General features: G+C 40.5%; 1 protein-coding gene across 6 annotated transcripts; it reads right to left on the reverse strand.

Annotated features, from left to right (window-relative positions):
- Positions 1-7,507: 7,507 nt before the first annotated feature.
- On the reverse strand, positions 7,508-59,746 carry cdk1 (cyclin dependent kinase 1). 6 transcript variants are annotated; one of them, XM_061837361.1, is made up of 8 exons: positions 59,611-59,746; positions 59,146-59,258; positions 58,819-58,975; positions 42,622-42,745; positions 38,430-38,600; positions 16,645-16,808; positions 16,212-16,353; positions 7,508-7,744 (listed from the first exon to the last, which is right to left on the reverse strand). In XM_061837361.1, exons 2-8 carry the CDS (start codon positions 59,180-59,182, stop codon positions 7,628-7,630), a joined length of 912 nt encoding a protein of 303 aa, XP_061693345.1. In that variant the 5' UTR covers positions 59,183-59,258; positions 59,611-59,746; the 3' UTR covers positions 7,508-7,627. The 6 variants fall into 6 exon arrangements, with proteins under 6 accessions (XP_061693345.1, XP_061693343.1, XP_061693344.1 ...); XM_061837359.1 differs by having other exon boundaries at positions 59,146-59,184; positions 59,611-59,741; XM_061837360.1 differs by having other exon boundaries at positions 59,146-59,184; positions 59,508-59,615.
- Between the last annotated feature and the right edge of the window lie 12,343 nt (positions 59,747-72,089).

A 72,089-nucleotide genomic window follows, 5' to 3' on the forward strand; every position in this document is an offset into this window, starting at 1 on the left:
GATCATTTATGTCGCCTATTGGCCTCACAATCTCTTCTTGTGACTCCGCATATGAACTGATAGGGTCCTTTGTATTTACTTAACACATAAATCACACAACATAAGTCCTGATCTCCTTGGGGGAAAGCTTTTCACGAACATCTTTAAGTTAACTCTTAATTTTTGCGTCAGTCAAGACCATAAAAACAAGCACAGATATGCAAACTAGATGTAAATTAACAATAAATGTATTTACGTCTCCAATTGGCTGGCAACCAGTTCAGGGTGTACCCCACCTCCTGCCCGTTGACAGCTGGGATAGGCTCCAGCACTCCGCACGACCCTTGTAAGGATAAGCGGCTCAGATAATGGATGGATGGATGATTCAGTACACTCAAAAGAACTGTGGTACCCATTATGAGTAGTCACATGATCACACAAAGGTTATGAGGATCACAGGAGTGCTGGGGCCTATGCCATGTGTCATCGGGTTGGAGGCAGGGTACACTCAACTGGTTGCCATCCAATCACAGGGCACATGGAGAGAGACAACAGTTGGGTTCATAATCACATCTATGGACAACTTAGAGTCTCCACTTAATGCATATTTTTGGGACGTGGGAGGAAACCGGAGTGCCCCGAGAAAACCCACACAGGGGGGGAATCGGGATTTGAACCCAGGTCCTCAGAACTATGAGGCCAATGCTCTTCAGCTACGTCACCGTGCTGCCTTGTTTTAAATTAATATGAAGTAAAACAGCTTTCATGTGTTCCTGTATTCTTTTGTTTTGGCAAGGCATATACGTCCGCATTAGCCCCATTTTATCACAATAGCTGGAAATAAAACATGCATCTATTGGGGTATGTACGAATCTCGCTCACACTGTACACTCCTCATCTGACTCCAATGAAATCATCAGCATCTACTGCTTGGTGTTTTCTGAAGTTATAGGTGATCCAAAATGTGCTTGGGAAGACAAATCCCCGCGTAGGAAAAACTCATCAGATCTGTACAATTTTAGTAAATGGCCTATTTTGAGTACAAAACGGCAAATTTAGCAAAAAGATGGCTGACTGGCATATTTGTTTTTTGTTTTTTAGGAAATGAAGGCTGGCAACCACCTTTGTTTTGTTGATCACTTTTTTTTTGTGTCAGTACATAAAAGTCTGGTATTAGTTTTGTTGTGGCAATTCTGAGAAAAGCAGCTGCCAAGTAGCAGGAATACCTCTTATCCATACAGAGGCAGGGTTCCCTCTCATCCACCGGGGTGAACCACAACATACAGGCACCAAGCTGGGGTGCAATAAGTATACCTGCACCTGCTCAGCATCTCTCACCATGGGCAACTCCAGAGTGGAACAGAGTCCAACCCTTGTCAAGAGGACTTATATCAGAGCCCAAGTGGTAACAGGGTTCATACTCAGTCTGACCAAAAAAATTTAAGGGCTTTTTAGGGGCATTCTTAGGGGTTGACACGAAAAATTTAGGGCCGACACGAAAAATTTAGGGCCATCGTGGGAAAACAAGAGTAAGGAAAAAAGACTCACCCAATGGTGCCATCAACCGTTCTTGGTTCATCAAATGTTCCAGTACCTCAGTACCTGTGACAGTGATCACCTGTCGCCCCTTGTGGTAGTTCTCATTGATATGACCATTGTCAACGTCTTCACATAACGGTATACAGAAAAACAGATTCTAATTACAATTGCAACTATATACACAAATGTCTTCTACTGATGTCTGTTTCAGCACCCCTACTCTAGCTCCTTGAGCCTACCCAGTGCCTCCTCTATTTGTTGCTGCAGAGGTGCCAAAGTGGCTCTCTTGTCCTTTGCTCTGCCTCTGAGTGCATTGGCCTTGGTGATAAACCTCAGATTCCTCTTTTCTTCTGCCTCCTCCCAGAGCCTGTCAACCTTCTCAATAAGCGTTGATACGTCAGTCTCTATTCTGGCTTTTTTGGCTTTGAGGCAGAAGAGATGAAAAGTGGGCAGCGATGCCAAATGTAGCCAGGTACGAAGTTATCCTTTACCCACAGTGGTAGTTTTTAGCAATGTCACTGTCTGAGAACATGACTGCAAACACTTTCGAATTATTTTCACAAGATCTGTAACTGTAATGGCTGCAGATCACTTTTAAAGTCCACACGATCTCTGCCTTTAACGAGTCAATCTTCGTGTATTGAACTACTTTCATAAAGCCTGACTTCTTGCTGGACAACTGGAGGTGCGCATTAGGGATCGCAACCGGTTATAACCGGTTTTCGTTGTTTTTTTTTTTTTTTTTTTTAACCGAAACCCTAATCGGACTTTCGAGATCGGTTAAAATGTCCAATCATTTCTTCCGGTTCCGGTACTCCACATTACGCTATTTTTTCAACATCATTTCCACTTTTTTCAAGTTTCGCTGTTAGAGTAAAGTTGGACTCAAAAGAACATTCAGTTAAAGCAAAGAAACATCAAACATGGCATCGAGGAAACGCTCCAAAGTATGGGAGTAAACTTGTTCTATTGGCAGACATCAAAACACTACTCGCATAACGGGGGGAACTCTGTGAACTCGTCACTCCGGAAGACCAACAACAAAAACAGTCCGTGCGGAACCCAGCACCCCAACTCGTGGTCCCGCGGGTGAATTGACCCCTCCGTGATATTGCGCAATCCGCGTCACTGACCAATCAGAGGCCAGAGATCTGCATAGACCAAAGCCCGTTTTTGCTCCCACCATTCTCTCTGACAACATTGAATGGTACAGTATAGGTTTAGTTAGCGTTTTATCGCGTATTTGGGTTATTTAACACAAAATATGGTTAAGAGGTGTAGTCACGGACTTTGTAATAGTGACGACAGGTATCCTGAAAGGCTAGTTGGTGGAGTTCGATTCGTACCCTTTCCAAAACCGAAGACCCAGTACGAAAAATGCCTTCGATGGATCAAACTTTGTGGAAGACCGCATCATCAACTAAATCCATCTAATATCAACCGGAACACATATGTTTGCACGAAGGTATGCCCTATATTTGATTTTCAATATCATTGATTGTCAATTGACCCCTCCGTGCAGGGCACTTAACCACGCCTCCTGAAGTGACGTCACGCCACGTGCGCTCACGTAAGACAAACGGTAAAAATGGCAAATACAATACAATACATTCTGAACTGAGACAGACTCTATGCTTCTGATTTCATTCAAATCAACGCTATATTATAGATTCTAAATACAATACATTCTTAACTGAGAGAGACGCCATGCTTCTGATTTCATTCAATCATTCACACGTAGCAATGTCATGCAAGCGCAGAACGTCTCATTCATTTATACGAGACGTGGATTAAAAATCAAATTTAGGGCATATCTTCGTGCAAACACAGTCTGGTTAAGCTTCGGCCGCGAGCCAGCAAGAAATCAATACGTTTGTGCAGTCCGATCATCGCTAAATATCGCTCAACAAAGAATAAGTGTGGCAATCGTTCGCACGTAGCAATGTTATGCTAGGGCAGAACGTCTCATTCATTTATACGAGACGTATATTAAAAATCAAATTTAGGGCATATCTTCGTGCAAACAGTCTGGTTAAGCTTCGGCCGCGAGCCAGCAAGAAATCAATACGTTTGTGCAGTCCGATCATCGCTAAATATCGCTCAACAAAGAATAAGTGTGGCATTCGTTCGCACGTAGCAATGTTATGCTGGCGCAGAACGTCTCATTCATTTATGCGAGACGTGTATTAAAAATCAAATTTAGGGCATATCTTCATGCAAACACCGTCTGGTTAAGCTTCTGGCCGCGAGCCGCGCAAGAAATCAATACGTTTGTGCAGTCCGATCATCGCTAAATATTGCTCAACAAAGAATAAGTGTGGCAATCGTTCACACGCAGCAGTGTTATGCTAGCGAAGAACTTCGAATTCATTTATACGAGACATCTATTGAAAATCAAATATAGGGCATACCTTCGTGCAAACATATGTGTTCCGGTTGATATTAGATGGATTTAGTTGATGATGCGGTCTTCCACAAAGTTTGATCCATCGAAGGCATTTTTCGTACTGGGTCTTCGGTTTTGGAAAGGGTAAGAATCGAACTCCACCAACTAGCCTTTCAGGATACCTGTCGTCACTATTACAAAGTCCGTGACTACACCTCTTAACCATATTTTTTGTTAAATAACCCAAATACGCAATAAAACGCGAACTAAACCTATACTGGACCATGCAATGTTGTCTGAGAAAATGGCAGGAGCAAAATCGGGCTTTGGTCTATGCAGATCTCTGGCCTCTGATTGGTCAGTGACGCGGATTGCGCAATATCCACGGAGGGGTCAATTATGTAAACACCACTATGATACCATTTTTTTGCTACAGCTGTTCGGTTAAAACCGGTTATGAAAGTAAGCGTTTTTTTGCGATCCCTAGTGCGCATGCACTGCTCGTACCACTGCCTGAAGTTGATGCTTCACTATCTTGATATTTTAGAAATAGATTCATACCAACGGAAGATGAGAGAGTCTTCACCAAATCAGCGTGTCTCCTGTTTTTCCGGTGTGACTCCAAGCGCTTTGACGCCCATCTTTTCAAGCTGGTAACTCTGCTTGCACAGATGGCAGTAAAACATATGCCGATCTTTTGGATCTCGACGAACCCAGCTCCCAAACTCCTTACTTTCAACCCAAGCATAATTTAAAAATGCACTTCCCCGTGATACAAGTTGGATCGATGAAAGAACTACGCTGCGTCGTAACGAAGATGAAGTGAAATGCCTACTCACGGAAACAAACAATGGAATATCGACAAGATGGCGACTAGTTGTCAACACGGTGACTTCCGTTGACAATTTCCGGCTGATTTGGACGCCAGACGGATTGCTATTTTTTTTAAATAAAAGATTAATTTTAGAGGTCCCCCCTTTGATTTTTTTTTAATTTAAGGCATTTTTAGGGGCTTGACCGGTTTTCGCGGATTTTAGGGCCGCGTGCGAACCCTGGGTAAGTCTGACTATATCTAGTTGGAACATCTACCTCACACACCAGCTCGGGCTCCATTCCCTGCCAGAGAAGTGAAATTCCATGTCCCTAGAGCGAGTTTCCGTAGCCTGGGATCAGATCGCCAATGTCCCAGCCTTTGGCAACCCCCCATCTCACTCACATTGCACTCAACCCCTATGGCCCCTCTCACAGGTTGACCCATTCATGGGAAGGTGGACCCCTGTTACCCTTTTGGGCTATGTCCAGCCAAGCCCCATGGGTGCAGGCCCAGCCATCAGGTACTCGTCTTCGAGCCCCAGCTGCAGGCCTGGCTCGAGAGGGGGGCCCTGGTGACCCGCATTCAGGCAAGGGAAACTGAGATCTAATACTTGTAATCATCAGAGGGGTGATGGAGTCGTACTTTGGTCCCTCACCTGGGACCTTTTTGCCATGTGTGATCCTACCAGGGGCATGAAACCCCATACAATTTGGCTCCGAGTATCATCGGGTCAAAGTAACCCCTCCACCACGGTAAATCAACAGCTCGAGTAGGGGGATTTAAAATATACTACATACTTTACTTACTTTTACCACATACTCCATACTTTCCAAGAAATAAAGGACTTTCTCCCATCCTTGGGTTGGGCTGGTACTGGCCACGTCTCGAGGCATAACGGTTGTTGGGGCGAGGTCTTCTTGTTCTCCTGGGGATGACGGTGTGTGGGGCAGTGGTGGATGGAGAAGGGTGGCATTGGGTCCCTGCGCCCATTACCCGGTGGCCAGTTGTGAGGGCGCCTCGGTGGGGCCGGCGAACCATCCTGGGTCCCTTGCCGTGGGACATGTCCTATCTACAGGATTTCTCTTGGGCTCACTCCTGGTCCTGGTTTCCGTTCTTGATTGATTCGGTGAGGTCCAATGCCTCTGGGTTTCGGACAAAACAATTATAGGACATTTCTGTCTTTTTGCCGGCACAAAGGTGTGAATTCACTTGCATGCCTCTGTAAGCATAGTCCCGTGTTTCTTTCACTGGGTGTGGGACGACTCATTTATTGCATTAAACAGTTTATGTATACATGAAGTGCAAAAATCACTCCCTTATATTCTTGTTCTAGAGACCTCTATCATTTACTGCCAGTCCTACCACATTGCAGTTGTATAGCTGGGTTTACGATCCTTGCCTCTCATGCTTCCTCTGTCCTATCTCATCCTGCTCTTCCTTCACAGGCTGTAGCACAAGACCAACATCCAGATTGATTTCTTTGAAAATATGGAATGTTTTATTTGCTCTCATTTTGTTTAGTTTGCGCTTTCTGTTTTTTTTTTTTAATCTCTCACATCCCTCTAGAAATTCTGTTCTGTTTGACTGATCCTCAATACAACTTGAATTAAAATACGAAGAAATAAGAGTAAGCTCAAAAACTCCACTGTGACGCAGTTAACCATTCCGCCTTAAAGGAGATGCAGATTCTCCATTTAGCTTCATCTAACAGCTGAACAGGACACAAACAAAAAAGCCCAAAATCCTGTGCATCTCTCTCTCTCTCTACCCGGTGGAATCACTCAGCATTAAAGATAAGGTCAAACGAAAGCAGTTATGATTTGGGCAATTTTCTACCAATCTTTGCCAGGCCAGATTGAGATGGTCAACAGGGTGGATGGGCCCGTGAGGTGCAATTTGCCCACCTCTGGAATAGAAAATGAAAGAGGGGGGCTGCAGTCAGGTACTGTCGACCAAAAATGGCTTGATGACCCACTTTTGGATTCTGACCCTCCAGTTGAGAATCAATGTATTATACAAATTTTTGTGTCAAATCTAAGGTCAAACCGTAAAATATACTGTACCATAGGCCAACCTTGTTTCCACTACAAACCGGATTAGAGTAGGCATTTTTCTCACAGACCGGATATATATTGATATACCTACACTGTATAAAACACACACAGACACACAAACCTTGCATGCTTGTGCGCTTCTGCTTCCTCCTATGCCATTCGTGGACTGTGGGCGCGATGCAGGAATGGATGTCGGAGTTGTAGCCAGCAAGGCCAGACTACAGTTCGATCGCTCCTCAATGAGAATAGACTGAACTCCGTAAAAGTATTTCTGCCTGCCAAGCAGAAACCTACAACTATCTGTATCAGAGGGGCCTTGGCATGTGAAAGTTAACTGTTCTAATAAACTCCAATTTTAAGTTGGATTCCTGATAGTGTTGTTTCATTCGTGAACATTTAATTCAAAAAAATCTTAAAAGTTTATGAAATGGTTCGTTCTTGGAGCTTTGCCGCAGTTTCAGTCAGCCTGCTGGGACTGTAAATTGAAGCGTTCGAGTCTGCTTGCTCCGGAAACAGAAAGCGGTCTGTGCAGTCTTACATGTCAATTAAGACATTGCGGCGAAGAAGATCCGATCAATTTTTCAAATAAAAGAAACTGACACACAAATTGCAATACAACAGAAATTATACAAATCGGTCACTTTCTCTGCAGCCCGGTAACAAATGCCCATGACTGGGTCTGCCAACCGGTGGTTACTGTATCCACCAACCACAGATAAAACATTAGGCTGAAGGTTCTGTGAGAATATGCATCACTTTATTGAAAATAATGACAAACACTTAAAAGGGTTACCACGGCCACACAAAAGTATTTACAAGATGAGTATTCATAGTGGTTTGAAACTCAGGCAGGTGTTATATTTTCTTGATGTTGGCTGCAGGTAAGGTTGATTTGTCCAAATCATCAAAATAAGCATGGGTCATGGCCTCACGTGCTGAGATCCTTTTGGCAGGATTGTAGGCCAACATTTTCTGTAAATGAAAGAAGAAAACATTACTGTCTGTGCCACACACACACAAACCCTTGACCTCAAACCCACATTGAGTTTATTGCTTTCTGAAGCAATGAACCGGTCAGACAGCTAGCCTAAAATGTTCACAATTTCTAAGCATTTGATATAAAGCTTGTGCATGTGACGTCACCATATTCACGGCGCCATATTGCTGGTCAAAATGAGCAGCTAGACAGTGTGGGGGACATTGAACTGGAGTAGAATATTCACAATGCCCTTCGCACTTGCAAGTCTGCACAGTCGAGCACGAAAAATCACACGCGTAAAATTTGTTACGAGTAGAAATCCATAGACGTTCTTAGTGCACATGAAAACCAATCAAGCTGTGTGAGCCAGCCTGACTTTTTTTTATTTTTTTTTTTTTAAACACAGAAGCAAACGTCTCCTGCTCATTTACCCCCCTTTCGCTCTTAAAGCGGTACACAGAATTACAAACATCCACCCAAACAGTCTGGGCTACGGAGAGCATGCTGCTTGTGTTTACTCTCGATAATAATGGTAAAAGTGGGGAAAAAAAGAAAAGAAAAAAAAGAATAAGTGCTGTTGCTTTAATGAATGTCGGTGTATGTGAATAATATAAGAAAAAGTGGTGGAACTGTACGAGATTTTCTTTTCTGAGTAAAAAAGGTCTGGTTTGAAGCCAAAGTAGAAAGTATAGGATGAGATGTCTAATTTTAAAATTTCACCTTGGCACACAGCCTGATTGAGCATGAAAGCACAGACAATATAGTGCACAAAAAGCTAATTCTGTATTTTAAATATAGGAGACAACATAACAACCTTAAAACTGTTTGGAAGCATCATTTAGCTTTCAACATGCATTGCTAAAGATATTCTGCAAGCAATAATTCAGTTTTACACCAAGAAAAACAGACGACCTGCAAGCGACCTTTCAAATTTATAGTACATAGTTGGCTTAGTTTAGTCACATTTAACGTGCGCGACCATGCTCGCGTGGCTTCGCGCTCTCAAATCTGCACAGTCGAGCACGTAAAGTCACGCGGGTAAAATTTAGGACAAAAAAATAGATATTGAAAGACATCTCTTATTTTGTGTAGTCTTGACATTAATTTACATGTCATAAACGTTAACAAAACAAGCCTGCTCCTAAACAATCAGTCTTCACCCGGAAACAGGAAATGCAAGTAAACCGTACTGAGCATGTCCAGAAGTGATGCCAAACGCGCATTGTTCAGAGTTTCTTCACATACTGCAAGCGCATTTACGTTGAAAGTCATCAACATAATGAGCCATGTCAAAGGAAATTCAGTTACACCAGGCGTGCTCAATGTGTCCATTGCGAGGTAGCTTTGGTTGATCGTGTGACAGCGTGCCCCCCCCCCAAAAAAAAACAAAAAAAAAAAAACCAAAAAGATGTTAAACTATCATCCACCTTGCCGCTTGATTCAGTTGTGGCCAATACGTCGAGTTATCGTGAAGTTTAAAAGTTTTCCTCTCTACATGCTTTAGGAAGATATACATCATCTACTGCTAGCTTTCATTACTGGATTGAAAATATCGATACCGCAGTAAATTACACTACATTATAACGATACATCACAACTGCCAACAGGAATGTATTTTACAATGTATCGCTAGCTTGTTGCCACTAACCCAATTATGTTGAACTAAACTTGCAGCATTTTCAAAACATTGGGGGCAGAGACCGTTCATACTTTATTGCTTTCTGAAGCAATGAACAGGTCAGACAACTAGCCTAAAACGTGCACTTTGCCAGGAACGTCCACTTTTTGTATGTGCTCAGTTAAACATGTTGATACAGTTTTCGTTCCTATCTGCACAGTTGACCTTTTTTTCACGCCATACCCATCTGAAATTTTTTTTTTTACCCCGTGGTTTTTATCCATTTCCCTGGCACGATCATCTTTTCACTCCAAGACTTTCGCCACACATGAAAATGCGCAGACCGCTCGATAACGTATGTGTAAGTATGTCTATAAGTTATATCTATGCCGTAGTAAACAGAATGCTTCTCTATGAAACGTTAACAGAGTGAAAATACCGATGAAATACCGCCAAAATGCTGACGGAAATCGGAATGTTGGTGTTATTATAAACACCAAATTTAATGCAAACAGGTAGCAATGCCGTAAACAGATATCAATGCTGTTTTCCGCTATCAAAGCTGTGATTAATTTCACGACGAGTGTTGCCAATCTAGGTCTGGAGACTGGCTAGGCCATGGCAGAACCTTGATATGATTCTTACGAAGCTACTCCTTGGTTGTCCTGGCCAGTGTGCTTTGGGTCATTTTCATGTTGAAAGACCCAGCCACGAACCATCTTAAATGCTCTGACTGAGGGAAAGAGGTTGTTCCCAAAAATCTCACAATACATGGACGCCGTCATTCTGTCCTCAATACACTGCAGTCGTCCTGTCCCATCTGCAGGAAAAACACCCCCAAAACATGATGCTACCACCCCCATGCTTCACAGTCGATATGGTGTTCTTGGGATGGAACTCATCATTCGTCTTCCTCCAAACACAGTTCGTGGAATTATGACCAAAAAGTTCCATTTTGGTCTCATCTGACCACAAAACCATGTCCTGTGACTCCTCTGTATCATCCAAATGGTTTTGTATTACCAACAGTCAGTCCCCTTGGAAACGGTGGTCCCAGCTCTTTTCAGGTCATTGACCAAGTCCTGTTGTGTAGTCATGGGCTGATTCCTCACCTTTCTAAGAATCATTGATACCCCACAAGATGATATCTTGAATGGGGCTCCACTCCGATTGAGATTGACCGTCATGTTTAGCTGCTTCCATTTTCTAATGATTGCTCCCTTACTGGACCTTTTTTCCACCAAGCTGCTTGGCAATTTCTCCACAGCCCTTTCCAGAAGTGTGAAGTTGTACAATTTTATCTCTGGTGTTTTTGGACAGCTCTTTGGTCTTGGCCATGTTACAAGTTTGAGTCTTACTGATTGTATGGGGTGGACAGGTGTCTTTATGCAGCTAACGACAACTAACACAGGTGAATCTGATTCAGGATAATACATGGAGTGGAGATGGACTTTTAAAGGCGGACTAACAGGTCTTTGAGAGACAGAATTCTAGCTGATAGACAGGTGTTCAAATACTTATTTGCAGCTGTATTAAACAAATCGTTCAAAAAGATACATTGTGATTTCTGGATTTTTCTTAGATTATCTCTCTCACAGTGGACATGCACCTACGATGAAAATTTCAAACCCCTCCATGATCTCTAAGTGGGAGAACTTGCAATACAGCAGAGTGTTCAAATACTTTTCTTTATTGTATATGCATTTGTACATATATACACCTATATATACACTTATATCCATATGCATATACACAGACATACACACCCCCCAAGCACACATACATACATCACACACAGTGATACCTCTCCTTCCGAACGTCTCTAGTAACAAAAAAAAAAAAATCAGGTTACGAAAATCCTCTTCTGAAAAATATTGTCGAGTTAGAAAGGAAAGGATTCCCCAAATTCCACCTTACGTATACATCGTGTATCTTAGTTTATGTTTGTAATAGAGCTACTCTCTCATCAGCTATCGCCGTCACATCTTCCTGGCATCCCATTTTGCACAATTGTGTCTATACCGGGTATACCTGTGAACCACGAAGAAGTTAGGGCACTCTGTAGGATCTTAACATAATGTGGGGCGTATTTTTAACTGCTCTAAATGAAGAAGACTTGCACAACTGTGAACGTTTTTAAATGTATGAATGTTGAGAGTGTAAACAGACAAGTGAGAAAATGTTATTGCCTGTCTGAGAATAAGCTTAGTGTGTGGTTCGGGGTTTGACAGCCTTAAAACAACGACAAAAAAAAAAAAAAAAAAAAAACACTGAATGAAAAAATTAAAAAAAAACCTCAACATAAACACTATAGAGAAAAAATCCTGTAAATGAAAAAAATATATATATTTTTTTAAAAAACAGCAATTTCACGTGTATTTTTGGGGACGTAACCTCCACATGAATCAAGAGAACACTATATATACACACACACACCAGTCACTCACATTTGAAAAATGTACGAGTGTGGTCAGTCATGCTCGCAGATAAAGTTCCGGGTTTGGTCCAAAGTTGCGGGTGTGATTGGGGATGGAATCTCAAGACCTTAAAAAACCTGAATGGATTAATATAACAAAACTGTAAATTAAAAATAAAATAAACAAATGCAAATTTCAAACTCAAATTGATTTCAACTGATATTAGAACATGATATAAAACATTTAAAATTTTTCATCAATAAAAATTCTTGATCTGACAAACTTTCTGAAGAAAAGTTCAATGCACTGGCGTGTCAAGGAATAAACATGAGCGATCTATACCCACAATGTTATTTTCATGCTGAAAGTTTAGTTCAACATAATTGGCGTTAGTGGCAACAAGCTAGCAATACATTGTAACAAACATTCAGCAATTGTGATGTATTGTTATATTCTCGCTTAATTTATGGCAGTATCTATTGTCAATCCATTGATGAAAGCTAGCAGTTAGATCTACATCGGGGGGAAAGTTTTCAACTTCGAAATAACGTGTACCATGGGGAAAACGACCGTGCGGATTTAGATATATGGACAGACTAGTCTAACGTTGGAACTTAGAAAAAGTCAAAGTAAATCACAAGCCCATACTTATTAGATACTGAAAGATTACCTGTTATATCCCATAAATGTTTTCAGTGTAACTGAATTTCCTTTGACATGGCTCATGATGTTGATGACTTTCAATGTAAATGCGCTCGCAGTGCAATTCAGTTCATTAATAAACTTCAGTGGAATTAAGTGGTGTGCGTACATTCCTATGTATGTTTTCTCTCAGCTGTCAAACATTTGCCTCCTCCTCCGTCCCCCATGATGCCTTTTGCTTGTGACACTTCTTTTCGCAAAGTCACGCAATGCCAAAGGTAAATTAACATTTTTTTTGTTATTCTTTACATTATGTACTTTGATAGCTTATTTTTTATTTTTTGAATGCTTTTGATTCAGATGTGGCCAACATGTCGAGCGCACGCACGCACATAAAGGTATGTTCTGGCAAGCCGGCCTCCTATTTACGGCAATTGATGCGTGTATACAACCCCCCACCCCCCGCTGTTCAATTGTGAGAGGTTTGCTGCTTGAAAAGTAGATCTTGAGGGGAAAAAAATCTGGGCACCCCTGAGTTACATTGAAAAGATTTCTGGAATATAACAGGTGATGTTTCAGTAAGTATATTAAGTATGAGATTGTGATTTACTTCATCTTTGATAAACAATCTAAGTTCTCATGTTAGTTTGTCCATATCTACAGTGAAGAAAATAAGTATTTGAACACCCTGCTGTATTGCAAGTTCTCCCACTTAGAAATCATGGAGGGGTCTGAAATTTTCATCGTAGGTGCATGTCCACTGTGAGAGAGATCATTTAAAAAGAAAAATCCAGAAATCACAATGTATGATTTTTTTAACTATTTACTCTCATCGAAAAGTACAGAGAAGGTAAGAAGGAGATACATTGTGTCTTTGTAAACCTAGAGAAAGCCTTTGACAGAGTACCAAGAGAGGAACTGTGGTACTGCATGCGCAAGTCTGGTGTGGCGGAGAAATATATTACAATCATACAGGACATGTATGAGAGCAGCAGAACAGCAGTGAGGTCTTCAGAAGTGTGTGGTGTGTCAGAAGAATTTAAAAGGGATGTGGGACTGCATCAGGGATCCATGCTTAGCCTCTTCCTGTTTGCAGATATTCTCTCATTTTTATTTTGATGCCTACAACATGCTTCAAAAACCTGGCAGAGGTCCAACAAAAGACAAAGGTTGAGGAATGCTCGACAAATGCCTGTTTATTAAATGGAAACGTGTTAGTGTAATTGATAATTGGAAACAGGTGAGTGCCATGATTTGGTATTTAAAAAAAAAAAAAAAAAAAAAAAAAAAAAAAAAAAAAAAAAGAGGACCACCCGCCTCACCTGTTGGATGGGGGGAGGATCACTACTTTGTGAACAGGTGCTAGAACAAATCGTCCAACAATTTAAAGACACCAAAAATCACATTTTAAAAATCGGTATTATCAAAACTACAAATATTTCTCACTTTGATGACAATACCAGTCGGAAAAAAGTGAGCTGGGAGCGTTTTATTAAAGGAAAAAGTTGCGTAAATCTGACTCGACAAAGCGCATCCCAGTGGCGGCCATATTTGTCTGTGATGTCATGTCCAGACATCACAATGGATCCCTGGCATTGAAAACACGCTGTGGCAAAAGCGATGGCAGATGAATGAGAGCGATTGTTAGATTTTTCTGACAGCCCTTTTGAGACTGGAGGTCTTTTTGAGGAAGAAGCCATCTCAGGAGCAAGTGAAGCAACTGGGACAATTTTACCATATTGTTTCAAGCCATATTTAGACGATATGTGGATCTTTTAAAACCAACAACAGAATCCCCAGACAGACAGACGAGGAGAACAAGGGCCCCGATTAAATATTCAAGATGACTGGCCCATAATTGTTCGATGTCTTAACCCTTTCACAAGTCTCGTGCATGTAGTGTACTCAGAGAGAGTTGTGATTGGTGCAAATTTCAACGGACATGTTGGTGAAGGAAATGGGCGATGAAAAACTGATGGGTAAGTATGGCATTGAGTAAAGGAACCTTGAGGGTCAGATGGTGCTGGACTTCGCAAAAAGGATTGTATTGGCAATGGTGAACACTTATTTCCAGAAGAGACAGAAACATGGAGTGACCTACAAGAGCGGAGGTAGAAGCAAACAGGTGGATTATATTTTGTGCAGATGTGATCTGAAGGAGGTTACTGATTGTAAGGTAGTGGTGGGGGAGAGTGTAGCTTGACAGCATAGGATGGTGTTGTGTACCATGACTCTGGTAGCAGGTAGTAAAATTAAGAAGACAAAGGTAGAGCAGAGAATCAGGTGGTGGAAGTTGAGAAAGGAACAATGTTGTGTGGCCTTTCGGAAAGAAGTGAGACAGGCCCTAGATGGACAGGAAGAGCTCCCAGAAGACTGGAATACTACTGCCCATGTACTCAGAGAGGCAGGCAGGAAAGTACTTGGGGTGCCTTCTGGTAGGAAAGGGGAGAAGGAGATTTGGTGGTGCAACCCCAAAATACAGGAAGTCATTCAAGGAAAGATTAGCGAAGAAGAAGTGGGACATGGAGAGGACTGAGGAGAGGCGAAAGGAGTACATTGAGATGCGACTTAGGGAAAAGGTAGAGGTGGCGAAGGCTAAACAAGAGGCATCTGATGACATGTAAAGGTTGGATACGAAAGGAGGAGAAAAGTATCTCTACAGGTTGGCCAGACAGATAGAAAGGATGTGAAGTAGGTAAATGTGATTAAGGATAGCGATGGAAATATGTTGACTGGTGCCAGTAGTGTGCTCAGTAGATGGAAAGAGTACATTGAGAAGTTAATGATGAAAAAAATGGGATAGAAGGTAGCGTAGAAAAGGCAAGTGCGAATGACCGGGAAGTGGCAATGATTAGTAAGGGGGAAGTTAGAAAGGCAATGAATAGAATGAAAAATGGAAAGACAGTTGGTCCAAATGACATACCAGTGGAGGTATGGAAGCAATTTGGAGAGGTGGCGGTGGAGTTTTTGACCAACTCATTCAATAGAATACTCGCGGGGGAGAGGATGCCAGAAGAATGGAGGAAGAGTGTGCTAGTTCCTATTTCTAAGAACAAAGGCAATGTTCAGACCTCTGGTAACTACAGAGGAATAAAGAAAAGGATTCATACAATGAAGTTATGGGAAAGAGTAGAAGAGAGTCACGACAGAAGTAAGTACTGTATCTGCGAGCTACAGTATGGTTTCATGCCTAGAAAGAGTACCACAGATGCATTATTTGACTTGAGGATTCTCGTGGAAAAGTACAGAGAAGGTCAGAAGGAGATACATTTTGTTTGTAGACCTAGAGAAAGTCTATGACAGAGTACCAAGAGAGGAAATATGGTACTGCATGCGCCAGTTCGGTGTGGCAGAGAAATATGCTAGATATAATCTACTGCAAGCTTTCATCAATGGACTGACAATAGATCGCGCTGTAAATTAGGCAATAGAACAATACATTGATGAAATAAAATTGATTGTATGAATATTTATTTTTGAAATTTAATGTCTATTAAGCTCTTTAAAAATGTCTGTCTCAGGCTGTGCAGTGTCAATAAATTATGATTATGGTATGAGGTAACAACTACATACTCGAGTATAACAACTCAGTAAGTTATTTTAAGGTCTTGAGATTCCATCCCTAATCACACACACAACTTTATATCCCTGGGCATGACTGGTGGACAACACAAATACATTTTTCAAATGTGAGGGACTGCATTCCTGTTGACATTCTCAATTGGCAGAGTGGTCAATTCAATAGATAGAAAACACTCCTGATAAATGAAGAAATAATCTTACCGCCAGCAAGTCAAAACCATTCTTATCCAGGTTTTTCACCAATGATGACAGGTTGCCAGGCTTCCATTTTGGAAAAGTGCTTTTGTAGTCAGGTAGGCTTTCTACATCAGGCCAAACAACATTATCTGGGGTTCCCAATGTCCTTTTAACAAACCAAAAAAAAAAAAAATTTATACACACACACACACACACACACACACACACACACACACACACACACACCACACACACACACACACACCACACACACACACAAAGGACAGATTTACAGGAGTTTAAATTACAATTCTTAGCTGGGCTAGGCCTGAGCACTTACGTGACTTGTGAGAATAAGTGGCTCGGATAATGAATTCATGGACAATTTAATCATCCAGTTTAGAAAAATTACAATTCTTCTGCGTGGTGCTTTGAATTTCAAAAACAAAAACAATACCTGAAGATTCTGAATAATTGGTCTATTTCAGAATCTCCTTGGAACAGTGGCTTCTTGGTAGCGAGTTCAGCAAAGATGGTGCCAGCGCTCCAAATATCAACAGGAGTAGAATATCGGGGCGAGCCCAAGAGAACCTCAGGAGCTCGATACCAAAGGGTTACAACCTGGAAAGACATGGATTTCATTTTTCTCAGTGGTCACCTGATAAAATGTCTCGCTAAACACGAGTCCAAAATGGCAAAACTGAACATAAGTTATTACTCCCTTTTGCATGCACTGCTGAAATGCATACTCAAATTAAAAGCAGTGTATATTTTATATTTTTTTTATTTTGACTTCATAAATACCACAAGGTAATCATCAGATGAGGATAAATACGAGATATAGGCGCTGGGCATAAATGGTGTCCCATCTAATCGAGCCTTTGTTGCGGCACGATACAACTCACATCCACCGCACATGGGTCGTGCAACTCGCGAAAATGGTAGCGCCCCTGAAAATTCATAATTGTCAATAATCTTCTCAAAACACTTAAATGAGAGGATTTAACATATTGTCAAAATAGGGTACATATTACATGACCTATTGGATAAACTGTTCATGCAAAGCACCGTATTTCCACTTTCTTTTAATTCATCCATCAGGATGGTGGGTAACAAGAACACACACAAAAAAAAAAAAAAAAAAAGCACAAGACAGACAACAGATCATCATTGGTCCTTCTCCACGGTTCAGCACACATTTGGACTGAGGTTTGGTGCAACAATACAGTATGTGCGTACAATGTGGATTCACCTCCAAACTTTGCCTCATGTACTGGATGTGTAAAAATGGTGCCACAGCTCACAACTTGCGAATAGTTAATATGAGCAAATGTCTACATTTGCAAATACACTCTTGCATAATAATGCAATTTTCACCCATGACTCATCCATAATTTAAAAATGAATCTCACGTCAGCAGAGAGGATGCATAAGGATGAGAAATGTGGGGGAGACTCCACACCGCGTGCATACCCTTCTCAACAGGTTGGTGTTTGGTGGTGTGTGTGCGCGTATGTGGTGCCTGTTTACATAAAATCAGCACATTTAACCCCCACTCACTCAGGGTTCATACTCAGTCTGACCAAAAATATTTAAGGGCTTTTTAGGGGCATTCTTAGGGGCTGACATGAAAAATTTAGGGCTGACACGGAAATTTTTTTTGGCCGACACGAAAAATTTAGGGCCATCGTGGGAAATCAAGAGTAAGGAAAAAAGACTCACCCAATGGTGCCATCAACCGTTCTTGGTTCATCAAACGTTCCAGTATCTCAGTACCTGTGACAGTGATCACCTGTCGCTCCCTTGTGGAAGTTCTCATTGATATGACCATTGTCAACGTCTTCACATAACAGTATACAGAAAAACAGATTCTAACTACAATTGCATCTATATACACAAATGTCTTCTACTGATGTCTGTTTCAGCACCCCTACTCGAGCTCCTTGAGCCTACCCAGTGCCACCTCTATTTGTTGCTGCAGAGGTGCCAAAGTGGCTCTCTTGTCCTTTGCTCTGCCTCTGAGTGCATTGGCCTCTGTGATAAACCTAAGATTCCTCTTTTCTTCTGCCTCCTCACACAGCCTGTCAGCCTTCTCAATAAGCGTTGATACGTCAGTCTCTATTCTGGGTTTTTTGGCTTTGAGGCAGTAGAGATGAAAAGTGGGAAGCGATCCCAAATGTAGCCAGGTACGAAGTTATCCTTTCCCCACAGTGGTAGTTTTTAGCAATGTCACTGTCTGGGAACATGACTGCAAACACTTTCGAATTATTTTCACAAGATTTGTAACTGTAATGGCTGCAGATGACTTTTAAAGTCCACACGATCTCTGCCTTTAACGAGTCTGTCTTCGTATATTGAACTACGTTCATAAAGCCTGACTTCTGGCTGGATAACTGTAGGTGCGCATTAGGGATCGCAACCGGTTATAACCGGTTTTCGTTTTTTTTTTTTTTTTTAAAACCGAAACCTTAATCGGACTTTTGAAATCAGTTAAAATGTCCAATCATTTCTTCTGGTTCCGGTACTCCACATTGCGCTATTTTTTCAATTAAATTAAATAGATTAATTTTTTTAGGGATAATTTTGGCGGTAGAGGTCCTCCCTTTGATTTTTTTTTATTTAAGGCCGTTTTTGGGGCTTGACGGGTTTCCGCGGATTTTAAGGACTTTTAGGATCCCCGAAATGCACCTTCAAAAATTTAGGGTTTTTTTAGGGACTTTTAGGGCCGCGTGCGAACCCTGCCACTACTCTAGCACAGGAGTCGCTGGCAACAGTCACTTTTTTTTTGCTTCTGTTTTCAAACAAAAGTTGGTTCTCAAACGCCCCGACCAGCTGACCCACAATGAAAAACCTGGAAACAACGTAACGCGCACAAAGCAACCAGTTGATACTTTTCCTTGATGTCACACCAACTACGTGATTTTGTTTACAACGCCATTTTGGACGGCAAGATCGTGTCTACATGTGATGGCTAGGAAGCGATAAGTGTATACTTTAATTTTTTAGTTCCGGTTATTGTTTGATCTTTTATCTTGAAAGTCCAACCTTGAAAGTAACCAGAGGCACTTGTGCTGGCGTGAGGAATAAAGACAGAAGCCACGTGAAACTTGAGAGTATCATCTCATTATTAGAGTGATCTTTAGTACTTCTCGTATATAGCAAGTGTGGTGTGATTGTGACTGTCAACGTCAGCGGGGCGCGACGAGACAAGACGATAAGGAAGTGAGCTTGAGGTTGTCGGGGGGGGCGCCAAAATAAATATCACCCATGTTAAAAAGTACAGTTGGACTCATGTCTATGTTATTCAATAACACAACAGCAAGATCATAACATGTCAGAGAGATTGTAGTATAACAGACTCACGAAAAAAAATACTCACGGGAAAAAAAAAATACAAAGACAACGATGAGGCGTTCAGTGTTCCAACTTATCCAATTTACCAGATGCATGGCAGAGATTCAAGCAACATGCCAAACTCATGTTCACGGGACCGCTTTAAGCTTAAGAGGAAAAGTGCAGTTTCCTCCTCCTGTAGATCGGCGATAAAGGACTGGATGTCAGCAATACGTGGACACTGACCAGAGACAAGATAAGTTGCTAAAAACTTATTACAAAAATTTCTCTGACAATCTCACTCCGAAAGCAAATTCCGTATTGCCCAATACACGAGAAGGCGCAGGGTAACTGAGTCATGTGAGCACTTTGTGACAGAACTCAAGCTGTTGGTTAAAAACTAACTACACAAACAGCGATGAGGTGATCAGAGACCGCATACTTTTCGTTACAAACTCAAAGTAACAAAGTGTGGGCGAAAAGTTATTCGGGCAGAGGCCGGAGCGCACACTCGAGAGAGAGAGAGAAAAAAAAAAAAAAGCAAATCGACACAGGCTGCACCCACGAGTTGGCAAAAGTGGAGCAAAAGGCTATGACGAGCAACAGCCAGGAGGTTCACGTTATCCACTGCAAACCTGAAAAGCAAAGTTTCACTGTGGGTGCTAGTAGGCATATTGATAGCCCAAAGACCTCCGTAAGGATATGTAAAAAGTGCAGAGGATTCCACAGTAAATTAACTGAATGCCCAGCAAATGGTAAATAATACCTGAAGACCCCTTTTTCTGGCCGTTCTTACAACCATAAGCCACACAATGAAATACCATGATGAAAAGGCCGTAAGACCCTTATAACCAAGCCAATATTCACAAAAAGATTACTAAAAAATGAGAGTTGTAGTGTGGTGTGCCATTCAGTAGGTGTCATAAACAAAAGTCATGTGACTCATTTCACGTGAAAAGACACACGAAGCTCTTTGTGTATAACGCAGCCTCTGCATGCGGACGTGTCCCGTTAGTGACTTTTTTTTCTTCCTATCGAGTAAGATTAATCTCCAATCATAGCTCCAAAGAAGCCAAATTGAACTGCTGGTGCTGAAAAAAGGAAAGTGGTGCGTTAAATTGTCAACTTTAAGAAGGAATTGATAGCCAAATACAAATCTGGTGTGCGATTTTCTGAGCTTTTGAGGGAATAGGGCATGGCGAAATTGATGATCAGCACCATTCTGAAACACAAGGATACCTTCAAAGCAAGTGATGTTGCTAAAGGAGCAACCGTGTTGAGCAAGCAGAGGCCACAGATCTTGGAAGTTTAAAGTTGCTTCTTATTTTCATAAACGAGCAGCAGTTAGTTGGGGATAGTGTTGGCGAGGAAGGGATTTGCGCCAAAGCTTGAAATGTGTACACAGGTTTAAAAAAAAAAAAAAAGACCCTATTCTAGTTCCTGAGGGCTTTGAATTCAAAGCAAGTCAAGAATAGTTCGAAAAATTCCGCAAAAGAAATGGAATACACTCCGTTGTTCGCCATGGAGAGGCTGCAAGTTTGGACCAGGCAGCCGCAGAAAAGTTCAAAGCAGAGTTTGCGCGTTTCGTCAAGGCCGAGGACTACCTTCCCCAACAAGTTTTCAACTCTGACGAAACGGGCCTATTCTGGAAGAAAATGCCACAAAGGACCCACATCATGCAGCAGGAAAAGTCGAAGTCTATGAAGGACATGTTTACGCTTCTTTCACGTGGTAATGCTAGCGGTGATTGCAAGATCAAGCCGCTGCGAGTGTACCATTCTGAGAATCTCCATGCATTCAAGCAGAATAACATTATGAAGCATATATTGCCTATGTGTAGGCCCAACTCCTGGGCTTGGCTGACCCAGCAATTTTGTACCGAGTGGGTGCATGAGGTGTTTACCCCAACCGTGAAAGCCTACTTGGAGGAGAAAAACTCGCCATTATGTTGCCTTCTGCTATTGACAATGCGCCTGTACACGCTCCAGGTTTGGAGGACGACTTATATGAATTTGAATTAATCAAAGTAAAGTTTCTTCTTCCCAACACGACGCCCTTGATTTAGCCCATGGACCAGCAAGTCATTGCCAATTTCAAGAAATTGTATACAAAATGTTTGTTCCAATAATGTTTCAAGGTGATGAGTGACACTCAGCTAACCCTTTGTGATTTTTAGAAAAATCATTTCAACATTTACCAATGCATCACCATCATCGACAAAGCTTGGAGCAAAGTTACACAGAGGACCATGAACTCTGCATGGAAGAAATTGTGGCCTGAATGTGTTACTGAGCGCAACATCAAAGGTCTTGCAGCTGTTGCAGTCCCTTCAACAGCTGCTGGTGACGACATGTGGTCTCCACAGGATTGTCAACTCATCCATGAATTCGTGACAATGGGCCAAAATCTTGGTTTGGAGCTGGACACCGATGATGTTGAGGACCTGCTGGAGGAGCACCGCGTCGAGCTAACTCCTGAAGAACTCATGCACCTTCAGGAGGAGCAGAAGACGTTGGAGATGTCATCTGATGAGGCTGAAGGCAGGAAGGAAGTCTCAAGTGCCGATATAAAAGCTATCTGCGCCAAATGGAACGACATCCAATAATTTTGTCAAACTTAATCACCTAAATAAAGTTGAATGCTGCAGAGCACTGCAAAATTTTAATGTTATGAGCCACTTGAGAAAAGTGCTTAAAAGACAGCAGAAACAAGCGAAAAATTTGTTCTTTGTGAAAAATGGGCGAGTCACCCGCGCGTAAAACATTTTAAACAGTTGATTGTTTTACATTTACAGCATTGGTGATATAGTAGTTAGCATGGCTGCCTTCCAAACAGTTGACCTGGGGTTGATTCCTGGCCAATGGATCCATTTGGAGGCCCCATATCTCAGTGGTTAGAGCATTGGTTTGGTAAACCAGGGATCGTTAGTTTGTATCCCACTAGGGTCTCCAATCTTCAAGAGGTGTTCCGTCAGGAAGAGCATCCGGCGTATAAACTATGCAAAACAAATATGACCGTTCATCTGAGATGTCACGCTGTGGGGACCCTTAACGGGACAAGCCAAAAGAAACTGATTGTTTTGCATTGCTATTTACTTTTGGTCCATTAACCCTACACCTCTAGTACAAGTTAAATTTTTTTGTACATGTTACTTTCTGTGCAAATAAAAATGTGTCTTTGTCCCCCACCCCACCCACCTTCATTATTGCTTGTTAAAAGTTATTCTGCAAGGCTGGGGGCCGAGTTGCTACAGATACGGCAATGTACTCCCACCCCAGGATAGTCTACTACGAAAGCATACATTTTAGGTAAAAAATATATATTTCTTAAATAGTTTAGTTATATAAAGTATTTGAACAATACATGTATTTCTACTATGCAGTTTATTATCAGGAAAAGCAAAAAAAAAAAAAAAGCTTAAAAAAAAACAGGCTTGGAACGCATTATTTCATTTTCCATTAATTGTAATGGGAAAACGTGCTTCGGATTTCGAACTTTCATTTCTCGAGCGGCCGAGAACGGATTGTGGTCGAGAACCGACTCACTACTGAGTGTGTGTGTGTGTGTATATATATATATATATATATATTCATGCACAGACACACACGCACAAATATCCACATTTCTGCAGATAGTGCCAGACAAATACTGCAATATATGAACACAGTTGTTTTTTTTAGTCTAAATTTAAACAGCTACCACGTAGGCACGATAATCACTCGGACTGGCTTATCTAGTGTTCATACCATACCCGGGAAATCCAATAGAGCTCATGCACGCGACGTCACCATTTTCACAGCGCCATATTGCCGGTCAAAAAGAGCTGCTCGACAGTGTGGGGGACATTGAACCGGAGGATGTTGCCTAATCAAATTCACACGACTGCATAGCGATTACTTCACGTCTGGTAGGACTTCTTCTCAATCTCAAATTCCTAAGAAGTATTTATCATGCCAAGTTGGCTCATTTGAGAACAATGTGTTAAAAAAAAAAAACTAAGGGGCTATCTCCAACGTACACGAAGCGTGTTGCAGTCACACATTAATCTTCGGTAAACCTCTCCCCAAAAGACTTTTTTCTTTTTCTAATATGCATTGTTCTCAAATGAGTCCAATGCGTATTTTAAAAATAAATAAATAAATAAATAAAAAGATTAAAAAAAAAAAAAAAATCATCGGTCAGACAGAGGTTTACTGATGTTCAACGTGCGGCCGCAAAACGCTTCTGTGTACAGAGGCTGAAGCCTATTCCAGCGGTTTATTTCCTTTTTTAAAAATACGCACAGGACTAATTTGAGAACAATGCATATTTAAAAAAAAAAAAAAAATGCCCATCACGGAGAGGTTTACTGAGGTTTAAGATGTGGCCCAAACACGCTTCGTAGTCAGAGGAGCCAACTTGCTGTCTTTTTTTTCTCCCCCAATCATAGTTAATGAATGAGTTTGTGTAAAACCAGGGGTCATTTATTTAAATATTGGTAATTGTATTGAAAACATCTGAATGGTTCTATCACTGTTTATTCTTGATTGAGAACAGATCCAGGAATGATTATGTTTCTTCGCTTTCAAACTCTTACGTGTACATCGACGACATACTCAGATACATGTGTAAATCCAGTTGTCCAAGACAAGCGGAAGCTGGTTAATAGTCCAATTTCTTATTGGCGAAAACATCGACTTCGGCATTAAATATGGGTACTTATGCCAAGGGTCTCTCATTTTTCTACGTAACTTCGTTTATTATCACCTTCTGAATGTTTAACGGTATCGGACAAAACTCCGGGCGTCATGCTATAAAATGTATTTTCGCGTCGTCTCCAACCGACTTTGCATTGAAGAATGGTTTGTTTGAGTGGCACTTCCGGCCAGTAACATGATTTGATGACGTAGGTCAACGAGCTCTATAGGAGATGTGTGAGGTAATGTGACTGTTGTTTGACTGGTAAACTAGACTTAAAACCCCACTAGCTTTTAAATGGACTGGCAAAAACAATGCCTAGAGGTCAAGGTCGCAGTCTGGCAAAAGAAAGTTGATTAGCAATAACTGCTAAAAGTAGATCATTGTAATGAAGTAAAAGAGCAATTACTTCTCAGCAGGAGCCGCTGATGTGTTTTTTCTGGTCTGGACAACTTCTGTGACTTTTCCAAAGCAGGTCCCAAGATCACAGAAGAAACCTCGGGCCAGAATGATCAGAAAATACATGTTTTTATTGTGGATGTGTGGAATGGATCTGGCAGCAAGCACTGAAGGAGTACGAAGCAGTATGGCATTGGAAACTCTGCCGCCCCCAAAGGAAAAATTTGTTGGATCTTTCAGCTTCATGTAAATCTCCATATTTTTAGCTCAAACTGGCAAATTTCAATGAAAGGAGACCAATATCCATGAATGTATTTTTCTTTTTACAATCCTCTTAAAAGGAGTCTGGGATTTTTTTTTACTTTGAACATGCAGTGAAGAAAATAAGTATTTGAACACGCTGCTATATTCCAAGTTCTCCCACTTAGAAGGGCTCTGAAATTTTCATCATAGGTGCATGTCCACTGTGAGAGAAATAATCGAAAAAGAGAAATCCAGAAATCACAATGTATGATTTTTTTTAACGTTTTATTTGTGTGATACAGCTAAAAATAAGTATTTGAACACCTGAGAAAAATCAATGTTAATATTTGGTACTGTAGCCTTTATTTGCAATTACAGAGATCAAACGTTTCCTGTAGCTGTTCACCAGGTTTGTACACACTGCAGGAGGTATTTTGGCCCACTCCTACATACTGATCTTCTCTAGATCAGACAGGTTTCTGGGCTGTCGTTGAGAAACACAGAGATTCAGCTCCCTCCAAAGATTTTCTGTTGGGTTTAGGTCTGGAGACTGGCTAGCCCACACCAGAACCTTGATATGCTTCTTACGGAGCCACTCCTTGGTTTTCCTGGCTGTGTGCTTTGGGTCATTGTCATGTTGAAAGACCCAGCCACGACCCATCTTCAATGTTCTGACTGAGTGAAAAAGGTTGTTCCCCAAAATCTCACAATACATGGCCGCGGTCATCCTCTCCTTAACACAGCGCAGTTGTTCTGTCCCATGTGCAGAAAAATATCCCCAAAGCATGATGCTCCCACCCCCATGCTTCACAATAGGGATGGTGTTCATCATTCGTCTTCGTTCAAACACGGTTAGTGGAATTATGACCAAAAAGTTCCATTTTGGTCTCATCTGACCACAAAACTCTCTCTCACAACTCCTGTGTATCATCCAAATGGTCAGTGGCAAACTTCTGGAAAAAAAAAAGCTGATAGACAGGTATTCAAATACTTATTTGCATCTGTATCACACAAATCGTTTAAAAATCATGCATTGTGATTTCTGGATTTTTCTTTTTAGATATCTCTCACAGTGGACATGCACCTACGATGAAAATATCAGACCCCCTTCATGATTTCTAAGTGGGAGAACTTGCAACACAGCAGGGTGTTCAACTACCTATTTTCGTCACTGTAACATATCGTCATATCGCTATACTAGACACTAAAACGGTGTTTTGACCAGGGGTGCTCAATGCATCGATCGCGATCGAAAGCAGTCTTGATTGATTGTGTGACCCACCCCCCCCAAAAAAAAAAGAAAAAAAAGGAAAAACAAAAAAATAATCAGCCTATCATCCATCCTGTTACTTGATTCAGGTGTGCCAATAAGTTGATAGAATTGTCTCGATTGACTGAAAGTTGCTCAGACCTGGCCTTTTCTGCAATATGACACTGCGCATATGCACATAAAGGCGAGTTGGCCTTTCACAAATGTCACGGCAACAATACACTCTTGCCCCTGCGTTCTTTGCCACCCCCTCCTCCCACCGTGCAAACAAACCATTTCATTCATCCTAAGAAAACCATATGTGGAAAAGTTTTAAACTTCGCTATGAAGCTGCTAACTCTAATTTCCCTGCAGGATGAATAAAGTATCCATCCAGGCATTCATCCACAACTTCCGGTCAAGAAAATGTGAGAAAATCTGCAAAACACACTTAGAAGACCCTCAGTCATTGAGCAAACATGTAACATATAACAAACACAAGTAAATGTTGGCAAGACAAAGATTGCCATCAAATACATTTCTTTCTTCAGTGTTCCAGTCAATTACTATGCCAGTGTGTGTTCTCATGACAAACTATTTGTTAAAAAATATTTATCTCGGGTTACAATTTGCTGTCATAACTTTTGGAAATGGAAAATAATGGAAAATCCATTGTTGTTTTCAGTCAACATCTGTCCTCGTTGTTGATCTATGTGGCTGTTAGCACACTTCTGCTCACCAGTTTGAGACATTGGTAGAGTGGTTTTCATTACCCAATTTGGCATTTATATCCAGATAGACTTCAAGACGGTAAATTTTCGATTCCAGAATTGACATCCTCTACAGTTGTCCATGATAGTCCTCAGTAGACAAGGGATGGATCTTGACAGCTAGTTTTATTGCTAACACCAAGCTTGTGCTAATTAGCAAGCCACGCTCACGTAATGATGAAACTGACTATTCACAAAAAACAAAAATACAGTCCCAAAGGTTTAAAAGTATCCAGGAGTCATGGGTTCTATTTCTTTCTTTTTTTAGAGGGGGGGAATAAAAAAAGCTTTTGAGCAACAAAAAAATCTGAGGCAAAGCAAGCAGAGCAAGGAAAAAAATGCCTGCACTGTGTGAGAAGCAAGAGAGAAAATGTCAATGTAAGTCAAATGTCTAATTTTATCAATGATTTAAAAAACATGCGGATGTTTTACTGAAATGAATAACATTAAATATCTTGAGTAAAATATTGATCAAAATAAGTTGATTAATAGAAGGTTAAATCTCATGATATTTCACAACAATATTGGTTACGCATTCAAGTGATTAATGAATGGAGGTCTTCCACTCATGAGTGTCTCAAACATCTCGCCAAGTATCCTTGAGAATTTTACAAAGGATTCGCTGAAGAAGAATTGTTTGATTTTGAGAAAAGTTTCCGTCGATGGATGAGCAGTAAAAAGAGGAGAATCTTTATGGCAGGAATCATGCAAAAACTTTGTGTTGAACAGTGATATTTTCTACACTAAGAAGTACAGAAGAGGATTGAGAAACTTTATTTTTATGACGTCATTCTTAGTGTATTAGAGTCAGTTATTAGTAAAAATATAATTCCTTGAATCACATTTACGTCTGAAAGTTATTTATATGCATGTAACCTGAAGAACAAGAAAGAGTATTAGTCATGATAGTAGACCGCAGTTTGACCGGCATGTCATTCCCATTTTTTGGCAATGAAAGTTGCTAATGAAAATATATTATAGCTAAAAAAAAAAAAAGAAAAAAAGTCTGATGAAAAAAGGCTAGCCAGAGCCCTGAATTATCCCAAAAGCGCATGTTGAGAGCTTTTTCATGTACAGCGAGCTCATTTATGTTGAAAGCCATCAACGTCATGAGCCATGTCAGAGGAAATTCAGCTACACTGAAAACATTTAGGGATATAACAGGTAATTTGTCAGTATCTATAATAAGTATGAGATTGTGATTTACTTTGACTTGATCTACGTTCTAACAGACTAGTCTGTCCATATATCTAAATGCGAACGGTCATTTTCCCCCACGGTACGCGTTATCTTCAAATTGAAAACCTTTCCTCTCTACATGCATGAGGAAGATATAGATCATCTACTGCTAGTTTTCATTAATGGATTGACGATAGATACCGCCGTAAATTACACTAGATTATAACAATACATCACGACTGCCGACAGGAATGTTTGTTACAATGTATCGCGAGCACGTTGCCACTAACATTGATTGTTGAACTAAACTTTCAGCATTTTCAAAAAATTGCAGGCAATGTTCCCTCTCAGCTGCACAAATGCACATTTGCGCACCAGTCACACACACAGAGCAGAGGAAAACAAATTAACCACAGTGAACTACAGCCTGACCTGATTTTTTTTTTTGTTTTTTCAAACACGGCAGCACACTGCCTCTCACAAAGAGCTGCTCTTCAGCCACACCGGGCCACACACACGCTACTTCCTACTTTACCTGACACCACCCCCCTCCATTTTAAAGGGCTACACTCAATTATAAACATTGGGGTATGTGAATAATAGAAGAAAAAGTGGTGAAACTGGATGAGATTTTCTCTTTTTTGAGTAAAAATGTCTGGTCTGAAGCCAAAGTAGAAAGTACCTGATGAGATGGTGTATAATGGTAAAATTTCACCTGGGCACAGCCTGATCAAAGATGAAAGCACAGATGATACAATGCACAAAAAGCTAATTCTGTATTTTAAATATAGGAGGAAACATAACTTTAACCCTAAAACTGTTTGGGAGCATTATTCAGCTTTCAACACGCATTGCGAAAGATATTCTGCAAGCAATAATTCAGTTTTACACCAAGAAAAACAGACAGTGATGATATTGTGGGTTAAAAAAAAAAAAAGATAAAGTAGGAACCATTTCAAATTTATAGTTAATAGTTGGCTTTTTACGTATTTGCAATGTAATTTTTTTTTGACATTTTCATATAAGATAGCAAAAACAAAAACTTGTTCTTAATATTCTGATGGAAATGTAATCTGAACCTTTTAATGGGCCATGTAACTTCAATGGATGACACTGTTCGACACAGTGCAAATGTGTGCGCATAGCAGTCGAGGGGGGGGGCTTAGTGTGTTTGCTCGGACACGTCACAAATTAGAGGGAACATTGATTGTGGGTATAGACCATGTTTATTCCTTAACAGGCACGTGCATTTAACTTTTCTTCAGATAAAATTTATCAGATCAAGAATTTTTATTGATGAAAAATTATAAATACCATTTTATATCATGTTCTACTAATAGTTGAAATTGGAAATGATCATTTCTGAGTTTGAAATTTTTGTTTTCAATTATAGTTATGTATTTGTTTTTTTTTTTATTTATAATGTTATATTAATCTAGTAAGTTATTTTAAGGTCTTGAGATTCCATTCCTAATCACACCCGCAACTTTATCTGCTGACATGATTGGTGGACCACACCCGTAACTTTATATCTGCGAGCATGACTGACCACACCCGTACATTTTTCAAATGTGAGTGATTGAATATCATATGACGCTGGTATGAAGTGGGACCTCTCAGCACATCGGTCGAGAGGTAGCATGTCACAGCATGCTCGAAGTCACAACAGTGATACCTCTACTCATGAACGTCTCTAGTAACGAAAAAAATTCAGGTTACGAAATGCCTCTTCGGAAAAATAGTCTGTAGTTAGAAAGAAATCCAGGATTCGAAAGGAGAAAATAGGCGATGGATTCCCCAAATTCCACCAAACGTAAACATACTATCTTGGTTTGTGTGGCGCAATAGAGCTGCTCTCCCATATGCTCTCGGCACAGCATCTTACTGGCATCCTATTGGCTAGGAGGGACGTCAATTTATACCCATGATAAACATCTTATATCTTGGTTTGTGTGGCGCGATAGAGCTGCTCGCCATTCGGCTATCACTGTAGCATCTTCCTGGCATCACATTGTGTAGGCGGGACGTCAATCTTTACCCATGATGCTTTTTGATTCCTTTGGACAATTGACTGTCACAGTATCACGCTAGCAACGGAAAAGTACAACCTTTGTGTTCGTATTTCTTGAAAGTTTATTCATCTTTCTTCACCATGGGCTCCAAGAAACTTTCATGGAATTAAGTTGTGTGCGAGCGTACATTATGTTTATTCTTGGGCTATCAAATTTTGCCTCCTCCTTTGTCACCTAGTAAGCCTTTTGCTTGTCACTCACCATTCTCTTCGCATTGTGACCCAACGGCAAACTTTTTTTTTTTCCCCTGTACTTTGAATGCCTATTTTTGGTTATGAAGGCGGAGATCGGGGGACTTAGAACAGATTACACTATTTACATGTAAAATGCGAAAAAAATTCACATTGCGAAACCACTTCTGAAATGGAATAATTTCAGAAGTAGAAGTACCACTGTATTTACAATAGTGTTAGTGGCTGCCTTGACTTCAGCTTTTCAGCTGGTTTGGAGAGAGAAACAACTTTTGGGTACTTTGCAGTTTGTAACCATACACGACAGACAGTCATTCACATTTGAAAAATGTACGGGTGTGGTCAGGCATGCTCACACGTGTCATTAGGGATGGAATCTCAAGACTTTAAAATAACTTACTTACTTATTACTATAACATAATTGTAAATTTAAAATAAAATAAATACATAACTAAAACAGAAAAAAAAATAAACTTCAAATGTTAATTTCCAATTCCAACTGATTTTAGTAGAAGATATAGTTTTATATATATAAAACGGTATTTAAATTTTTTCATTAAAAACATTCTTGATCTGACAAACTATCTGAAGAAAAGTTAAATGCACTGGCCTGTCAAGGAATAAACACAAACCATTATATGTTTTGAAAATGCTGAAAGTTTAGTTCAACATAATCGGCATTAGTGGCAACAAGCGCGCAGTTGCGCAGCTGAGAGGGAACATTGCCTGCAATTTTTTGAAAATGCTGAAAGTTTAGTTCAACAATCAATGTTAGTGGCAACGTGCTCGCGATACATTGTAACAAACATTCCTGTCGGCAATCGTGTTCTATTGTTATAATCTAGCGTAATTTACGGCGGTATTGATATCGTCAATCCATTAACGAAAACTAGCAGAAGATCTATAACTTCCTAAAGCATGTGTAGAGGGGAAACGTTTTCATTTTCCAGACAAGGCGTACCACAGGGAAAATGACCGTTAGAACTTAGATCAAGTCAAAGTAAATCACAATCTCATACGTATTATAGTTAGCGGGGGGGGGGGGGGGGGGGGGTGTAATCAACGCATTGAGCACCCATGGTGTAACTGAATTTTCTTTGACATGGCTCATGATGTTGACGACTTTCAACGTAAATGCGCTAGCAGTACGTGAAGAAGCTCTGAACATGTGCTTGTGGCATCACTTCCGGACATGCTCAGTACTGTTAACTTGCATTTCCTGTTTCCGGGTGAAGACTGATCGTTTAGGAGCAGGCTTGTTTAGTGAACAACGTTTATGAAATAAACACGTAAATGAATGTCAAGACTACACAAAATAAGCGACATTGATTTTTTTCTACTCATAAATTTAATGCGCGTGATTTTTCGTGCTTGACTGTACAAGGTTTGAGAGCGCAAAGGGGCGCGGTCGCGCGTGTCAAATGTGAGTGAGTGACTAAACCAAACCAACTATGAACTATAAATTTGAAAGGTCGCTTGCAGCTTTGTTTCATTTATTTATCTTTAACCTACAATGATATCCCCATCTGTTTTCTTGGTGTAAAACTGAATTATTGTTTGCAGAATATCTTTAGCAATGCATGTTGAAAGCTAAATGATGCTCCCAAACAGTTTAAAGGTTAATGTTATGTTGCCTCCTGTATTTATAATACATAATTAGCTTTTTGTGCACTGTATTGTCTGTGCTTTCATCCTCGATCAGGCTGTACCAAGGAGGGATTTTAACAGACACCATCTCATCCTGTACTTTCTACTTTGGCTTCAGACCAGAGCTTTTTTACAAGTAGAAAAAAATAAATATTCAAAGATGTCACTTATTTTGTTTAGTGTTGACATGAGTTTCATAAACGTGAACTAAACAAGCCTACTCCAAAACAACCGGTATTCACCCGGAAAAAGGAAATGCAAGTCGAAAGTAACACCAGGGGGTGCTCATTGAGTCGATCGAGAGGTAGTGTGATGGCATGCCCCCCTTCCCCCCTCCCCCCAAAAAAGACGTTAGACTATCATCCACCTCGTCGCTTGAGTCAGGTGTGGCCAATACGACAAGCGTACCCACATAAACGTGTGTTCTAGCAAGCCGGCCTCCTATTTACTGCAGTCCCGTGATGCGTACTCCCCCGCACCTCAGAACAATACATCACGATTGCCGACAGGAATGTTTGTTACAATGTATCGCTAGCTTGTTGCCACTAACGCCGACTATGTTGAACTAAACTTTCAGCATCTTCAATACATTGCGGGTATTCCATGTTTATTCTTTGACAGGCCAGTGAAATTAACCTTTCTTCAGATAGTTTGTCAGATCAAAAAATTTTATTGATGAAAAATCTTAAATACCGTTTATCATTTTCTACTAATAGTTGAAATTGGAAATTATCATCTCTGAGTTTGATTTTTTTTATTATGTATTTATTTTATTTTTTTAAAACTATATTTATTAGATATTTCATATATAATTTTACAAAAAAACACAATAACAGTATACAAAAACAAAAAGAAAAAAACAGTATGCACAGACATAATAGTGTTAAAAAAAAAAAGCACACAAATCACAAATAATTCAAAAACTCTAAGGGTCTCCATATGTCCTCAAATTCCTGAGCTCTTCCTCTCGTAATATTTGTGAGTCTTTCCAGTGAAACACAAGATGCCATTTCCAACATTCATACTTTTATTGGAGGAACATCCACTTTTTTCCAAAATAATGCAATTGTTCTCCTGGCCTGCAGGAGACCAAAGTCTATAAGCGTGGCCTTCTTTTCATTAACAGCAAAATCCTTGGGATATATACCTAAAATACACAGTGTTGCGCAATGAGGAACCTGAATTCCAACCATTATAGAAATTGTCTGAACAATAGATTTCCATTAATCTTTGACTTTCCAACAATCCCATGAACAATTATATAAATTACTCTTGTCATTAGAGCACTTACTACACGTTTCTGGAATGTCAGGGGTCCACTGATGAAGTTTAACAGGAGTCACATAAGTCCTCATCAGTTATTTTTATTGTAATAGCCTCATTCTAGTATTTATTGTTTGTTTTTGTGCTTTAAGGCATGCATGTTTCCAATCAATTACTTCAATATTTTCTTTAATATCTAGTTTCCATGCCTCAAATTTATTTTTACTTGATTCTGTATCATGTGAGACTAGAGATTTCTAGAACATAGATATCTGCTTACATGCATGCAAACCTGACTGGACAAGATCTTCTAAACTGGACAAAGGGGGTTCAAACATTATGTTTTTGATTTGTGGTGACATAAAGTGTCTTAACTGCAGATATTTGAAAAAAATGCACAAATTTTTTACATATTTGAATGAATGTAAGCATTTTACCATTTACATAAAGGTCACCTATTTATTTTATACCATTATTTGCCCATAATTTAAAACCCCCATCTGCTCTTCCAGCTTTAAAAGTCGCATTACCCCATATGGGAGAAAAGGGTGAAAGTAAAGGAGTGTGCCCTATATTTTTGTGTGATTTAAACCAGATATCTATAGTGTTTTTCAAAAATTGATTCTTGGTCTGCCGTTTTAATACTCTATTCTGAGCAGAATATAAATAATACTTAATAATAATAGAAGGTGTGGTACTGTTGCTTTCTCTATTTTTACCCAAGAGGGTGATGGTGATGTTGAAAAATAATACATAGCTGAGCGTAGTTGAGCAGACCAGTCATACCATTTAGAGTTTGGAAATTGTAACCCTCCAGTTTCATAAGGCATATAAAGCAACCATAAAGCAACCATAGTCTTAATCTGGCTTTCTTATTCTACCAAATAAAATTCAGGAGCATTCTGTTGAGTCTAGTGAAAAAGATGTCAGGTAATGGAAGAGGTATGGTTTGAAAAAAAAAAAACGTAAAAATTTCGGCAAAACGCTCATTTTAACTGTTTATACATCCTAACATTGAAATTGGCATAATCATCCACCTGTCTAATAACTGTTGTACCTCCAAGATTAAAGGGTCATAATTAACCTGAACTATATTGTTAACATCAGGGGAAATTTTGACCCCTAAATAAGTAAATCCATCTCTCGTGTTCAAAAAGAGTGTTAACCACAGGATTAAGTCTCTCTTCAGTACTTAAAAATAAAATGGATGACTTTGTATCATTAATCACATAGCCTGAGAAACTACCAAACTTTTGAATTTGCTCCAATAAATTTGGAAGGCTCGTGGATAAATTAGTCAAAAAGAGAATGATGTCATCAGCATAAAGAGAGATTCTGCCATCTTGATCACCAATTTGGATGCCCGTCAAACCTCTATCCATACGAATCGACATGGCCAGGGGTTCTAAGGCTAAAATGAACAACATTGGGGAAAGAGGACATCCCTGGCGTGTGGATCTTTCTAAAACAATTGGTTTAGAAGAAATACTGTTAGTGATAATATGAGCAGTATGGTTTGTATATAACATTTTTAACCATTTAAGAAAATTATTGAAAATCCAAACCGCGGTAGAACATTAAATAAAAATGACCATTAAATTCTGTCAAAGGTCTGACGTGCATCCAATGACAGCAGTGCTGTATCTTTACACTCTGCCTTTTCATGTAATATATTAAAAAGTCTTCGAATATTGTGAAATCCTTGACGTTTAACAAAACCGTTTTAATCATTATGTATTAAACTAGGTATATACTGATCCAATCGTATTGCCAGGGCTTTGCAAAGTATTTTTGTATCGTATCCCATCAAGCTTATTGGTCTATACGAGGAATATTCTATGGAAGGCTTATTAGGTTTGACGATCAGGGTAATCAGCACAAGTCTCAATGTAAGAGGAAGAGTCTCCTTATAATATGATTCTTTATACATGTCCATCAATGGAGTTAGTAATTGTTTTTTTAAATGCTTTATAAAATTCTATAGTCAGTCCATTGGGCCCAGGAGCAGGATTAGTGTTAATACTTTGAATGGCAGCAGATATTTCTTCTTCTGTCAGATGGTTATCTAAGTTTTGCTTTGCCTCCTCTGATAGTACTGGAAATACAAGTGAATTAAGAAATGCATCCCTCTCAAACGAAGTCTGTTGTATCTCGGATTTATACAATTGTTCATAGAAATCCCTTTAAGTACTATTAATTTCTTGAGGGTCAACAGTCAAATCTCCATTAAATGTCCTGATGCTATTAATTGCTCGTTCTGGTTGTAATATCCTAATCCTCCAAGCCAAATGTTTACCCGCTTTTACACCTTGATCGTAATAACGCTGCTTAAGGCATAATAAACTTTATCTGTAGATAATTTAGTATATTTACTTCTTAAAAATAGCAATTCTTTAGGTCGATCATCTACCTGATCTAAATCATTTTCTAACTCCTTTATTTGCTTCTCTAAATCACATCTCTACTTTTTGTTGTTTAGATTTAGAACTTGTATAACTAATAATTTCTCCTCGAATGTAAGCTTTGAATGCTTCCCATCTTGTACAGGCTCCCGTTTGATCTGTATTAATTTAAAAAAATAAATCAATTTGACTTTTTATGAAGGAAACAAAGTTCTCATTCTGCAGCCATATAGATTTAAATCACCAATTGCAGGGGCAGTAACAAAGTTTGTCTATTTGAATATTTATAGAGATTGGTGCATGGTCGCTTATCGCTATACTGTCATAGCAGTAGTTTTTAACCTTTAACAGAAGGTTTTGAGAGACAAAAAAGTAATCAATGCGCGATCAAGATTTCTGGGAGCCTGAATAACGTGAAGATTCCATTTTAGAAGGATTAAAATATCTCCAAATTTCTACAAAATTTAAATCAACACTATATTGTTTTAAAATTGTCCTTGTTTTCGCTTTACTTGGATCTAAACCTGTAGTACAATCCAACACGGGATTTAATGTGCAATTAAAGTCACTGCCAATTATAACTGACCCACATGAAGCAGAAATTATGAGAAAAAGGTCTTCAAAAAATTTTGGATTGTCCTCATTTGGACCATATATACATGCCAAATTTAATGCGAGAGAGAAAATAGTACCCTGGACTATCACATACCGCCCTGCTGGATCCTGAATTATATTAGTGATTTGTAATGGTATAGTTTAGTGAATAAGAATTAAAACACCCCGTGCATAATTATTGTATGATGCATATAGTACATTTCCAGGCCACCTATTTCTAACCTTTTGATTTCTGAATCAGTCAAATGACTCTCGTGAAGGAGTACTATTTTAGCGTTCAATAATTTAATTCTATTAATAACCTGTTTCAATTTATTAAGATTTTTAAGAACCCTGACATTCCAACTTGTAATGTTTATATCAACAATTTTATGACTTGTACTTTCCATAAGCATACAAAATACAATATCAAAACACTGACTTGGATTAACATAATGTCTGTGCAACTTAAACGAATCAACAACGAACCTTTATAAACAAAAATCATTAAAACATCCCCATCCCTTACTCTAAATAAATAAAAGATATGGGGACTAACCCCAATCCACGTTAAGGAGGAGTGGTAAAACTATTCAAGCAAACAAAAAAGGGAAAGAAACATAAATGGTGGCATCCACCTAACCTGCCAATAAAAAAATACATAATCCGATAGCAAATCTAGCATACCCGAAATTTACTATTTTTTTCCCCCCTCCACAAAAATAAAATGAATAAAATCAAAAGAAATAGTAATAGGTCAAACTAACCAATGACCAATAACTATATAAGCTAAACCAAAAACCAGTAGTGGGGTACAACTTATAAAGGTCTGACATAAGAGTGTGTCATGAATCTCACCATAACGTTCAAGTGATTATCCGATAAACGTCCTCAGCTTCTTTCGGAGTGGCAAACAGCTGTATTCTTCCTTCATGTAGGACTTTAAACTTGCAGGGGTAAATCTGGAATCCATGGTAAAGCCCTTTCCCCATAAACTTCCTTCTTACCACGTTGAACTTGTTGCGTTGGCGCATGGTTTCAACTGACAAATCTGGTGCAAATGGGAGGTTGTTTTCTTCATGGGTAATGTTGAGCTGCCTAGCGGTGTGTAGAACAAATTCCCTGTCTTGTAACTTCAGAAATCGAATGAGAACAGCTCTACTTTGCCCTGGTATTGGCCGTGCCAGAGTCCGGTGTATATGTTCAAGAATGAAGCTCCTGTCACCGCCGAGTTCCAACCATGTTGGTAACTCGTGCTCCATAAACTCCAACAAGGACAGATTCATTTCAGCATTTTCATGTAGGCCAAACAGATGAAGGTTTTTGCGGCGCCCCCAGTTCTCTAAATCATCTGCCTTGGTCTCCAAAAGAGTGATACGTTTAGCAGCAGTAGCTAGCTCCGCTTTAGCCACCTCCAAATCATCTTCCAGAGATGATATACGCTCCTCGGCTTCAGTTACACGCAATGTGTTGGAGGCTACGTTGTTCCTGACCTCAACCATGCTTTGCTCCAAAGCGTTGATAGAGTTGTTCATGTCTTTCAAATGGCAGTTTGTGGTGTCCAACTTGGAAACAAAATCAGAGCGGAGGGCTTTTAGCTCCATTAGCACAGCCGCCATGTCTCCCACCCTTTCACAGGCCTCCTCGTGCTCTTCTCCGTGCTGCTGAGATTTTGGCTTTTGCGTGCCACGAGTCCGGCCAGAGCTTTTGCCACTGGTCGTTGATGTGGTCTCAGACATTTTTCAAAGTCACTCTTACACTTTTATTCGGGTAGTTAAATGTTTTTATGCGGAGTTGAGCGGAGCCTCAATATTATGCTGCCGTCTTGTTTCGCAGCTCGACAGCCCCCCCCTGTTTATTTATATATTTATTTTCATTTACAGTTATGTTATATTAATCCAGTAAGTTATTTTAAGATCTTGAGATTCCGTCCCTAATAACGCCCACAACTTTATCTGCGGGCATGACTGACCACACCCGTGCATTTTTCAAATATGAGTGACTCCCTATTACACCGGTTGTTAAAAAAGTGCAATTAAAAAATAATTTCCCTAACATGAGGAATAATGATGATTACAATGTAAAAAAATAATCACGACCATTATCATCCAGCCCTAGTCACTTGCCAATTATAGTTTGTCCAGTTATTTCAACTTTGTGTCATCCATTCTGTGGGTGGCCTTATGGAATTAATCTCAAGGATGCCTAAATTAACATTCTCACCTCATGGGTGTAGACTCTGACAGGAACGCCAAAGGCCCGGGCAAGTCCAAAGTCTGCCAGTTTGATAACTCCCTTGTTGTCAATCAAAAGGTTCTGGGGCTTCAAGTCACGATGGAGGACTCGTCGACAATGACAAAAATATATCCCCTCTAAGATCTGGTAGATATAGCTCTAGAAGGGGTGAGAAGAAAAATATGAAAATCAAAAAGTGCGTGATGTCATGGAATAATAGTAGCACAGGGCAACACAGTAATAATTTATGGTCTGAATGTCTTTACAATCAAAAGTACACGAGGAAAAAAATCTTATGAAATTCAAATTTTGCTGTGATAAAGGGTATGGAAAGTGTTCAAATTGCCGTCTGCTTTTACTGTTTTTGAAGGTGAATTTGAGTCAAATCAGATAAAGGAAACAAGGATAATCCCAGGGCGAGTTTCCGTGATATTCTCGCATTAAAATAAAAAAATAAAAAATGAAAAACAAATTTGCACAAAAATTTGACCAATGTGATAAATTATCGCATTGACATGTCACATTTAAGAGAGAGGTTAAACTAATATGATAAAACGGACTGGCCGAGCGACTGGAAAATTGATAACCGCCATGTTTGCTTGTCCAAGCACTCGTAAATCCCGCCCTGGAAGTGATTTCCGTCTCAATCCCATAAACCCGCAGATTGACCTATTTTTGGCAGCGAGGTATGTCATCATTCGTGCATGTGGTGTGCTAGGCCATCTATAAAAATAATTAGGTTTCCCGTAAACCGACCGTCAAGTATTCAAAAGCAAATACAATATCCGGAGTCTACATGTTTTTTTTTTGTTTTTTTGTTTTTTTAAAAAACACAAAGAGGACGTAAATCCAGAACAAGAGAAGTAACTCGGGTCCTGTCTCAAATATTAACCAATCAGGAAGTGATTTTCTCCCCATCTGCCTCACTCTACTGGCTATAATTTTGTTTTTGTAAATGGATGAGAATCCAAAATAACTATAATAAAAAAATGTATAAAGTTAAAACTCGATAGGCAATGAAGCAATCAACAGTCTTAAATTAAGATGATTGATCTTGATAAAAATAAATATTTTAACCTGTGCAATTTTATCGGTCCCATTTGATCCATTTTAGTATTTTTTTTCACGGCCATGAAATATTAAATATTAGTCAGTGTAGTATTACTTCATAATATCCTCCAAGAGGAATGACAACTTGGAAGTTCAAAAATTGTTAGATGAGCCAACTCTGAAATGCAAAGTTCACCAAGTCCATTGGCTGAGCTTCTATCAGCTATATTTAGAACACTGTGTCTGACACTGTTTAAAAAAAAAAAAACAGTGCATCTGACCAAAAGGCAAAAGGTCTCTGTAAAAAGCTAGTTAGGGAAACACGGGACAACCAGAGCAGACAGCGGAAATTCACAAGAAGATTCGTGACGTCACAGAAAATTTGAGGACGGTGGATTTTCCAATAATTCTCATGATGAACATGATTCTGAACAGTCACATAATTTACTCTTTATATCCAAATTATATAAGGGCGTTAAAGGTTATCAATTTTAGCCAATTAAAGAGAACACAAGTTCAAATGCAGATGAAGCAGCTGGCCATGAAAGTGTTGATCCAGCACTGGCAGCAATCAGACCCAGCGAGGAAAACACGTCATGTTGGAAACACTGAATGGTGAGCATTTGAATTTTTTTTTTATTTGGCCATGAACTGATAAATAGAAATGGCTTTACTATCCTGACTGAATATCTGACGTTTTGGTCTCATTTCAAAATTATGCAAAGGCCCTGATTTTTTTCTGAACATTTTGACACAAAGGAACTGGAGTTTAAGTCGGTATATATTTTCACAAATAAGGATCTTAAGGAACGAAATCTGTTTAAAAAGTTGACATTGATTTGAGAGTAATAGCTGGTCATAACTTGCTTATAAATAAATGTACTCCACAGAACTAATTATTGAACTGCATGCTTACATTGTGTATAAATGTTTCTCATCACATATAGATGTGATATATTGATGCATGGAAAATGCTTGCAACATTTTGATGCAATAATGTAAACTGTGACCAGAATCATTTGAATTACTACAAAACTGATTGTTACAGATTGATATTAGCTTAACAATCAAAGAAGAATTCTTGAAACAGTTTTGTTTGTTTTCCCCAGCGTCAAAAAGCAATGCTGCAAGCGATAATTCGATTCCACAAATACAAGCGGTCTATGTGTGGCGTCGGATATTTAAAAAAATAAAATAAAATCCGGATCAAGGATTTTTACAATGGGCAGCAAAATTTATCAAGCTTCGGGTATTTGAATTCATGAACATATTTTTCGGTAAAAACATCGAGCAAGATGTGTATTTTATGCTACAGTTAAACATATTTTTAGTGCATAGTATCATACATTGAAGGACCTTGCATTATCGGGCAGTGGACATGGAAAAAATATTGTTTTTGTGGAGTTGGAGGCTACAATCGTGACATTCTGTCACCCATCAACCCCAAATACAAGTAGAATTTACAGGTTTTGTGGCTAACATGGGCACATCCAATATCCCCAAAGCAGTGTCGTATCACAGCAGGGCCAAAAGCTGCTCAAGGCAGTGTCTAATTACTAGACTTTACAACGATCTCATCGCCCAGATCAGTACCATTGAAAACTTGCATTTTATGCTGATCAGCTTTGTCAAAATTCAAAGATCCGAACATTGACGTCATTGATTGGCTTCACTAAAGATTTACTTGTCATCGCTGTTGTGTCCAGTAGGGGTGACAAACAGATTCTAGCTCAAGGGCCACATGGAGGAAAATCTATTAGCAAGAGGGCCGGACTTTTAAATCATGGGCTTTATGTATCAATTTAGATACTTTATAACATAAAAACAAGAAATTCATTATCTTTGTTTTAATACAGTCCAAAATAATACGAGCACAATGCTATTAATTGTTATTTTTTTTTATTTTTTTTTAAATTCTGAGGAAAAAGAACACAAACAATGCCTCAGTAATTCACATAGGTATATAACACAGGCATGTGATAAAAATTGAAAAATAGCCAGGGGTCTGGGGGCTGCAAGCATGATCAAAGGATGATTACCAATTTTAACGTGCAAGTTTTCTAAATTGTATTATGAATGAAATATGTCTAGTACATCTACAAATAAATGCTATTCTGTTTTCAAAATGTAGACAATATCGTTCATTATTTAGGTTTATACCTTTGCCCCAAAAAAAATTACAAATTCAAATTCAACTAAGTAAACTACTAGAAATGAAACTAAATTAAATTCAGATTTGCGTCATGGCACGCAAGCGTGCTTTCATAGCATTTATATCGTATCCATTCAAAAACGGTTTTAATTCTTGTTTTTGTAAATGAATGAAACGCATGAATTTGACAATTATTAGTCATGTTTTGTTATAAGTAAATCCAGACATTTTTACAAGTTATTGCTTCTGAACTCTCACCTCATGTCTGAGGAAACACACTAAGCCCGTGAGCGATCCCTTTGACCACCGTGAGCAACATCAGACGTATGCACTGTACTCAGATCAGTGTCATTCATTGAAGCTACACAGCTCAAAGATTCCAATTATAGCTTTTGCATTCCCATTAGAACATTTTGAAGAAAAAATTTGTGTTTTTGCAAACCTACAATGAAAATGTCAACAAACAAAAAAATAATTTGCTAACAAAACCAAGTCAACTATGAACGATAAATTTGAAAAGGTCTGTTCCAATTTTATTTGAATTTTTTTTTTAAACCCACAATGATGTCCCTGTCTATTTTTCTTGGTGTAAAACTGAATTATTGCTTGCAGAATATATTCAGCAATGCATGGTGAAAGCTGAATGATGCTCCCAAACAGTTTTAAGGTAAATGTCATGCCTCTTATATTTAAAAATGTTAAAGAAAAAAAAAAAAAAGTCAGGTATTGGTTCACTGCGCCGAAAACTTACACTTACATTCACACCTACTGACGATTTCAAGTCTTCAATTAAAAAAACCTATGCAGACACAGGTAGAATATGCAAACTAAACAGGCAGGGCCAGGATTTGAACTACAGTCCTCAGAACGCTAAGGCAGGCATTTTAAACAGTCTGACACCGTGCCACAAATGTGGACAAATTGTTCTGAAAATATTTTTTTCCCCCTAACAAAGGGACAGACAAAATGGTGGGTTACCTTGACTAACATCAGGTCCATGTACTGCCCAGAAGGAATGGAGTCCAGGTATTTCTTGAGGTCCATGGACAGGAACTCAAAGATAAGATAGAGACGGGACTCCTGCATCAGGACATCTAGGAGTCTGGATAATCAAATACTTTTTTTAACATTGGATGATTGTACACACTTGCATCCAGTGTACATTTACAGTGAAGAAATAAAGTATTTGAACATCCTGCTCTATTGCAAGTTTTCCCACTTAGAAATCATGGAGGGGTCTGAAATTTTCATCGTAGGTACATGACCACTGAAGAGAGAATCTAAAAAGAAAAATCCAGAAACCACAATGTATTTTTTTAACGATTTATTTGTGTGATACAGCTGCAAATAAGTATTTCAACACCTGAGAAAACCAAAGTTAATATTTGGTACAGTAGCCTTTGTTTGCAATTCCAGAGGTCAAACATTTTCTGTAGTTGTTCACCAGGTTTGCACACACTGCAGGAGGGATTTTGGCCCACCCCTCCATTCAGCTCTTCTCCAGATCAGACAGGTTTCTGGGCTGTCACTGAGAAACACAGAGTTTCAGCCTCCTCCAAACGTTTTCATCTGGGTTCAGGTCTGGAGACTGGCTAGGCCACGCCAGAACCTTGATATGCTCCTTACGGAGCCACTCCTTGCTTTTCCTGGCTGTGTGCTTAGGGTCATTGTCATGTTATAAGACTCAGCCACAACCCATCTTCAATGCTCTGAGTGAGGGAAAGCGGTTATTCCCCAAAATCTCACAACACATGGCCGTGGTCATCCATCTCCTTAATACAGTGCAGTCGTCGTGTCCCATGTGCAAAAAAACACCCCCAAAGCATGATGCTACCACCCCCATGTTTCACAGTTGGGATGGTGTTCTTGGGATGGAACTCATCATTCGTCTTCCTCCAAACACGGTTTGTGGAATTATGACCAAATCATCTGACCAGAAAACTTTCTCCCATGACTCCTGTGTGCAATCTAAATGGTCATTGGCAAACTTAAGACAGGCCTTGACATGTGCTGGTTTAAGCAGGAGAACCTTCCGTGCCATGCATGATTTCAAAACATGATGTCTTGGTGTATTACTAACGGTTACCTTGGAAATGGTGCTCCCAGATCTTTTCAGGTCATTGACCAAGTCCTGTCCTGTAGTCCTGGGCTGATTCCTCACCTTTCTAAGGATCATTGAGACCCCACGAAGTGATAGCTTGCATGGGGCTCCACTCTGATTGAGATTGCCTGTCATGTTTAGCTTCTTCCATTTTCTAATGATTACTCCAACAGTGGACCTTTTTTTCACCAAGCTGCTTGGCAATTTCTCCACAGCCCTTTCTAGCAGTGTGAAGTTGTACAATTTTATCTCTGGTGTTTTTGGACAGCTCTTTGGTCTTGGCCATGTTACAAGTTTGAGTCTTACTGATTGTATGGGGTGGACAGGTGTCTTTATGCAGCTAATGACCTCACACAGGTGAATCTGATTCAGGATAATACATGGAGAGGAGATGGACTATTAAAGGCGGACTAACAGGTCTTTGAGAGTCAGAATTCTAGCTGATAGACAGGTGTTCAAATACTTATTTGCAGCTGTATTAAACAAATCAAAAAGATACATTGTGATTTCTGGATTTTTCTTAGATTATCTCTCTCACAGTGGACATGAAAATTTCAGACCCCTCCATGATTTCTAAGTGGGAGAACTTACAATATAGCAGGGTGTTCAAATAGTTATTTTCTTCACTGTACAATATTACTATATTTGACATGTATCATAATTTGGAGCGCATTATATTTAGGTACGGATGAAAAATAAAAAATACATTCACATTATATAGTCGTATACAGGCACATAGTGGTAAAAAATGTATACATATACATTTCAATATGATATTCGATGTCATATGTTACACATTTATATGTATTACGGTAACGTGCGCCACCAACTTGAGCACTCAGAGCTCCTCTGGGAGCTTGTATTTTATGATTGTTAGCGTAGCATGCTTGTTGCTCCTGCACCAAAGATCAGAAACAACTGCCCATAAATTTGTTTAAACTTGACTACAACGGCTAGTTTTGCAGCTGCTTTTAAAAGAAATGTGTCATCACTCGTGCAGATGATGCCGCAAACCCAGAAGACACATTGCAGTCTGAAACAACGATAGCTCGCCTCAATGGCTTCAGGTGGGAAACAAAATGTGAGCTCAAACCATGTAATACGAGTGTCATGGAGACATTAAAAATAAACTGGAGCGCGCACACAATTGAAATGGTCGCTTTTTAAAAAATGTGCCTATTACGCTTGTTTCTACGTAGTTTGAGCTCACATTGTTTTGATAGCCACCTGACGCCATAGTGAAAGATGCTACGGATTGGAGCTGAATGGAGGGAGAGAGGTTGCGCTGCGCAACGCAAACTCTTGGGATTAAAAAAATATTTCAAGTCATCAATGATGAGTTCCACAGCAATGCACTAAAGGTAGCTAGTATGGATCATTTTCAGATTGGAGATGAGTCAGACGCTTCTTTTGAAGGCTTGACCAAACATGTGTAATGTAGTGGATAAACTCCACTATGCACAAACGGTTTATGCACAAATATTTAATGCAGTGTTTCATAAACAATGTTAAAGAGTTTATATTTTTAAGACTGAAAACTCTTGGGATTCAAAAAATGTTTCTCCACAAACGCCATGGATGATTAACAGATGGAATTCTCAACGCCTTCATGAAGCTCAATCTGATTTATGAAACAAACTATCAAGCCATTAGCAAAACCAGGAAGCACCTGAAGTCGCATTAATGGTAAGAAGTACTTTTGTCATCATTGGTTAGCAACATCAGAATGTTATTGAAAAGAAGACTTTATTGTACTCTAAAAGTGTTGGTTCCACATAAATGCACAAATACACTTGTACTTAGTTTTTTTAAATATTGCATGGCTCTTTTGAAATTACATTTTAAAATATTTGGCATTTTTGACTCAGTCGAAAAGGTTCCCTACCCTTGTTACACATTTATATATATTACGGTAATGTGCACTCCCAACCTGAGGACTCTGACCTACTCGCGGGAGCTTCACATTTTACGTTCGTTAGCGTAGCATATTTGTTGCAACTGCACCAAACATCAGAAACGACTGTCCGTGAGTTTGTTTTAACTTAAACCAAGACAAAAAAATGTTGACTACAACGTGCCAATAACACTCGTTTTGACGTAGTTTGAGCTCTCGTTTTGAACCCAACCTGACGCCATAGGAAAGACAGTCTAGACAAATGGAGGGCAAAAGGCTGCGATGCAGAACCCAAACTCTTGGGATTAAAAAAATGTTTCCTCACAACGGCATGGACTGCACAGACGATGACACGCTATGGGACAAAACAGGATCACTGTTCATGATTAAATGGAGAAGGCACCGTAACTGTACCAAGTCATCGATGAGTTTGACATTGACGTACCACAGGTAGCCACTATGGAAGTTTTTCGGATAAGAGATGAGTCAGATACTAATTTTGAAGTGTTGGCCAAGGATGTGTAATGGAGTGGATAAACTGCACATTGCACAAACGTTTCATGCACTAATATTTAATGCAAGTTTAACAGTGTCAAATAGTTTTAGACTAATATGTTTTATCAACTGTATTCATAAAATGTTATGCCATCATTGAGCATTTATTTTAGTTTGTTGAGGGATTCTGTTCTGACAATGGATGGATCCATGAGAATGATTGAGAGCGACCTTTTGACAAATCACTGAGCGTCATTTTCTAAACTCCACCCATGCCATCCATATCCGAGATCTTGTACCCACAAACAAAGATTATTTTAAAGATGAAAGTGGACTTTCGTGAAAATTCCTGAAAATACAAATGCGAGTACTAGGGGGGGGTCTGGGGTCATGCCCCCGAGAAATTTTTGAAAAAAATTGATGGCTGTCGTGCATTCTGGCGATATCTGTGAACAAAATTCAGACAAAAATTGAAAGTAAAATTTCTAAGTCCTGACCAAAAAAATTAAAATACACCAGCATATCTGTAGACAAATGTATTAAGTGAACTATTCAGTGAAAAGACATCTAAAATTATCCTTTTCCCCACATTATACATATTATAGTATAGATATAGAATATACACGAAAATATCCTAGAATTTCTACACCGTGATCTGTAGTAATTACTATTGACGTTTAAGTCTCAAACTTGTTACATCGCGTTGTACTGATACACTCGACCACATTGCTCACTATCTTAGATATAGATCTAGTAATACTAATAGTATAAATCAGTTGCCTTTAATATATATATATATATATATATATATATATATATATATATATATACACACACATGCGCAGTCACTCACATTTGAAAAATTGACAGGTGTGGTTAGTCATGCTCACAGATAAAGTTGTGGGTGTGATTAGGGATGGCCTTAAAATAACTTACTGGATTAATAAAATGTAACTGTATATTTAAAAAAAAAAAAAGAAAAAACTAATAACTAAAATAGATAACACAAATTTAAAAGTCAAAAATGATAATTTCCAATTTAAACTGATACTAGTAAAACATGATATAAAACTGAATTTAAAATGTTTCATCAATAAAAATTTTTGATCTGACAAACTATCTGAAGAAAAGTTAAATGCACTGACCTGTCAAGGAATAAACACGAACGGTCTATACTCGCAATGTTTTGAAAATGCTGAAAGTTTAGTACAACGTAATCAGCATTCGTGGCAACATGCGAGCAATACATTGGAACAAACATTCCTGTTGGCATTCGTGACATATTATGTGTGTGTGGAGAGGGGGGGGGGGGACACACGCACCACGGGACTGCCGTAAATACGAGGCCGGCTTGCTAGAATGCTTAATGTGCATGCACTCAACTATTGCCCACACCTGACTCTAACGACGAGGAGGATGATAGTCATTGGGGGGCACGCTGCCACACCGCCTCACGATCGACGCAATGAGCAGTCCTGGTGTAACTGAATTTCCTTTGACATGGCTCATGATGTTGATGACTTACGACATAAATACCCTCGCATTACCTGAAGCAGTTCTGAACATGTGTTTTCGTACATGCTAAGTACATGTTTTGGAGCAGGCTTGTTTAGTAAACAACGTTTATGAAATAAACATGTAAATTAATGTCAAGACCACATAAAATAAGCAACGTCTTGAGAGAATGCGAGGGCAGTTACTGTTACTAGTGTTAGTGCCTCAACATGGCTCGTAAAAGCACAACAACGAACTCAAACGCATGTTCGTTCAATGTTGTCAAATAATATCCAGATTAATTTTAGGCAAGTTTTCGTCAATTTTTCGGAGCAATTTTCACGAAAATTTAAAAATACGAAATTCCGGGAAAATCCGGAGGACTTTCATCACTGTTATTTTAAGCCTCTGAATTGCAAGTGTATAGTCCTGCTTATATCCAATTCAGAAATACGGTGCTTCGATATGACTGTCGAACTTGTAATGGAGACGAGCGGTATCCAGAGAGATTACTGGGAGGATATCTGATGCGTTTTCCCACCGCAAAGCATAATTTAGCTAAATACAAACGTTGGATTAAGGCTAGTGGCCAACCTCACGACCATCTGAACGTATCGAAGATAAATCAGCACAAAGCCATCTGTTCTAAGGTAAGTTACTCAATTAATCGGTGTAACAGCTATAAAGTACAATGATGAGGAACATCTCCTGGAATGTGACAAGGGGCTTGCACTACAAATTGACAAAGACCATCCCATTATTTTCACCATTATTCATTATTTATTTCATTATTTTAACCTGTAGTTCATATCTGTCTGACAAAGAATCTGTTTCCTTTTCCTCCTTTCTGTTGGTCGACCTACAACAACTTCACTCATCTGCACTGGTTTGATTTTGGACCCTCTGGGTTTATTCCATTGCTGTGGCAGAGACGTGCAGCTTTGCTTACACGGCACATGAGAAAAGTTGTGGAGTTTGAGCCCTTGTAGAGTTTTAATCAAACAAAAAATATGGGAGCACACCACCACACACCAACCCGGCCAACACGTTGCAGAAACTTTAACTGCCGTTCCTGTTTGGGAAACCTTGACATTATAAATATATCCCTGTTGAAAGTAATTCAGACCTTTCTGTACACTCTTTGTCAATATTTCTGATGCCAAAGGCACAAAGAAAACAGAAATACTATCGGGAAATTACTCTAATGAATCGCACATAACATGTTTCGGCCGCACTGCACTCCATTTTGATCGGTAGCTTAGGGTGTGCCACAATAGTATCTAAGTAGGCTTGGCTTAGGCGCCCTGCGCGCATCCATCCATTTAAGGGGCCAGGACAAGCGTGTCCTTTGGCATGTCCTGAGATATACATTACAGCACATACACAAAGATTATTATCCAGACTTTTTAAAAACAATACAAGTACAAACAGAAAAATAGAAATACAGATAATTGCTAATATTTTGAGCATATGGGTTGTGCCAAATTGGTGGTGCGCATTGTACATTGGTAGAAAGGTTTTCCTGATTTTTTTTTTGTTCATCTCCTGGGGTGTGCATTATACTTCAAGATGCATTATACACAAGAAACTACGGCAGTCACTCACATTTGAAAAATGCAAGGGGGGAGTCAGTTATACCTGCAGATAAAGTTGCAGGTGTGATTAGGGATGGAATCCCAAGACCTGAAAATAACTTGAGTTTTTATACCAGAGTATGTAGTTGTTACCTAATACCATAATCATAATTTATTGACATTGTACTGAGACACGTTTTTAAAAAGGTCAATAGATATTCAATTTCAAAACTAAATATCAAATTTTATTTCATCATGATGTATTGTTATAATGGACCGTAATTTACGTCAGTATCTATTGTCAATCTATTGATGAAAGCTAGCAGTAGATCTATATCTTCCTAAAGCATGTAGAGGGCAAAGGTTTTTAACTTCAAGATAACGCGGTACCACAGGAGAAAATGACCGTTTGTATTTAGATATATGGACAGACTAGTGATCAATGATCAAGTCAAAGTAAATCACAATCTCATATTTATTATAGTTAGATACTGAAACATTTACCTGTGTTATCCCAGAATATCTTTAGCAATGCATGTTGAAAGCTGAATGATGCGGCTTTTTCTTCCACTCACATACCCCGACATCCATTAAAGCAATAGCAATTTTTTTTTTTTTAACTTTTACCATTTTTATCGAGAGAAAAAACAAGCAGCATGCATCTTTGCTCTATGTTGCCCAGACTGTGCGGGTAGACGGTGTTTGTTATTTTAAGTGTACCCCTTTAAGAGCCGAGGGGGGAGTGGGGGGAGTCAGGTAAACTATCAGGAGACCATGTGCTTCCGTGTTAAGGGGGAAAAAAAAAAAAAAAAAAAAAAGTCAGGCTGTGGTTGACTGTGCTGGATTGGTTTTCAGCTGAGAATGTCTATGTATTTCTACTCGTAACAAATTCTACGCACGTGATTTTTCGTGCTTGACTGTGCAGATTTGCGAGCACGAAGGTCGTGCTCTTTAAATGTGAGTGACTACCGACTGACCAATAGTCATGCAGAACAAATCACAAATCACAGTGACTGATTTATGGTATATTTTCACATTTACTAAGGGACTATCGAGCCAACACCCAAAGTACTATAAAAACTTGTTTTTGGTAAAATATGCCACCTTTCGGCTTGCCCGCACAGTAACATTTTATACTAAGAATTACAGAAACATGCCTGTAATGAGCCTTGGTCCCAACTTCAAAATAAAAGACTCAAATTAATACAGTGGAAATCAATGCGGTCCTGACCACAGGAAAAAGCCGGGAATAAATAGAGGGTAATTGCACTTAAGGTTTATTTTTTTCATAACTTTTTCTTCACCTTTGGTAAATTGTAATTACTTGGGTTAATTTTGTTTGAAATTATCCATTTATTCTTGAAAAAAAAATAATTTTGTACAGAAAACTGTGTACATAGTTTGTGAAGTAATGCAATATACAGTAAATTGAGATTTTTCCCAAACATGAAGAATAATCATGACTCGCAATATTGATGAAAAAATACATGATTCATATTTTGGTCATAGTTGTGCACCTCCAGTCTTAAGGTCTTAAACAATCACAGTATCTGATCATCTTTGATCAGTGAGTTGTACAGATCACGCTCCACGGTGCCACACAGCCTTGCAGATTAGTATAAGAATTTGTGTGCACAGTGTGGAGTCACCTCTAAATCTCCCTCCCCTGGAAGCTTTAGCATTAAAAGAACCCACAGCCCACAACAACTAACATGAGCTAACCCCTCCAGATATATTCATTCCTACATAATGACTTGACTAGTCCCGGTTATTTTAAAAATTTAAATTTCACCACGTGAACAGAGACTCAAGGTGACTCCACTACAGTGGCTGAGATGTGCATCATGAGACAAGTTTACATTGAGGAAAGCAAATTAAAAACCACAGCACTGTAAATTTCAGAAAATGTATCAAAACAAGACAAATAGAAACACAAACAATGATTTGCGCTCACATTAACACCTATAGGGAATTTCGTCTTCAATTCACCAACCAAGGACGTTTTTCGAATGTGCGAGGAAAAAGGAGTGCTAGAGAAAATCCAGAAAGGCACGGGGATAACATTCAAACACCACACAGCCTGGTCCTCAGAACTGCTAGGCAGATGTGCTAACCAGCTGTACAACATGCCGCCCTACTCTGATTCCTACATGGATTATTAGAATTCCCACATATTTTTCTTGGCAGAACACACTCTGGGGAAATATTTCTATCTCCAGGAGATGTATTACTGCACAAATATTGCTGGCTGTATAGCCCAGAAGAACATGTCCTGCTGCTTCCAGATGATAAAAGTATCTGACTAGATGTGGTGGCGCTAATATAAATCCCATTCACCTTAAAGGTCACGTGTCATCTCTATAAACATTCTAAAATAGATATTGTAATGAAAAATACATATAACATGATTCACTTCAATGTCTATACGAAAAAATAAATGTGAGTGGAGAGCACGTCATCCAAGCGCAAAGCTGCAGAAGTGTCATTCTACGACATCCAAGTGGTCGCCATATTGGCTGCATCATCTGTCCGTGACAACTGGACATTCGCCAATGAAAACACGCGGTGCACCCTACCACGGAAGACAAAAACGCTCCTTCTGACACAGAATTGACATGCTGAGATGCCATATCACAGAGCCGAGCCGTGTTGCTTTAGGAGGTTGTTCATAGCCGCCGCAGTACGCGATGAACAACACCGTCAAGCCGTAAAGCGCTTTACGCCGTTGTCGTCACACATGGCTGAGTCTGGCATTGTGGCAGCGTTCTTCAGACCCACCGCCGTCCGCAAGCCCGGAGCGCCGCCTTCGCTGGCGAAGCGACGCAGTATCCCGACGCTGTCCAACGTATACATCGACATTTCCTACGCGGCTCTTTTGTTACGTTATGCGAGACCGATTACGTGGTCTGCCCCAATCTATTGTTTTTTTTTAGTAGCTGTATACAGACCTGTCATTTGGAACCCACGAAGCTCTCGTCCTCTGCACCTGTGCAATCCATTTTTCACGACGAACCAGGTCTCTTGCAAACTTATGAAGGATAAATCCATCCTCCCGAGTGTTCAAGCAATGTCCAGCAATGCAACGAGCCATCATTTTTGGCTTACACGAATGAACAATGAGCAAAATCAATCAATTTGTGGTGAAAAAATGCATGGGTCCATGTCGGCTGCCATTTTTTCATTAATTACATACAAAAAAAAATCATGCATTTCATGACAGTGGCCCTTTAAAGCCTGCCACTCCATCAATACATCATCATCTACATTGATGTCTAGGCTGCTTATGACTGACAGAATTCTGGAGTAGCAGAAAGCACTTTCAGAGCTCCTATGACAGGACAGACGCACTCAGCTGCTAATTCTTGGATATCAAGATCTGGATGTGCTCGAGTCAGACAACAAGGCACATGGACCACTGCTTGAATTTACATATGCTCTATCATGGGAGAATTATGTTACCTTATCAGATAGGCCAAAACTGAACCTGTTGAACAAACATTTTGGCAACAAAGGAGAATGACAGTGACAAGACCAAATCCATAAAAAAAAAAATGAGTACATGAATGGTAAATATGAAGATTAAGACACACAAACTCCTTAATGTGGCATCCTTCTTAGATCCAAAATAAAAGACAGTACATTAGTGTTTTATAAAAGTCCCCATTATAAAATCCACACTGGTGTCAGATAAGATGACTCAGGTTGTAATAGACTAAATGAAAATGGTTCATTCCATTGAAACACCTGCGACCCTTGTGAGGATAAAACGCCATAAAAAATTAATGGCTGGCTGGATTAAATGTGTTCTTAAAATAATGGATTGAGTTTAAATTGAGCTGATCATGACTCTTCAATGATGATCGTTGTTGTCATTCTTACTCTTATATCATATTTTAGCCAAAACCCAATTTCTCTCTCTCTCTCTCTCTCTCTCTCTCTCTGATAGTTGAAATTATTACCAACTTTTTTTAAGTTTGATGACTGTTAGTACATTCTAAATTACATTTTTTTTTTTTAGAAATCACGTTTTTTTTCTATTTAAAAAAAGTTTTCACTGAACCCGTAGTAATAATCATCATGAATATGGAGATTTGAAATATCCATATCACCCTGCCATTGTGCTTATACAGCCACCCCACAAACTGTGACAGCATAGTGGATCACTTGGATATGCTTTGATGCTTAACTCGGGTCCAGAAAAAGATTTCTTACTTCAACCCATGCATTTTCCTCACTTGGATTTTTTTATATTTCATGGTCCATATATAAAATAAAGTATCAGGACTTCTACTGCACTAAAAGTATTTAGTCTGTCACCAAAAATGCACAGTCTCACTTAAAAAGATCAGAGGCCTATAATTTTGATCATAGGTATACCTCAACTATGAGATAAAATCAGAAAGGAAAAGCAAAAATCCTGAAAATAAAAAATGTATTTTGAAATAATGGTGGAAAAGTGATAGAGTGGAGCAGCTGAAAAGCGTTGGCCTCACAGTTCTGAGGTCCTACGTTCAATCCTTAAGTCTGTGTGGAGTTTGCATGGTCTCCCCGTGTCTTGTTGGTTCTCTCCGGGCAGTCCAGTTGCTCCCACATCCCAAAAATCATGCAACATTAATCATAATTAAATTGCCCCTAAGTGTGGTTGTAAGTGCGGCTGTTTGTCTTAATGTGCCCTGTGATTGGCTGGCAACCAGTTCAGGGTGTACCCTGCTTTCTGCCCATTGACATCTGGGATTGGCTCCACCGCTCCCGCAGCCCTCATGAAGATAAGCAGCGAAGAAAATGTACAGATGGATGTTGGAAAAGTATTTGATAAGTTCATCTTAAAACATATAGTATATATCCCTTGCTGGGAATTAAGAGGACAATTTGTGGCTAACTAAATACTTTCGTGCCCCACTGTAAATGGCCATATTTGACATTTTTAGTTGAACTTTTTTTTTTTCCCATTTCATGAGCAAAAGCTTAGGTTTCAAAAAATAAGGACAACGTTGTTTCTTTTGTTCCCCACCCCCTTTATTTGCTGTGCCCCCTAAGAAATGAGCCGATACATGAATCAAAACAGTGTATCTGATCCAAACAGGGAATTTTGTTTTTGATCCGTTGCACCTCTACTTGAAATCTAGAGTCAGATGATTTCAGTGTTTGCAAGGTGTTTTAAAGCGTATGGAAGGTCCTCAATACACCTTTTTGCTCATATTATACATTTTTTTATGCAGAATTTGAATCTGAAATCCGTTATGAAAGAAACGTTTTAATTTTTCGATTATACGCAAAAAATGATCAAACATTGCTGGATTCGCAGAAAAACAATGGAAACGGAACGGAAAGAGCCGAGTAGAGGCATGACATTACACAATTGACTCCACATCATGGAGACCTTCGACAACAATGCGAGAACGGCGATGAGGGCAGTAATTCCAGTAATTAAAGCGCTGAACATGAATCTGAAGGGTCCCAAGAAGACGGTGAAGAATACGAGCTTTATAAAAGGCGTTAAAGGTTATCAATTTGAGCCAGTTAGACAGCATACATGTTCGAATGCAGACGAAATAGCTGCCCAAGAAGGAGAGCACCCAGGGAGAAGGATATGCCTCGTGTTGGAAACAAAGACTGGTAAGCATTTGTGAAGTTCTTGTTTAGTTTAATTATAAACTGCTAAACAGTAATGAATTCAATATCCTGAATGTATATTCGAAAATTTTAGGTCTTGTTTTAAAATTATGCAAAAGCTGAGTATTTAGTAAATGGGTACGCGGCAACCCGACACCCGTGACAACTATTTTTCGTGTACAAGACTGATTGTTCCACCAAAACACACAGAAGCTGACAACGTAGTCCACAGTCTAAATTGGTATATTTTCACAAATAAGGATTTAAATGAACGAAATCCATTTAAAATGTTGTCACGTTAATTTGAGAGCAATAACTGGTGATATCCTGCTTCACCACAAATATAATTTCATGTGGGAAACTGATAGTATAACCAGACAGTACCCAGACCCGTCCAAACCCAAGATGTCATGATCAAAACCGCAAAATTTTGTACTGAAAGCTGTAAACTGGTAGGCGCTAAATGCATAAAATACAAATGTAAATGGAGTGGATGTTTCTGTTTACTGGACTGATATGGTTCTTTGACCTGTAAGAAGTTTGGGAATGTGAACAGATTTTTAGTTATGATATGCACACGTGTGCATGTAAATGCTGCATGCCCATGCAGCGGAGTTTTTGCTGCAATGAGAGTCAACACATTCACCAGAAAATGGCAGATTATCCAGACCATCTGCTTCAGTGCATGATGGAGCACCCATCGTCCATTTTCTTCATCGATTATCCTCACAAGGGTCCTGGGAGTGCAGGAGCCTATCCCAGCTGTCAACCAGGCCAATTCTTTACAGCTGTGCCTTCATGCATTCCCATTTACATTTTTCAGATTTATGTTATTATTTTTCCTGCTCAAAGCAGAATTTCTCCAATCAACGCTTGTTCAAACAAAGTCCCATTATGGGAAGTTGTCATATTTTCACCTTAATGCGACATACTCCTTATAGACAGATTGTGAGATGGTGTTGGGGAATTGTTGGCAGAAATAACCTCGTGCAACTTGAATCCTGCTGTGTGTTAAAGATTTGTGACACTTTTCCTAAACCAGAGGGCCAAGAGTACATAAAATTTAAATGGTCTACATCCTGTTTTTTTTCTGTGTAAATGTTGATGTATATGTTTGTATGTGAAGTAAACATACTCAGGGATGAGAATGTCAAATGAGAAAAAAAGTCTGAAAAGTAGCCGGGGGTCTGGGGATCTTAGCGGGTGCAGGCGCAGCGCCCAGTTGGAGGCCCAGGGGGCGAGGCCCCCGGAAGCTAAGTGATTTTAGCAATTTGTTAGGCCCAAAACCATTAATTTCAACACTGAATTTAACTGTATTTGTGGAAAAAAATGTCCCTTGTTTGGTGCTCTACCAGTAAAGCAAAAATTGAAATAGTTTCATTTCTTCAATGCTTGAATTATTGTACTTATTTGAAGCAGATTACATAGAGTTTCACCATTTGCCAAACTTCAGAATGAATTTTCAATCTCTTTCACTGTTTAAAATGGATACACCATTATATTTTCTTTTTTATATGCAGTCAGTTATTCATAGAATTAGAATAGTGTTGAGATCCCACGCGCCATTACTTGGCTAACAAGTTACACTGCGATTTCTGAGAACAGAGAACACATGTACATGGCAATGGTGAAACTCGATTAACCACCAACACGATTGGATCGTTATACTGTATAACTCTGTTGTCCAATCGAGTAATCTGCTGCAAACAAGTTTTTATGTTTATGTCGCAAAATGCAAATATTTATACTACCGAGCAAGTTAGAACGGCATATGATAGTGCTAGCACAAACATGACTAAGCTGAACTTGCAGCTCGGATCCCACCACCGAGAGGCAGGCGCACGATACCCTACCGCCCCCTGAAATTTTCTCAACGGATTTGCGCTTATCTCGAGAATGGTCGTTTTGGTCTGAAAAAGTCGGAAATCAGCCGATCGGCGGAAAATTCTCATCCTTGCATACAGCACAGAACTAGACTCATAGCATTTTCATTGAACTCTTTGCTTATATTTTGCATAAATAGGCTACATAACATTTGCACAGAATTATTATTTGGGCTTTCAAAAAGACTACTTCGACAACACCTGAGGTTGAAATACATGTTGCAGTATTCTCTCTGCTGTCGGAAAGATATGTATTCCAGTTTCATGAATAGGCACTTCACCAATCTGGCAACTTTTGGAATGGACCAAAGATGGAGATTCAATATCTGCTGGTTTGATGTCAACCTCTTGTTCAACATCTGCAATAAATATAGAAAAATAAGGTTAAAGGTTTATAAAATAAGGAAAAAAATGTGTAGATAAAGCACAGGTTTATTTCAATCTATTTCATGGTACACAAATTATTTTTGATAAATTGCAAACAAGTCTCCTATTCTGTGAGTGACTAGTATGTAATAGTGCTTGTTTTAATACTACATAGTCTATTCGAATTAAAAACCTTGCACAAATAAAGTTTATATGCATCCATCCATTTTCTTAGCTACTTATCCTCACAAGGGTCATGGAATTGCTGGAGCAAGATGTGCATGCAAGAGTCAGGCTACACCCTGAACTGGTTGCCAGCCAAAGGCAGGGGACATTGAGACAAACAGCCACACTCACAATCACACCTACGCGCAATTTAGAGACTCCAATTAATGTTGCATGTTTTTGGGATGTGGGAGGAAACCGGAGTGCCTGGAGAAAACCCACACAGGAATAGGAAGAACATGCAAACCCCACACAGGGAGAGCTGGGATTGAACACGGGTCCTCACCACTGTGAGCCCAACGCTTTCTAGCTGCTCCACCGTGCCACCATTTACACACATTGTTATCCTGTTTGTTCTAGTTGAGAATCGTCAAACGATTTGCAGTAATAAAATATTTTTCGCTAAGAACGATATTCTTCTATCATTCAACTGTGTAAACAGTGTTAAAAGTTCCCAGGAAAAAAAAAAAAAAATACATACCTCCGCAACTTGTCTTTTAACAAAAGCTCTTCACAGTTTTGGTACTGCCTGTGGGGGAAGCTTCTGAGCCTGTTGGACTGTGTCCAGGTTCAGTGGCTGGTCCAAGTTTGTGTCCCTTCAGCAACACCAATCTGTTCAGGTGTCGGAACAGGCTGTACGGTTGGTAGTAGTCCAGGTATTAACATTTAAAACCCATCTCAGACATGAGTCCACCAGTAAAAGAGTCCGGGGTGAAATGTTCACTGTATATGACAGAGTGCTGACCAGGTTTGGAAAAATTATCGGTCTTCGTTTGCACAAACCTTACCCGCTTTCTTCTGACGTTTGGGTTTTTTGGAAAACAATGTGACCAGAATAACTCAAATTGCTACAAAACTGAACCACACACCTCCTCACCATTTCTACAAATTGTTTTAGCTTACAATCACTGAGAAATTCTAGCTGTGACGTCAGAGTTAAGCCACAGGAAAGGAGGCGTTTTTCAGGTATGGGAAACTCTGTCAAAGTTCATGGACTTAAATTCATAAACACTTATATTTTGGGGTAAAAACATTGACCATGATGTGCATTTAACCTAACAGTTGAACATACATTTTTGTCTAGATAAGATCATTTGCATTAGAAATTAGACATTCCATACACTTTAAATTCACAAGTTTATGTCTTCTGAGTAATCCATTTACTTTTGTTTTTGTCCTGGAAGCATGTATATATATAATATTTTCCACCTTCCAAACTTCTCCAGAGATGGAAATTTATGGAATCAGATTATTCCACTTATTTAAAATAAAAAAAAATAAAAATCACCTTTATACTCAACATAGTTCCTGTCAGGTTGTTTAGAGTAGATTTTACCATTAATCAACTATCAACTAAACAAACCAATTGACTGATACACCCATATCTAAATGAAAGTTAAGTTCTGTTGCAAAAATGAAAGTGAATCAGTCCAACAAACATAATTATGTTAAACATTAAAATTTGTATGGCTACTTACAGCACCTATCACCAGGTGCTGAACCTCAATCTAATCTGCACACTGAACATACCTTACAACATTGGGATGCTTCAGCTCCTGAAGCAAGGAGACCTCTCTGACTGCAGTGCTGGGAACCCCTTCCTCCTCACTCTCCAGACGGATCTTCTTCATTGCTACAATTTGACCGGTAGCCTTGTGTCTGCCCCTGTATACCACCCCATAGGTACCTGGAAGAAGAACGTGAGTGAAACAAAACCTCACAACTATATTTCAGTAAAGGGAATCTGATCCAGTTGGAGAACCCTTGATTGATAGTCATGTGTGTTAACTGTATTATTTAATGCAAAACGAGCAAGTAAAAAAAAGGTACGAAATTGAATGAAATATTCCTACCAACCTTCTCCAATTTTCTCGATTCTCAAATAATCGTCCATCGCTAACGGGAGTAGTGGGGGAGGACAAAACAGTCAGGTCAGAGCAGCAGTGCAGATAGTTTAAATCGATCATACCCTATCAAGATACACGCATGTGTTGGCCATAACATGAACATGCAATCAAAACAAAACTTTAAAACGAGCTTATTTTTTAAATTAATGAACATGTTTGGAATTGGCACGAAACATGTTGTTTCAAGTACATTAAGTAAAATACAACCCCGTGGTTAGGTTTTCCAAAAGCACCTTCTTTCAATCAATGTTGGGTATTTAGTCGTTGTGATATCCACAAACACTGGTAGACCCACAGCTACCCTAAATTCACCTTAAAGCAACGTTACGACGACCTCAGCAACAACTACTCGACAAAACTAATAGGATTACTTATTCATTACTCATTCATTTTTCAAAAATGGACAACCTTTTACCTGAATGAGACGCCGCGTGTCCTGAAGTAAGACGCTTTTTGAACACTTCTCGACTCCAACTGGTTATTGGTTGGGCAAAACGATTCGAATTAGAAACGACCCGACATGGTTTTCAAAATGGACCAATGAGCTTAGGCGACGTTTTTCGAAACCTCCTATCAAAAACGGGATGGTGTCATGTGGTCTGTGCTCACGACAAATGAGCGTTGTTTGAAGAGGAAACATTTACAGTAATTAATTTCCACTTAGTTTGGATATTAATTTAAAACAGTCAACGTACAGTTTGGCAGAACAAACCCATAATTCAGTCACTATACTGGCGTCAGTGTTCATAGACGTCAATAGAAATGTTTCACCACCCCAGTAAAGAAAATCATCTTCACAATGTAGGAAATAACAGAATGTATGTATGTATGTATGTATGTATGTATGTATGTATGTATGTATGTGTGTATGTATGTATGTATGAACAGTGGGTTTGGAAAATATTCAGACCACTTCAATTTTTGACTCTGTTATATTGCAGCCATTTGCTAAAATCATTAAAGTTCTTTTTCCGCCTCATTACTGTACACACAACATGCTGTATTGAATTTAAATTGAATTGTTGTGACGGGTGCATATTTATTTGAAAAAATAAACACGGAAATATCAGAGAGCCATTCATATGTAAACCCTTTGTTCAGTATGTAGTGGAAGCACCCTTTTGACCAAATACAGCTTTTGGGAATGATGCAACAAGTTTTTCATTTGTGGATACTCCATTCCACCTTGCAGATCCTCTCGAGTTCTGTCAGGTTAAATATGGAATAATTGGTGCACAGCCAGAAATTCTCAATAGGGTTAAAGTCAGGTCTCTGGCTTCGCCATTCAAAAACAATCACGGAGTTGTTCTGAAGCAATTACTTTGTCATCTCATCTTTGTACTTAGGGTCTTTTTTTTGTTGGAAGGTGAACCTTTGGCCCATTCTGATGTCCTGACCACTCTGCAGAAGGTTTTTATCGAGAATATCCCTGTACATGTCCACATTTATATTTCCTTCGATTGCAACCAGTTATCCAGTCCATGCAGCAGAAAAATACCCCCACATCATGATGCTGCCGCCACTATGCTATCCACTTTCCACTATCCATTACAACAATCATTCCCATCCACAGAAAGAAACCCTTAACCAGCCTTAATGACTGCTGCGCTGTTGCCCTCACACCTGTGATAATGAAGTGCGTCGTCAAATTCACTGACAACACAACAGTAGTCGGGGTGATCTCGAAGCGAGATGAGGCAGCCTACATATAGGATGTCCAAAAGCTACCAACCTGGTGCTCAGACAATCTAACACTGATCACAAAAAAACAAGAAGATCATTGGCGACTTTAGCAGGAACTGAATTGAGTCCACACATTCAGGTTCCTAGGAGTCCTGATCTCCTGAGTCCTGAGAACATTAAGAAGGTCATCAAGAAGGTTCAACAGTGTCTGCACTGCACAAAAACACTTGGCAACAGGCAAGGTCCAAAAATGGGGTCACTTTACGACAAAGCAAAAAAAAAGTTGCACAGGAACAGTGGTTGTCTCAATGAGGTGAATAAACAACAATAGGCTTGTACACTCACACAGACTAATGCAATGAACAAAACGACACACAAGGGTTAAATGCATGGGCTAATTAGTGACAATGAGGTGCAGTTGAGGCGCTGCAGCCTCCAGCAGCACAGGTCAGTGGCCCGGCCAAGCCCCTGACACAACCCCCTCCCAAGGCACCAACACCAGACACGACAAAACAAAACACAAACGACAGTCCAGGGCATGGGTGGAAGGGGGTTTGGTGAACATCCACGCCACCCATAGAGAGAAGCTTGGCTAAGTAGTTCAGGAGGTCAGCGAAGACGCCAAGCACCAGGCGAACGCCCCTGAGGAGGGTCCCAATGGCAAAGAAGGAACCAAGTAAGAGCAGGTGACTGCTGGGGATTAAGCACCCCGAGGCATGGTCGAGAGGCGGCAGCTCCTCTTGCTGGTCAAGCACTGCCGAGGCATGGCTGAAAGATGGCGGCTGCTGGTCGAGCCCTGCCAAGGAATGGTCGAGAGGCAGCGGATACTTCTGCCGCTGGTCAAGCACCGCTGAGGCATGGTCACGAGGCGGTGGCTGCTGCTGCGCTGGTTATTAGCACTTGCAATCACACCGAAGGGCATATACACACATCCATCTTTCCATTTAAGTGTGTCTTGTGCCCATATTTAGTCATGACTGCATAACTTCCTCATGTCCTCGGTGGAGCTCTGCTCTGTGGTCAGATATGTCCTTGAGTGATAGCGCGTGTCTCTGCACATAGCCTAAAAAATTAGCCTTACTGGAAACTTTGTAGTAATTAATGCACGGAGCTTATAAATGTACCAGTTGATACCAGCTAGAACCAATTTAGTCAGAAAATCTTTGTCTAAGTTGAAGGTCCCGATGTTAGACATTGCCCATGGTTTGACATTAAGACAAGATAAAAGATCTGGGCTCTCTCTGTACCTTTTCATTTGTTCCGAGTTCCGAGAGCCATTGTCTGTAACTCATAAGTGTCCGGAATATTCTGTAAGTAAAAAGCTTTGAAGAAACTATTCATCGTCTCTAGCCTTTATTTGGATAACCAACATTCTTACTACCTGAAATGAAACAAACACGAGGAGGAGAAAAAGCCTCCTCCAACACTTGGTGACCCTGACGTGATTTTGGACTGTATAAAGATACTGCATAAAGACAGCTGTCTACCCTATACAATCAGTAAGACTCAAACTTGTAACATGTCCACAATTGTACAACTCCACTTGGCTGGAAAGGGGTACGGAGAAATTTCCAAGCAGCTTGGTGAAAAAAGGTCCACTGTTGGAGCAATCATTAGAAAATGGAAGAACCTAGACATGATGGTGAATCTCAATCGGAGTGGAGCCCCATGCAAGATATCACTTTGTGGGGTCTCAATGATCCTTAGAAACGTGAGGAATCAGCCCAGTACGACAACACAGGACTTGGTCAATGACCTGAAAAGAGCTGGGACCACCATTTCCAAGGTGACGGTTGGTGATACACTAAAATTTCATGGTTTGAAATCATCCATGGCACGGAAGGTTCCCCTGCTTAAACCAGCACATGTCAAGGCCCGACCTAAGTTTGCCAATGACCATTTGTATGATAAAGAGGAGTCATGGGAGAAGGTTTTCTGGTCAACTGAGACCAAAATGAAAGTTTGTGGTCATAATTCCACTAACCGTATTTGGAGGAAGACAAATGACGAGTTCCATCCCAAGAACACCATCCCAACTGTGAAGCACGGGGGTGGTAGCATCATGCTTTGGGGGTGTTATTCTCCACATGGGACACAACGACTGCACTGTATTAAGGAGAAGATGACTGGGGGCATGTATTGTGAGATATTGGGGAACAACCTCTTTCTCTCAGTCAGAGCATTGAAAATGGGTCGCGGCTTGGTCTTTCAAAATGATCATGACCCGAAGCACACAGCGAAGGTTTTGGCGTAGCTTAGCCAGTCTCCAGACCTAAACCCAATAGAAAATCTTTGGAGGGAGCTGAAACTCCATGTTTCTCAGCGACAGCCCAGAAACCTGTCTGTTCTAGAAAAGACCTGTATGGAGGAGTGGACCAAAATTTAAAGACAGACAAACAGGTCTTTGAGGGTCAGAGTTCTAACTGATAGACAGGTGTTGAAATACTTATTTGCAGCTGTATGACACAAATAAATCATTAAAAAAATCATACATTGTGATTTCTGGATTTTTCTTTTTAGATTATCTCTCTCACAGTGGACATGCACCGACGATGAAAATTTCAGACCCCTCCATGATTTCTAAGTGGGAGAACTTGCAATATAGCAGGGTGTTCAAATACTTCTTCACAGTAAATACACAGTAGGTTAATTGAAGACTTGAAATCAGGGCTGCCCAGTGCATCGATCACCGAGGCAGTTTTGGTCGATCACATGACCACATTCCCCCTCCGCGGAGCCCCCCCAAAAAGACATCAGCCTATCATCCTATCGTCCTATGCCATCCTATCATCACTTGATTGAGATTGAAATTTGGAGATGAACCTCCGCCAATTAAATAATTGGTCGGGCATTGGTTTCATTGAAAATGTCCATGTTCTTTTGGGAGCCCAGACATCTTTACACAGCCGATGGTTTCTGGAAATAAAGGAGTCGTTATGGTCTTGGCTGCTGACATTTTTTTACTCTCTACGTCATGCACTGGCCTGAAAAGACACATTTGAAAGATGAAAGGATACAATTGTTCCCAAACAATCAGAGGAACAAGAAATAAGATGACTTGAGGTGCAGACGCATCCATTAGTGTCATCCAAACAATCAGAGGAGTAAATGAGATGAGCTGGCACTTTCAATCTCCCACACCCCTCCCTCTCCCACTGGAGCCAAGCTCAACTCAATACGCCCTCTTAACTCACCGAAATGCCAAGTTAGGTTTGATGGATAGGGTGAAAACTATCGTCAATGTTGGCACTGTCCACGAAGATGCGAAGGGCCCCTCTTCGACCCATGAAGAATCTTATCTGTGAATCGTACTCATATCTTTGGGGTCTTTTCCAGACTAACTCAGTCCCTGATGGGGATCGGGGATTTTTTATCCCTGTGATTACAAGGGACAGAAAGTGTGTCAAAGAGATATGGCATAAAAAAAAGTAGAATTTAAAAATTAGTGAGAATAAAATGTAAATCTATCAAACCATTGTCTCCAGTTATCTGTCAATCTAGCTCATTTTGATATCAGTTCACTGGGTAACAAATCAATGTTGATTAATGACGTCATTAATGATGTCTATGATCTGAACTTTTTGTTATTAAATGAAACGTGGTGAACACAAAGTAGCTAATTGCGTTTTAAATGAGCCAAAACCAGCATATTTTAATTTTATGAATATGTCGAATAAGGACAAAAGGGGAGTGGTTTTGCTATCGTCAAGTCATTAATTCATCCATCCATTTCCTAAGCCATTTATCTTCACAAGGGTCAGGGGAGTTATCTCAGCTGTCAACGGGCAGGAGGCAGGGTACACCCTGAACTGGTTTCCAGTCAATCACAGGGGACATAGACACAGACAGCCACACTCACAATCATGCCGAAGGACAATTTAGAGTCTCCAAGTAATGTTGCACGTTTTTGGAATGTGGGAGCGGCCACCGAAGCTGCATTCCGCTTGGTACCTATCAGCTGTCTTGGGAATCCCACAGGCCAGAAATGCCCGATAGGACTCCTTCTTCAGCTTGACAACATCCCTGATTGTTGGTGTCCACCAATGTGTTCGTGGGTTGCCGCCACAACAGACACCCGCCACTTTACGGCCACAGCTCCGGTCGGAGACTTCTCAAGATCTGTGCCCGATTAGAGCCATGGCTAGCATCTCAGGCTAGCGCCGAGAACGTCACTTCAACGGCCCCTGCCACAGTTTCTACCCCAGTCCAGGTCGCCCCTGCCACCCCACCAGTCGCGGAGTTTCACCAGTTCGGGTACACGCCTCTCTCCCGGTCCGAATGCTTCTCTGACGTCAAGCCCTTCCTCGCTCAGTGTGACCTCCACTTTGAGCTGCAGGCTTCCGCCTTCCCAATGGACCGCGCAAGGATTGCCTTTGACATATCACATCTGATGGGGACAGCGGAGACGTGGGCTACAGCAGAGTGGAGACGTAACTCCTAAACATGCCACTCCTGGACCTCCTTCGTACGTGCCATGATGCAAGTTTTCCAGTATGCCTCGCCGGAACGCGAGGCAGCGGCTACGTTGATCACACTTCGACAGGGGCAGCGTCGTGTGGCATATTATGCAATCTAGTTTTGCATCAGAGCAGCTGAGAGTCGATGGAATGAAGAGGGGCTTCTCGACGCCTTTTTCCAAAGACTTTCACCGCAGATCCGCAGTCACCTCATTGCAGTGGAATTGATGAACTCCCTGGATTCGCTCATCGTCTTATCTCTCAGGATCGACCAGAGGCTAGTAATCCAGGGACAGGTGGACTCGCTACTAGAGGGAGAGCAGGGCACATCCACTCCACCGGTTCCTCTTCTGTCGACATCCATAAACGTGACGGAGCCTATGCAGGTTGAGGGGGTTGATGGCCCGGCAGAGGAACGACTGCGACGCCGGTAAGAGGGCCGATGCTTTTAGTGTGGACGGCGGGGCCACTTAATCGCTCACTGTCCGGTCAGGCCCAAGCATTCCGCCCTCAAGATTACGACTCCGATGAGTGTGAATTACATTGCGGCGGTATCCAATCGAGCAGTGCTTCAAGTCACCTTGAACACAGGGGGTCGTACCTGTTCAGCTACAGCCTTTATTGACCCGGGATCGGACGCCAATCTGATTAATCCATGGGTTGTTGAGGCTTTGAGCACAGTGGCCTTTCAGATGCAACAGTTCCGTACTGCGTACGTGGCCAATGGCAAATTCTGCAGAGTAACATACCGTACGCAATCTCTGAGGATGCCATTTCTGGACGCACACTGAGAAGATAAGCTTCCACGTATTTAACTCCTGGAGCAGTGATGTCATCCTGGGCACCCCCTGGTTTAAGAAACACAACCCGCACATTGACTGGACCACCGGTCAAATCAGGGCATGGGGCGCCGAATGCAGTAAGATGTGTCTCAGGGCTGTAAAATAGAGGAACTTACAGATCGCCCTGGTAGATTTATAGGAGTCGAAGTTCGTGACAGAACTATCAGCAGTTCTGTGTTGTTATTGGGATCTTAAGGAAGTATTTTCGGAGGCAAAAACCAAATCCCTTCCGCCGCATCGCCTGTACGATTGTGCTATGGAGATGTTGCCCAGTACCTCACCCCCTCGAGGAAGGCTCTTTTCGTTGACAGGACCGGCGCACCAAGCTATGAAGAAGTAAGAGGAGGATTCACTGGTGGCGGCTCTCATCCGACGATCATCGTCAGCTGCTGGAGCGGGATTTTTCTTCATCAAGAATTACACCTCGTTACGGCCCTGTATTGATTATTGGCGACTTAATGACATCACCATCAAGAACAGGTACCCTCTTCCCCTAATCGCCACCGCATTTTCGCCACCGCATTTGGGTTGCTACAAGGGGCCCGGATCGTCACCAAGTTGGATCTATGAAATGTGTACCATCTGGTATGCATAAGAGAGGGGGACGAGTGGAAGACTGCCTTTAATACACCAGGCCACTACGAGTACCTGGTGATGCCGTTTGGCCTGACTAATGCGCCAGCGGTTTTTCAGAATTTTATAAATGATGTGCTACAGGAGAGACTTAACAAGAATGTGTTCGTCTACCTCGACGACATTTTGATCTTTTCTTCAGACGAAGCTTCCCCTTCCTTTATGTTAGGCAAAATACCGGCTCATTGCATTGCTGGACATTGCTTGAACACTCAGTAGAATGGATTTACCCTTCATAAGTTTGCAAGAGACCCGGTTCGTAGTGAAAAATGGATTGCACGGGTGCAGAGGAAGAGCTTCGTGGGTTTCGTGGATCGGACGGGGATGTGGTTTGGCCGTGATTGCATATCATTGGAATATGGCTCGAAACAATAGTGTAATATTGCCCCGAGGGTTCGAAACAATAATGTAATAGTATAATATCGGTTGTGTGGTGTTCTCCTTTTTGAAAAGAGCTTCCGTGTCAGAAGGGGCACGTTTTTCTACCATAGTTAGGGTGCACCGTGTGTTTTCATTGGCGAATTATCAGGGTGACGTCATGGACGAAGGATGCAGCCAATATGGCGACCACTTGGATATCGTAGAATGACACTTCTGCAACTTTGTGCATGGATGACGCGCTCTCCGCTCACATTTATTTTTTCGTATAGACATTGAACTGAATAATGTTATATGTATTTTTCATTACAATATCTATTTTAGAACGTTTATAGGGATGACACTTGGGCTTAAATAAAAACAACACTATTTCAACAGCGAAGCATGGCGGTGGCAATGTGATGGTATGGGGCTGCTTTTCCATCTCTGGACCAGGACAACTCGTTGTGATTGATGGAACAATTAATTCTCCTGTGTAACAGAAAATCCTGAAGGATAACGTCCCACGCCCATCAATTTGTGCCCTCAAACTCAAGGGGTCTTGGGTCATATAGCAAGACGATTGGAAACACACCAGCAGGTCCACCTCTGAAAGGCTCAAGAAAACAAAACAAAATTAAGGTTTTGGAGAGGCCAAGTCAAATTTGTTTAAATCCAATTTAGATGCTGTGGTGTGACCTTAAGTGTGCAGTTCATGCAAGAAGACAAAATTCCTCCAGAGCGATGTGAAAGACTCATCAGTAATTATTGCAAATGTGTCATGTCAGTTATTGAGGTTAAAGGCGGCACAACTCATTATTCGGTTCGGGGGGCAAATAGTTTTTCACATAGAAAGGCTTGGATTTTTTGTTGTAGCTTAAGAAATTGTTTTGTTGTTTACAATCTGCATTTTGTATTTCCTTGGGTTGTCTCTGAGTGATATTAAAGTTGGTTTGATGATTTGAAACCTTTGTGTCTGATAGATATGCAAATACTTTTTCATGGTACTGTATGTCCAGTTGATGCTTTCGATTCATGTAGCGAGTTCAAGACTTCAAAACTGATAAGATGGTGCCATTGCTTGTGTCCATGAAGGCAATTTTGTGTGATTGATGTATGGGAGGCATGACGAGAGGATGTTCAAGGTTATGTTAGAGCTTGGGAACATTTCATCCATCCATCAATTATCTTTGCCACTTATCCTCACGAGTGCTGTAGCCTATCCTAGCTGTCAATGGGCAGGAGGCAGGGTACACCCTGAAATGGTTGCCAGCCAATCGCAGGGCACATCGAGACAAACAGCCACACTCAGAATCACACCTAGAGGCAATTTAGAGTGTCCAACTATTGTTATATGTTTTTGTGATGTAGGAGGAAACCGTAGTGCCCGCAGAAAACCCACGCAGGTACAGGGAGAACATGTAAAACTCCACACAGCCAGGTCCGGGAGTGAACTCAAGACCTCAGAACTTTGAGGCCAATGCTTTACCAGCTGAGTCACGGTGCCGCCCAGGAACATTTCAATTCACTCTTTTACGGGAGCAGGCAATGAGGTATATTTTCTTCTATATTGTTTCACTCTGTTAAGTTGTGTAGCCATGTTGTTTAATGTCAGAGCTGTTCCGAGAAAAACAGCTAAGACAAGCCTGAGGACTGTAGAGAGTGAACTCAAACCAACCAAGATTGTCTTTTCATGCACGGGACAGACAGAGGACACACTGTGAGAGTGCGCTTCCTCAGACTGCCAAAGTGGTAGTCCCTGTCTGCTCTTTTTTATTGCATTCTCAGGTCAAAGGGTTGCATGGTTATACAGTGAAATTGCTGAAACAGATGGCTACACCAACAGCACATAAACCGTAAGATACATGTTTCTTCAAGGCTGCAAGAGTGTCCTGATAAACCCACAAGAGAAAAAGCATGGCATTGTTTAAAGACATGTTTATGGCATTTGGGGGAATCCTCCTGCGGTAGAAGGGCGTTATCTCCTCCCAGTGTTGAGGAGTATCTGCTTAAGATCAGAAGGGAAACATGCCGAGGCCAGGATGGAGACATCGCTTCCCAGTTTTCAGGAGTATCAGGTTGAGGTCGTCAGGGGGGTATCGCCTTCCAGGTGTCACTGGGTCACACGTCAAGACACGGACGCAGCTCACAAAGAGAACAATTCAGACTAAAACTAACAGAAACAAAAGCATGATAAAACAATCCTAACAGCAACTATAGTAGTAATGATACACTTTTATCGTGATAACTAACATAGTAATACATTTTTTATCATTTAATTTACCTTTAAAGAAAATAGCTTGAATTGTCATTATTTTTTGTGCAGTTTTCACAGTGCCATTGGAGTGTCTTCATTGAACCCGTTCACGAAAACTTGTGTTTGCTGTGCTTGTGGAGAGAGTTACAATACAGATATACTGACATATATACATGGATATTCTATATACTACTCCATATACTGGATACCATACTCACTGGTACATTGTAAAAAATACATATTCACACCAAAAGACTTTATAAATGTTTATTTACACACCTTGTTTTCAAACAATGACTGTAACACAGCAGTAAAACGGCTCCAACATTGAAAACCATTGTCTGTATTCATCCTCCTCTTGTTTACTGAAAACACTAAAGTATCGGGGTTGAACAGCCTCAGAAAGTCTCACATGTCATTTAGTCTCAGTCGCTCTCACTGTCATTGTCATTTCGAGTTACTGCTCAAGTTGTGTTCTCTGCAGGTAGAAGTCCAGCTTTGTAATCTGCTAGTGATAGTAAATTCTCTCATGCTGCTCCACAAGTTTAAAAATCCACTGGGAAGAGTGTTCCATGAGGCCACTTTTTGTGAAAGATTTTGAAATTGATTACTTTGAAAATATATATGTTTGGGTTGTCATGGCCCTGCTGGTCCCTGTCTTGGCCGTACCGAGGTGGCACACACTTGCCGCAATCGGGGGAGGGGCACACCTGTTCTCGTCTCTCGTAATTACGTCCAAGTTATATAGAACCCCACGTACGGTCTGGGCTTTGCCAGATAGTTGCTTCATGCCTCGTTCCCGGACTCTTGTAATCCTGTTCCTGATCTCCCATGTACCAACCATGTATCTGCCTGCCAACTGATCTGCTTCCTACGCCAGACGTTCTTGTTACTGCTGCTCCAATTGACTGCCTGCCTGATCCCCGACACTGGACCGAATAAACATTTTTCCGCCACCCGAGCCAAAGTCTGTCCGCGCCCGCTCCCCTGCCAGTCGCGGAAGTCCAGTGGACTGTGTGTACGCCACTATCCCGACCTGAGTGGTTCTCCGGAGACACGGGTAACATTAAACCCTTCCTCGCCCAATGTGATCTCCATTTTGAGTTGCAGCCCTCCACCTTCCCCACTGACTGGTCATTGCTGGACTCTTGTAATCCCGTTCCTGATCTCCCATGTACCGACTCTGCTGCCCACTGATCTGCCTCCTACACCAGACGTTCTTGTTACTGCTGCTCCCATTGACTGCCTGCCTGATCCCCAACACTGGACCGAATAAACATTTTTCCGCCACCCCGAGCCAAAGTCTGTCCGCGCCCGCTCCCCTGCCAGTCGCGGAAGTCCAGTGGACTCTGTGTACGCCACTCTCCCGACCTGAGTGGTTCTCCGGAGACACGGGTAACATTAAACCCTTCCTCTCCCAATGTGATCTCCATTTTGAGTTGCAGCCCTCCACCTTCCCCACTGACTGCTCCCGGATAGCATTCGGGACCACCTGACAGGGAGAGCAGAGGCCTGGGCCACAGCCGAATACAGCCGTGGTTCCAAAACCTGCTGCTGCGGGACCTTCTTGGTGTGCGGAATGAAGCAGGTGTTCCAATACGCTTCTCTGGAATGTAGGGCGGCGGCTTCCTTGATCTCGCTCCGCATCGTGGATTACACCATCGAGTTCTGCATCCGAGCAGCGGAGAGCCAGTGGAACAAGGGAGTGCTCCCTGACGCATTCTTTCAGGGTCTCCCGCCCGGAATCCAAAATCACCTTGTCGCAATGGAACTGGCACAGATGTGGACTTGCTCATTGCCCTTCCCCTGAGGGTCGACCAGACGCTTGCAATACAGGGGTGTTTTGATGCGCTACAGGAGGATGTCCAATGGAGCTTTGCATCACAGACCACGTGTCAACCAGTTCAGGCTGTTGAAACAGAGCCCATGCAAGTTGAGGGGGTTCACGGCTCCCCAGAGGAATGACAACGACGCCAGTGAGAAGGTCGCTGTTACTACTGCAGAGGTCTGGGCCACCTCGTGGCTTGCTGCTCAGTCAAACCTGTATGACCCACACTCAAGGTATCCACGATGGTGAATCTGAATTACACCGCGTTCAGCCCGACATGGTCCCTGCTTCAGGTGATTTTAAGCGGAGGAGAAAGTTCATATATGGCTACGGCATTCATTGACTCCGGGTCTGACACCAATCTTCTGAACCCGTGAGTAACTGACTTATTGGGTTTAGAGACTTTTAGAACGCAGCGTCTCTGACGTGCTTATGCACCCAATGGCAAGTTTTTGTGCCAGATTACTCACCACACTAAGACTTTAAACATGACATTCCCAGACGCACACACTGAACGCCTTGAGTTTTCACGTGTTCGATTCACAAAACAGTGACATCATCATGGGGAGTCCCTGGCTCAGGCAACATAACCCTCTCATTGACTGGACATCCGGACAAATCAAGTCGTGGGGTTCGAAATGCGGAGGCGCGTGCTCTGCATCGCCTGATAAGGGGGGCTCGCAGGTCGCCGGATTTAACCTTGGTCCCTGACTGCTACTTGGATCTGAAAGAGAGGTTTTCTGAGGCTAAGGCTAAGTCCCATCCGGCCGTATGACTGTGCTATTGATTTACTGCCCGGCACCTTACCCCCGCGGGTCAGACTCTTCTCTCTTTCAG

This window comes from Syngnathoides biaculeatus, chromosome 12 (assembly GCF_019802595.1).
Source record: "Syngnathoides biaculeatus isolate LvHL_M chromosome 12, ASM1980259v1, whole genome shotgun sequence".
Lineage (NCBI taxonomy): Eukaryota > Metazoa > Chordata > Actinopteri > Syngnathiformes > Syngnathidae > Syngnathoides > Syngnathoides biaculeatus.

Bases quoted from the DNA above. Each gene is read 5' to 3' on its own strand.
- cdk1 (XM_061837361.1), bottom strand. From the start codon at position 59,182: ATGGACGATTATTTGAGAATCGAGAAAATTGGAGAAG. The intron at 58,976-59,145 runs GTTGGTAGGAAT...TTCTTCTTCCAG, and splicing joins AATCGAGAAAATTGGAGAAG to GTACCTATGGGGTGGTATAC. The intron at 16,809-38,429 runs GTGAGAATGTTA...ATGTCTTTCCAG, and splicing joins TCAGAGTCTACACCCATGAG to GTTGTAACCCTTTGGTATCG.